Below are 50,586 nucleotides of genomic sequence, written 5' to 3' on the forward strand. Positions count from 1 at the left end.
ACCTTCCTCAATCCCTCTGGGAACCCCGAAGCACCTTTTTAAAAATCCATCAAAAATCCATCTCTCAGACACACAGAAAGATTGCCTTCATCTGGGGAACATAAAGCAACAAAATGGGAGACTAACACCCAGGAGTGGCTGAGATTAGTACCAGGAATTTTGCTCCATGACTTGGAGGCCAGCCACACGTGCTAGGGGGAAAGGGAGCTCAGATAGAGAAGGGAGCACCAAGTAAAGGGTGTTGGGAGGATCCTCCCAGGGTGGGAGAAGCATGCTGAAAGTAGTCTATAGACCGAACATGATTGCCACTCAATGCCTCTTTTGCAGACCACAGGACCCAAAAGGAGGGAGAGAGAACAAAAGGGAATTCCCTGCCACAGAGGCAGGGTAGGATGGGGGGATGGGGGGTAAGAGGGATTCTGGGATCCGTGGTGGTGGGAAATGGGCACTGGTGGAGGGATGGGTATTTGACCATTGTATAACTGAAACCCAAGCACAAAAATTTGTAAGTCTACAACTGTACCTCATGGTGTTTCACTAATAAAAAAAATTAAAAATAAATAAAAAATAAAACAGAAAAAAAAATCCATCTCTCCCGGCAGACACACCCTGTGTGCCCCCCCCGTCCCCCCGACATCCCAGGGACCTCCCAAAGAAACTCCCCACTCCTGGAGCTTGATATCATTTTTTCTCTTTTATATATAAAACATAACAGCCCTGGCCGAGCGTCAGAAAAAAAATAATAATGACATCGGAATATGTACATCGGTGGTCGAAGGCACAGCGGGTCGAGAGGGGGGCGGTGGTGAGGGGGGCAGCAGGCTACACAGGTCTCAGCCGAAGCCACGGCGGGGGCAGCGGGGAGGGGGCCCAAATAAAGTGCGTAGGTCCTGGGACGCCCCCGTGGGCCGGAAGCAGCAGCCGACGCCCCCTCCCCTTCGCACCCTGAGTTGGGTTCAGTTAAGCGTGACCCGGAGGTAGGAGGTGGGGACGTAGCCCTCCCCTCCCTGTTTCCGCCGGACTCGGGTCCAGCCGTCGCCTTTGTCCTCTTCCATCAAGCTGAGATCCTCGCCCTCGTCCATGGAGACGGTGCCCTCGCTGGAGCCTGGGGTGGGGGGTGGGGGTCAGGGCGTGCTCAGGTGTGGTATTTTGGGCCACCCGGGATGGGGGTGGCGCCGGGCCTGTCCTCCCCACCCCAATGAGACCCCAAGTCATCGCCCACCAATGGCCTTTCTGGCTCCTGGTCAAGCCACTTAATGGCCATGATCCCAGAGACTCAGGAGCAAATCTCGGAACCCAGTGGATTTTCGCAGAAATGCGTCTGGACCCCACAGTATGTTACTGTCGCCAGGCCACCCCAGGGGGAAAGGGTGTTGTCCCTCCGACTGATCCCCCCTGGCGGCTCAGTGGCCGCCATCCTCCAGAGCCACTGGACAGTCAGGCTTGGGCCCGCAGTGAGGAAACTTGTTGGGCCTCATGGGATAGGGGTGGACCGGGGCCTGTCCTCCCCACCCCAGTGAGACCCCCAAGTCATCACCCACGAACGGCCTCTCTGGCTCCTGATCAAGCTGCTCAACGGCCATGATCCCAGAGACTCAGGAGCAAATCTCGGAATCCAGTGGCTTTTGGCAGAAATCCCTCCAGATTTAAGTGCTAAAATTTCGGAATTTCAAAATCACATGGCCCAACTGCAGCCACGCGACATCATATGTTATTCATAACCTGCAATAGAAAACAAATTGTCTGCTGTTGCCTTTTCAGCAGATCTGAGTGTTGGGGTAAAATCTCAAATCATAATGGTGGGTCTGGTGTCAAAATATTGAATGTGATCAAAGTAGAGAGAGAGATTAATGTGGAAATCATCTGCCCCCCAGGTAGGAGGAGGGTGTGGGATGGGGATATACTGGGGTTTTTGGTGGTGGAGAATGGGCAATGGTGAAGGTATGGGTGTTTCATTGTATGATCGAGACTTAGACCCAAAAGCTTTGTAACTGCTCTCACGGTGATGCAATAAATAAAATTATAAAAAAAAATGAAAAAAAAAAAGTAAGGTGGAGTTCATGCCCAATTCAATCAGCTAATCAGTGGCTGAATAAATAGCAGAACTCCTACGTTAAAAACAAAAGGGGGTGCTCAGGTGTGCTTTATGCAAATTTCATTGTTGTTTGTTGGGGGGGGCGGTGCTCAGAGCTCTGTGCTCTGTGTTCTGTGCTCGGGAAATCTGCACCATGTCAGGGATTGAACTGGGATCCGCTGCACGCAAGGCAAAGTGCCTTAACCTGTCTCTCTGGCCCTTTTTCTTTTTTTCTTTTTCTTTCTTTTTTTGGGGGGGGTCACGCCCAGCGATGCACAGGGGTTCCTCCTGGCTCTGCACTCAGGAATGACTCCTGGCGGTGCTCCGGGGACCATCTGGGATCCTAGGAATCGAACCCGGTTGGCGGCCGCATGCAAAGCAAACGCCCTACGCGCCGTGCTATAGTTCCAGCCCTCTCTGGCCCTTTAGATGCAACTTTCAAGAAATTCAAGGAAGTGAGGCAGGGAGAGGACAGGGATTAAGGCACTTGCCTTGCACGTGGCAGAACCAGCTTTAACTCTTGGCACTGCACTGAGGTTCCCTGAGACCCACCTGGAGCGATCCCTGAGCTCAGAGCCAGGAGTAAGGCTGAGCACCCAAAACCAACAAAAAAGGGCATGTTCGGGCATTCTAGGGGAAAGGGCAGCTCAGATAGAGAAGGGAGCACCAAATAAAGGGTGTTTGGAGGATCCTCCCAGGAGGGGAGATGCATGTTGAAAGGAGACTATGGACTGAACATGTTTGCCACTCAATGCCTCTTTTGCAGACCACAACACCCAAAAGGAGAGAGAGAACACAGGGGATTGCCCTGCCACAGAGGCAGGGTGAGATGGGAGGGATGGGGGTGGGAGGGATATTATCCATGGTGGTGGAAAATGGGCACTGGTGGAGGGATGGGTATTTGATCATTGTATAATCGAAACCCAAGCACAAAAAATTGTAAATCTACAACTGTACCTCATGGTGTTTCACTAAAAATAAAAAAAAAATATTAAAAAAAAAAAAGGGCATGTTAAGAGATAGTACGGGGGTCAGGGTGCAGGCTTGGCATGTGCCTGACCTGGGTCTGATCCCTAGCACTGCATGCCTGGGACATTGCCAGATGCAACCCCCTGGGACCCCCACAAGCATCACCAGATGTGACTGACCCAAGGGGTCCTCAGCACCTCAGGATCTGAGCAATACTGCGTTTCTCAGACCCCCATACTGAACTCCCGCCTGGACGGTCAAATATTGCCAGAAGTGATCCTGGGTCCCTTATGCACCACTAGAAACTCCTATACCAAGCCGGAGCGATAGTACAGCGGGGAAGGCGTTTGCCATGCCGGTGGCCAACCTGGGTTCAATCCCTGGGTATCCCATGTGATCCCTGGAGCACCGCCAGGAGAATTCCTGAGTGCAGAGCCATGAGTATGCTGGGTGTGATCCCAAAAGCCAAAAAGAAAAAATAAATCATACCTTATACCAGCCCTCCCCCCAATAAGCAGCAGCCCTGGCCAAGGGCGACCCCCCCACTTTCAAGCCACCAATGCACCCCTGTAAACCGTCCGCACCTTCAAAGTGGTAGACAGCCACGCAGTGACCAATGGGGGATGTGGGCTCTTCTTCAAAGTCCTCATCAAACTCTGTGTAGATGGGGGCGTCCGGACCTTCCTCTGAGGGGGGTTCTTCAGAACTGGAAGGCAGGAGTAGAGCCAAGTGAGGACCAGGGGAGATGGGGGGCGGGGGGAGCCCTGCGCCCTGACCCAGCTCCCGCTCTGACCACCTGCCCCCGCCCCACCTCACCTCTCCTTGTTGTTCTGGGATCCGCTATTATTACTGCCACTACTGCTGCTGTCAGGGGGGGCGCTGGTCGGGGGGTCGGGGGGCCGGGGGTGGCGGCTCAGCGTGTCTCCCCGATTACTCAGGACCCGGCTCTCTGCTTCCACCAGCCACGCCTGAGAGCAAGGGACACACGTGGTCACTTCCCTCCGGAGCACAGAGGGTTTCCCGGACTGACCTCTGCACACCCCAGCCGGTGATGAGAAACAGCTGGCAGGTCCCCTCCCTCCTTGCACACAGTGACTCAGCGTCCGGGGGGGTGGGGGGGGGGGGCCCGCCTCTCCCCAGGGTCTTCCCTGACCTCATACTTCTGCACTTCCAACTTGAGTCTCTCGATGTTGCTCAGGGTCTCTGCGATGCGGGGCTCCAGGCTGGCGGGGTCCCCCATCTGGGGCGTCTTCTCATAGACGTCCTTCATTTTCTTCAGGGCTTCCCTGGGAGCGGGCGGAGAGATAAGAAAGAAGGGTCCCAGCATCATGACTCAGAGCTAGGACACACCGATGACAAATCTATTTTTTAACAAGTTGGATTTTTGGTTTTTTTTTTTTATCTTGGGGACCACACCCGGCGATGTTCAGGGCTGACTCCTGGCTCTGCGCTCAGGAATTATTCCTGGAGATTCCCGGGGGATCCTATGGGATGCCAGGGATCGAACCCAAGTCTGCAATGTGCAAGACAAGCGCTTTACCCACTGTACTACTACTCTGGACCCTCGCTAAAAAAAAACAAACAAAAAAAAAAAAAAAAACGGGGGGTGTGCAGAGACAGGACAGGGAATGGCGTGCTGGCCTTGCATGCGTGGTCTGATTCCGGCACTGCATAAGCAAAAATGTGCTCCCCCCAAAAAGAAAAAACAAAACAAAACAGGGGATCCTGGAGAAAGAGTTAGCAAGGAGGGTGCTTCCTTGTACACAGCTGACCTGGGTTGATTCCCACACCCTAGAGGGTCCCTCAAGCCTGCCAGGAGCAATCTCTGAGCCAGGAGTTAGTCCTGAGTACCACTGGGTATGACACACACACACACACACACACACACAAAAGCAAAAACAGGGGCCAGGGGGCTGGAGCAATAGCACAGCGGGGAGGGCGTTTGCCTTGCACGTGGCCGACCCAGGTTCAATTCCCAGCATCCCATATGGTCCCCCGAGCACCGCCAGGAGTGATTCCTGAGTGCAGAGCCAGGAGGAACCCCTGTGCATCGCCGGGTGTGACCCAAAAAGCAAAAAAAAAAAAAAACCAAACAAACAAACAAAAAAAAACCAGGGGCCAGAATGATAGTACAGTGGAGAAGGGGCTTGTCTTGCTCAAGCCAAGCTGGGTTCTATTTCCTAGGCACTGCAGAGGGTCCCCTGGGCCCCCACTGGGCGTGATCCCTGAGTGCAGAGCCGGGAGTCAGCCCTGGGCACTGCTGGGCGTGGCTCAAAAAAAACGAAACGAAAAAACGAAACAAACAAAAAGCAAAACAAAGCAAACAATAATAAAATCCCTTCCTGGCGTGGGGTGCTCCCGACGTGTACGAGATAAGAGTGGGAGAGAGGGTGAGTGGTGGAGACGGGAGCAGAATCTCATGGTGAGACATTCCCTGGGGCCAGAGAGAGGCCACCCCTGGCCAGAGGTGGGCCCCAAAGCCAGGACAATCGGGGGCAAAAAAAAAAAAATCAAATCTGTGGTGCTGAAGAGAGAACAGAGTGGGCAGGGTGCTGGGTTCCAGCCCTGGCAGGAATCAGTCCTGAGCACTGCTGGGTGTGGTCCCCTAAGCCAAAAACAAACACTCATCGGAACCTAGCCAGATACTTTGTGAGCACTTGACTGAGTACCAGGCATTGTTCCAGGCACTGGGCTCGGAGCCCTACAGAAATAAGACAGGCGGGACTCGGGCTGGCCTCGTGGGCTCTTAGGAAGACTCGTCAACTCCTGGGAGAGTCTCCCCTGCCGAGAGTGAGTCCGGCAGTGCAGGATTAAGGCCAGTACATATCAACGAAGTCTACAGACCACTGAGCTTGAAACAGCCTTTTTCTGTTTTTGGTTTTTTTTGGTGTGTGTGTGTGTGTTTAGGCCCCACTAGGTGATGCTCAGGGGTTCTCCAGGCTCTGTACTACTCCGGAATTACTCTCAGTGTGATGGGGGACCTTATGGGATGCTGGGGATTGAACCTGGGTCAGCCAAGTACAAGACAAGGCCCTCCTCACTGTACCTGCTGTGCTATTTTTTTTCCCCCCTGATTTTGGGCCACACCCGGTGATGCCCAGGGCTTCCTCCTGGCTGTGCACTCAGGAATCACTCCTGGCAGGGCTCAGGGAACCCTATGGGATGCTGAGGATTGAACCTGGGTCAGCCGCGTGCAAGGCAAGTACCTTCTGCACTGTCCTATTGCTCTAGCCCCAGATTTTTGCTTGTCTGTTTTTGTGCGGGCCACACCTGGCAGAACCCAGTTCTGGCTCTGTGCTCAGGAATCACATCTGGCAGGCTTGGGGGACCCTATGGGCTGCCAGGAATCGAACAGGGTCAGCCAATCAAGGCAAGCTGTCCTGCCCACTGTACTAGGGCTCTGGCCCCAACATTATATGATGGCATAGTGGTAGGGCGTTTGCCTTGCACGCAGCCAAAATGGCCAACCCGAGTTCGATTCCTCCGCCCCTCTCGGAGAGCCCGGCAAGCTACCGAGAGGATCTCGCCCGCACGGCAGAGCCTGGCAAGCTCCCCGTGACGTACTGGATATGCCAGACACAGTAACAACAAGTCTCACGATGGAGACGTTACTGGGCCCGCTCGAGCAAATCGATGAACAACGGGAGGACTGTGACCGTGACCGTGATGGATTTCCCCAATGCTTGCTCATGGGAGAAGGGAGAGCTGGGGGAGGTGGCGGTGGGGCAGGTGGCTTTCTTCTTCTGTTTACCGGAATGACTCACAAGAAGGTGGAGGTAAGCATTTCTTCCACGTGTGGCGGAAAGCGTCTCTCGAGCCCCAGGTGCCTGGGACTGGCTCGGGGGAATCTCGGAGCCTCATTCCAGGTCACTCGAGCGTGGACAGAGTGACCTGCATACCCCAGCCCCTCCCCGTTCTCCCCCCACCACTCACCTTTGGTCAACCTCCTTCTGCAGCTCCCGGTTCCTTTCCTCCAGCTGCTGCTGAAGCCGCTTTCTCTGCTGCTCCGGGGGCAGATGGCTAAAATCTTCGGTCGCCACAGTCTGTAGAGTTGGGGGGGGGGGGGGGGTCAGGGAGCAAGATGCTGAATTTGCGGTTCGTGGAGGACTCCCTGTGTCCAGGTTCTAAGATGCTCCTGACACATCGAATCCTTCCTTCCCACGCCAGATTTTTTTTTCTCTCTCTCTCTCTCTTTTTTTTATTTTTTATTTTTGGAGGGGGGCAAGGCCATGCACTGAGCAGCAAAGCAAGACCTGGGTCGGGCTCCGGGGAGGAGGGGGACCCGGCCTGCGGCAGAAAGCGAGCCCAGGATCCCGCCACCCGCATGGCCGCTGGGTGGGCTGGGCCCCCATTCCTCCTACTGCCCGCCCCCTGGGGAGTCGGAGCGAGGACTCACTTACCCCACGGCTACCTCGGAAGCTGCGGAAGGATGCTAGCCGGGGTTTGACCGACTTACTGATCTCGCTCAGTATGGCCAAGGGGTCGAGGCCGGATCGGGGGGACGGGGGTCCATTGGGTAACACCGAGGGCAGGGGGCCCCCCCGCGGGGTGAGAGGTGGGGGGCGCGGCTACCGGCGGGGGGCCAGGGGGTGGGTGGGATGGGTCAGGAACAGTAGAGGTAAGGACCAGGTGGGTGGGAGAGGGCAGATGGATGGAACAATTGACACAATGAGGAGAGAGAAAGAGGAGAGAGAGAGAGAGATGAGAGAGGAAGAGAGAGAGAGAGAGAGGCAGGGAGAAAGAGGAAGAGAGAAAGAGGGAGAGAAAGGAGGGAGGGAGACAGGGAGTGAGGGAGGGGGGGAGGAAACCCAAGACGGAGAAGAGGAAAAACAGAAACAAAAAACAAACAACAACAGAAAAAAAAAAAACAGTAAGAAAACCACAACTTAAGATGCACAACCACACAGAAAATTTAAAAATGTAAATGCAAATGCATGCAAAGAACAGCAAAAAAAAAAAAAAAAAAAAAGGCGGAGGGGTGAGGGTACACAGGGGACAGTCGACTGTGACCCAGAAGGCCAGACCCATCCTGCTGCGTCCACCCCACCCACATACCCTCGTTTATGTCCCGTAGCTAGACTGGGATGGGAAGTTGGGGTGTGTGTGTGTGTGTGTGTGTGTGTGTGTGTGTGTGTGTGTGTGTGAAAGACGTCTCCCCTTCCTCCCAGCTTTCTGGGCTCACAGTCTTAAAGGCAAAGGGGGACCCCGGGGCAGGAATCGAGGTCCCGGACAGGTGAGTGGGAGCAAGCTGGCAGGTGCGTGTGGGTGGGGAGGGGGGGGTTCAAAGGCAGGAAAATAATGAGCCGGGGTTGGGGTGGGGGGGGCGATGCCGTTGACCTGGGGAAGAGTACGGGGGAACAAGCAAGACCCCTAAGGGGGTGAGGTCACCAGGGGGTGTCCAGGGAGGTCCCTGACACTGAAAGCCATAGGAGGGGGGGGGAAAATTTCCCTGAGGGGGACCGGAGCAATAGTCCAGCGGGGTTTGCCTTGCACACAGCCAACCCGGGTTCGATCCCCGACATCCCATCAGGTCTCCCGAGCAAACCAAGAGTGATTCCTGAGTGCGGAGCCAGGAAGAACCCCTGAGCCTTGCTGGGTCTGACCCAAAAAGCAAAAAATAATACAAATTAAAAAATCCCTGAAGGTTGAGACTAGGGGAACCTAGACCCCCACCGCGAGGGCCGGGATGGGAACCCCCTCAGGCCACCAGTCTCCTGAGCCCCAAATTCTACCACCGGTTCTCCTGGCATCCTGTGGACACGCCGGGGGGCCCCTCCCTGGCCCTCCAAACCTCGAGGGACTCCCAGGCCAATCACCGGCCCGTTTTCCTTCCCTCTAACCCGGGCTGGCAGCCAAGAGGAAAATTCCTCCCTGGGACTCAGCGTTCCGCCGTTGGCGCTGACTCAGTGGGGGCCCCCCCCGCGGGCGGTGCTCACACCCACCTCCTGCCCCCTCCACCAACACACCAACTCCACCTCCGGCCCTCCCAAGGGCCCCGGCCCCCACCTTGTTCTTCTTGCCAAAGGGCCAGAGCTTGGCACGGCTGCGGCCCGGGGTGCGACCGTCGGACGGGGCTCCCAGGCTGCTGTCCGAGGCGGCCCGGTTCATGGGCTGGCTGAAATCTTCGAATTCCACGTCGCCCGGGCGGGCGAAGCCGGATTTATGCAGTTCCACGAGCACTTTGGAGTCCTGGGGAAGGAAGTGGGTGGATGGGAGGCGCGGGGTGGTCTGTGTGAGTTCTGAGGCTGGGCTGGCTGGTCCCCGCTCTGTGTGTGTGTGTGTGTGTGTCTGTCTGTCTGTCTGTCTCTGTCTCTGTCCCCCTGCACACATCCCCGCCCCAGACCAGGTACCCACGTTCTTGGCATCCACTGCTTCCGCTGCCACCTTCATGCCCTCCAAGCACTTGGCAATGATGGGCACCACCTGCAGCTCGGCCTCTGACAGGAGTCCATAGCCGGTGCCCAGGTGGGCGGTCCTGCGCTCGTCCATGTCCTGCAGCTTCTGCCGGGGGAGCGAAGGACGTTAGCCAGAAGCTCAGGGGAGGGGCCGTGTCAGGGGAGCTCTGAGAATTGTTTTTTTTTGTTGTTGCTTTGTTGTTGTTTTTTTTTTATTATTTTTTAGGGTTTTTTTGGGGGGGTCACACCCGGCGATGCACAGGGGTTCCTTCTGGCTCTGCACTCAGGAGTTACTCCTGGCGGTGCTCAGGGGACCCTATGGGATGCTGGGAATCGAACCCGGGTCGGCCGCGTGCAAGGCAAACGCCCTAACCACTCTGCTATCGCTCTGGCCCCTGTGTTTTCTTTTTTTTTTTTTTTTTGGCCACATGCAACAGTGCTCAGGGCTGACTCCTGGCTCTGCACTCAGGAAGCCCTGTGTGGTACCAGGAATCGAATCGAACCTGGATTGGCTGCATGCAAGGTCAGCACAGTGCATCTTACCCATTTAATCTCTCTCTCTCTCTCTCTTTCTTCTCTCTCTCTGCCCCCCACCCCCCACCTCTCTCCCCGAGCACACAGAATTTGGACAGGGGAGACACGGGGTCAGGCAGATTCCTGGGGGAACACCCCGGCATCAAGGGCTTCGAAGAAAAGGCAGACACTGGGTGCAGGCAATGCCAGACTCTACAGTTAGGGCCGAGAGTGTGATATAGGGTGGACTACAAAATAAACGCAGGGTCGTTTGAAACTTTTCATAGGACGTGTGCGGGTTAGTGGGGCTTAGAAGAAAAAAAAGGGGAAAAAAATCTCAAACATCTGTGGCAGAGAGAAAAGAATTCGCTCCTGCTTCCTCTTTGCTGCTAATGAATTCTCCCATTTTCCTTCTGGCAACGGGGGCATTGCCGTTGGGGTTTTGATGGGCGCATAGGAGTCAGCTAATTCTGGGGCTTAGGGGAGGAAGGTGGGGCGCTGGCGGAGCCTGGAGCACTCACGTCAAATATCTGGGGCATCTGGGAGAAATAGAAGTGGGCCTGGTCTCGGTTGAAGCGCTGTAACTGGGCGGCGTATTCGTTTTTGCTTTCTTCGGCCATGTGATTCCGAAGGTGGGCCTGATGCTTGGCCTGAGAAACCAGATACACACACACACACAGAGGTCACGGCAGGTTCTGGCCAGGCCCCACCCTGACCCCGGGCCCTTGAGCCGGCCAGCACCTTCTCCACGTCGGCCTTGGTGGCGTTGATATCTTGGTCAAGTCTCTCTGCCGTCTGCGCGGCCTTCTCCGCCTCCCGACAATCGCGCTCAAACTTCCGTTTACTCTGTGTCAGGGACGGAACCAAATCGGGGAGTCACCACCCCCCCCCCCCCCCGCCCCGGCACGGAGGAGGCTGGGACACCAGAGATTCTGGGTGGCCAGAGCGGGAGAGACATTTCCAGGGGGCTGGATTGCAGGCTTTGCTTGCAGGAGGCCTGGGGTACAATTCCCAGCACTGTAGTATTTACTCCCCAAGGTCTGCAGGGAGCACTCCTGAGTGCGGAGCTGGGAGCACCGAGGGGCTGAGCACCACCAGCTAAGCACCCCCCCCCCCCCAAACAAAAGCAAAAACCAAAATCAAAAGAGAAAACAGTTTCAAGAAGGCATTACTCAAGGGCCGGAGAGAAGACACCACGTAGATAGCAGGGAGGGCGTTTGCCTTGCACGCGGCCTGACCCGGGTTCAATCCCCAGCACCCCACAGAGTCCCCCTGAGCACCTCCAAGACTGATCCCTGAACACAAAGCCAGGAGTCGGCCCTGAGCACCACCAAGTGTGAGCACTAAGCCAAAAACAATGACAACATATTTAAGAGGGGGCTGGAGCAATAGCACAGCGGGGAGGGCGTTTGCCTTGCATGCGGCCCGACCCGGGTTCGATTCCCAGCATCCTCTCTGGTCCCCCGAGCACCGCCAGGAGTGATTCCTGAGTGCAGAGCCAGGAGGAACCCCTGAGCATCCCCGGATGTGACCCAAAAAAGCAAAAAAAAAAAAAAAAAAAAAAAAAAAAAAAAAATTTAAGAAAAATTCATGACAGAGTACAGCAGGGAGGGTGTCTGCAAGGCATGAGGTGAATGCCAGCATCCCAAAGTGTCCCCCGAAAACCGCCAGGAGTGATACCCTGAATGCAGAGCCAGGAGTCAGCCCTGAGCATCGCTGAGCCCTGAGCATAGCGCAAATACAAAACCAAAAACCTTATCGCTCAACAAACAAGAAGAGGTGGGTATGCTGGGAACCCACAGGGAAAGGAAGGGTGCAGGGTGGTTGGGGGGTGGGGAGCAGAGGAGGCCGCTTCTCGGACCAGGCACACTTGTCCTGTGCCCAGAGCCGCCCTCCCCGCCCACCAACTCACATTCTCCAGCTGTTTGAAGCCATTTTCCAGCTGCTGCTGGGCCCGACGACCTTCTTGGAAGTGCTGTGGGAAGAAGAAGAAGAAGAAGAAAAAGAAGAAGAGAACTGGTTTCAGGGCCAGAGTGAGAGTCCAACAGGGAAGGCATTTGCCTTGCACGCAGCCAACCCGGGTTCGATTCCTGGCAACTCAATAAAATTCCCAGAGCCTCCAGGAGTGATCCCCGAGCACAGCGCCAGGAGTATAAGCCCTGAGAATCAGCCCAGTGTGGTCCCAGAATGAAACAAAGATTTTTTTTTTTTTTTTTTTGCTTTTTGGGTCACACCCAGCGATGCTCAGGGGTTCCTCCTGGCTCATGCACTCAGGAATCACTCCTGGCGGTGCTCAGGGGACCCTATGGGCTGCTGGGAATCGAACCTGGGTCGGCCATGTTGGCTGCGTGCAAGGCAAACGCCCTACCCGCCGTGCTATCGCTCCAGCCCCAACAAAGATTATTTTTAAAAATCAAAAAAAAAAATAAAGGAGGGCTGGAGCGATGGCACAGCAGATAAGGCTGTGTTTGCCTTGCACGCGGAGACCTGGGTTCGATTCCCAGCATCCCATAGGGTCCCCCCGAGCACTGCCAGGAGTGATTCCTGAGTGCAGAGCCAGGAGGAACCCCTGAGCATCGCCGGGTGTGACCCCCCCCACAAAAAAAAAAAATCCAAAGCAGAAGAAATCAGGCTTCCCGCCCTAGGCTGCAGGGGTGTTCGCTTGGGGAGCACACCAGGAGGAGCTCACACACCATCTTCCTCTCCTGTTTCATCTCCTGTGAGAACTTGGCCAGCTCCAAGCACACCCGGACGCTAAGGTTCTCGGCCACCAGCTCCCGCTGGCCTGCGAAGTCGTTCACTTCCTGGAGAATCTGCACGAAGGACTGCTGTTGGCTGAACCTGAACACGGTGGAAAGACAAAGGTCACTGTCACACCTTTTTTTTCATTTTTCTTTTTGGGTCACATCCAGCGATGCACAGAGGTTACTCCTGGCTCTGCACCCAGGAATGACTCCTGGCGGTGCTTGGGGGACCCTATGGGATGCCAGAGATCGAACCCGGGTCCGACATGTGTCAGGCAAATGCCCGACCCACTGTACTATCGCTCCGCCCCCCCCACCCTCCCCCCCACACACACACATCTTCACCAAGACATTCCTCCCAACACCACCTAAAGTCATTGTCCATGGGGCTGGAACTATAGTACGGCGGGGATGGAGCTTGCCTTATGCAGGGCTGACCCGGGTTTGATCCTCCGCACCCCAGATAGTCCCCCGAGTCCACCAGGAGTGATCCCTGAGCACAGAGTCAGGAGTCAGTACTCAGGAACGCCGGGTGTGGCCCCGGAACAAATGAGCAAAAATTTGGATCTAAATCCCCTAACCCCAGGGCTGGAGAGATAGCACAGCGGGTAGGGCCTTTGCCTTGCACACGGCCGACCCGGGTTCGATTCCCAGCATCCCATAGGGTCCCCTGAGCACCGCCAGGAGTGAGTCCTGAGCGCAGAGCCAGGAGTAACCCCTGTGCATCACCAGGTGTGACCCAAAAAGCAAAAAAATTTAAGAATAAATAAATCCCCTAACCCGATCCTGTGTGGGATGCATTTCGGATCTCAAAATGATTAACTAAGGGGTTGGGGACGGGGAGACAGTTGCTAATGTTACCTCAGCCCCATGGGACCAGCGCAGTCACCCAATGTCAGTTTTGTTTTGTTTTTATTTTATTTTGCTTTTTTTTTTTCCCCCAAGTGAGGTAAAGGTAAAGGACCCTATGTTCGATCCCCGGCACCCCATAGGGTCCCCCAAGCCCCTCCAGGAGTGGCCCTTGAACACAGAGCCAGGAGTAAATCCAGAACACTACTTGGGTGTAACCTCCCAAAAAACCAAGACCAACCGGTTCAGGTCAGATGCTACTGCCCAACAAGGCACCAAAACAAATTTTTTTTTTTTTTTTGCGTCATGGGTCACACCTGGCGATGCTCAGGGGTCTTTCCTGGCTCTGCACTCAGGAATGACTCCTGGCGGTGCTCAGGGGACCCTGTGGGATGCTGGGAATCGAACCCGGGTCGGCCGTGTGCAAGGCAAACGCCCTCCCCGCTGTGCTATCGCTCCACCGAAACAAAATTTGATTTCTGGAGCTTTATAGAGCCTGGAGCAGGAGGCCCGGAATAAAATGGAATGAAGGACAGCTGGGAGGGTGTTTGCCTTGCACGCAGCTGGCCCAGATTCGATTCCCAGAACCCGTATCGTCCCCCGAGCCAGCCCAAAAAGTGATCCCTGAGCACAGAGGGAGGAGTAAACCCTGACCACTGCAGGGTGCGGCCCCCAAATCAAAATCAGTAGAAAGAAAATGGAATGGCGAACTTCCTCGAACCTATGGGGAGCCCTCCACCACACTCCCCGTTCCACAGACGAGAAAAAACGGAGGCTGAAGTCATCTGACCCTGCCTCTGCCTCCCCCATCCGGTAACTAGCGAGAGCCCCTCCTATCCCATGGGCAAGCCTGGGGTCATGAATTGGATCTCTGCTGGCGCCCACGTGTGTCAGGAGGTCCTGGCAGCTTAACAAGGGCCTGAGAGTACCAGGCCCGGCAACGGCATGTGACGGCCTGAGCACTGCTTGGCTACGCCTGAACACAGCGGGAGACAGTGGGACCTCCCCCAGTGAGCACGGAGGCTAAAAAAAGATGTGTGAGCCCTGAAGCCAGGAGGGCCACCCCACCCCCACCCTGGGACCAAGACACTGGCACCGCCACTCACGCGCAGTGCAGCACCCCGGCACCACCACTAAAACACAGTGCAGAGCACCAGCACCACCACTGACACAGTGCAGGGTAGGACACCACCACTAACACGCACGCAGTGCACCGTAGCAGCACCACCACTAACAAGCAGTGCACTGGCACCACCACGGACATGCGTAGCACCTGGCACCATCACTGACTGCACAGTGCACCGACACCATCACTAACCCGCAGTGCGCTGTACCAGCACCACCACTAACATGCAGTGCATTGTACCAGCACCACCACTAAACACACAGTGCATGTTACCCGCACCACCACTACTAAACTGACATGCAAGACCCGCATGGAAGAACAGGGCAATCAAGGCAGAGGGAATCTGAGGCAAAAGTTCCAGGAAACGGGCGCAGAAAGCAGTGGATTGGGGATTCCAGCCCGTGTAATCTGGTAATCTGGGTCCTGCATCTAGACTCTGATCCCGTGTGGAAAGTAAGGGAGAGGTGAGGGGCCAGGGGCTGGAGCGGTAGCACAGAGGGGAGGAGGGCGCTTGCCCTGCACACACACACACACACACACACACACACACACGCACGACCCAGGTTCACGCCCTATGATCCCCCCCCCCCACCCACCACCACCCAGCACAGGTAGGAGTGATGCTTTGAGTGCAAAGCCAGGGAGATCACAACCCCCTCCAAAACACAAGAGATGAGGGTCCAGCTGGGATGGCTACAGGAGAAGGAGGAGGGACGCGTGTGCCCCCCAAGAAAACACACACACACACAGACCCACACACACACACCCCCGATCTAGCCCTTCTCCAGCCTTACTTGGACTCAGGATCATCCTTGGCCGGTCTCTTGGGCAGGTATTTCTTCACCAGGCTCCTAAGGGGCGAGAGGTGGACACCACCAGGCTGAGCCTCGCGCCCCCCTCCCCACCTGTCCCCCCCACCCCCGTCTCGGGGCGCCGCCGCCCCCCTGGCCCTCCCGGGGGGTCTTCTCACCTCAGCTGCTTGGCGTAAGTCTGCTCCACCTCGGTCCGTTCTTTGACGAACTTGACGTATCGGTCCAGCAGGTCCAGCCCCCACTGCGTGTGCCTCTCCAGCACGTCGAACTGATCCTGGGTGGGCGCGAGGGGTGGGGGGTCGTCAGGGTCCTGCTGCAGGGGACCCCTCCCCCCAGCCAGGCCCCCACGTCGAACTGATCCTGGGTGGGGGTCGAGGGGTGGGGGGGTCAGGGTCTTGCAGGTGACCCCTCCCCCCAGCCAGGCCCCCACGTCGAACTGATCCTGGGTGGGGGTCGAGGGGTGGCGGGGTCAGGGTCTTGCAGGGGACCTCTCCCCCCAGCCAGGCCCCCACGTCGAACTGATCCTGGGCGGGGGTCGAGGGGTGGCGGGGTCAGGGTCTTGCAGGGGACCTCTCCCCCCAGCCAGGCCCCCACGTCGAGCTGATCCTGGGTGGGGGGTCAGGGTCTTGCAGGGGACCCCCCCTCCAGCCAGGCCCCCACGTGGAACTGATCCTGGGTGGGGGGTCAGGGCCCTGCTGCACGGGACCCCTCCCCCCAGCCAGGCCCCCACGTCGAACTGATCCTGGGCGGGGGTCGAGGGGTGGCGGGGTCAGGGTCTTGCAGGGGACCTCTCCCCCCAGCCAGGCCCCCACGTCGAGCTGATCCTGGGTGGGGGGTCAGGGCCCTGCTGCAGGGGACCCCTCCCCCCAGCCAGGCCCCCACGTCAAACTGATCCTGGGCGGGGGTCGAGGGGTGGGGGGTCAGGGTCTTGCAGGGGACCCCTCCCCCCAGCCAGGCCCCCACGTCGAACTGATCCTGGGCGGGGGTCGAGGGGTGGGGGGTCAGGGTCTTGCAGGGGACCCCTCCCCCCAGCCAGGCCCCCACGTCGAACTGATCCTGGGTGGGGGGTCAGGGCCTTGCTGCAGGGGACCCCCCCCCCAGCCAGGCCCCTCCCCAGCCAGGCTGGTCCCGACCCAGGAGTTTCCAGGCCCCGCCCCGGGCGCAGGAAACCGGCGGGAACCCCCGGCCCCTTCCCGGGAAGGGCAGGGCCGGGCCCCAACCAAGGGCGGGGCCGCGGCCGGACAGCGGGGGGTCCGGGTCCCAGGACGGGGCCCCGGGGGGCGTGGAAGCGGGCAGGGCCACTCGCTGGCCCCCGGCTCCCCTAATCCCCCCCATCCCCCCGGCCCAAGATTCCGGAAAATCCGGCCGGCCCGGCAGCGGTGAGTCAGGGCTGGGTGGGGGGGACGGGGCGCCCCGCGGCCGGCTGCTGGGGGGGCCCCTCCAGCCGGGCAGGCGGGGGGCGGCCCCCGGATCCCCAATCCCCGATCCCCGATCCTGGCTCCGTCGGGTCCCCCGAGAAGTGACTCAGTTCCGCCCGCCCGCCCCGCCCCCGACAGCGGCGACTCCCAGGAGATCCCGGAGTTGGGCAGGGGGTGGGTGGGGGTCGCCCGCGCCGCGCTGCACCTGGGGACCCCCGAGATCAGAGCGTGGGGGGCTCCGAGGTCCAGGCCGGGGCGGGGAGGAGGGAGGGGGGATCTTCGGGGACCCCCGAGAGCAGAGCGTGGGGGGCTCCGAAGTCCAGGCCGGGGCTGGGAGGGGTGGGGGGGGATCATCGGGGACCCCCGTGAGATCAGAGCGTGGGGGGCTCCGAGGTCCAGGCCGGGGCGGGGAGGAGGGAGGGGGGATCTTCGGGGACCCCCGAGAGCAGAGCGTGGGGGGCTCCGAAGTCCAGGCCGGGGCTGGGAGGGGTGGGGGGGATCATCGGGGACCCCCGAGAGCAGAGCGTGGGGGGCTCCAAGGTCCAGGCCGGGGCTGGGAGGGGTGGGGGGGATCATCGGGGACCCCCGAGAGCAGAGCGTGGGGGGCTCCGAGGTCCAGGCCGGGGCTGGGGAGGGGTGGAGGGATCATCGGGGACCCCCGAGAGCAGAGCGTGGGGGGCTCCGAAGTCCAGGCGGGGGCTGGGAGTGGTGGGGGGGATCATCGGGGACCCCCGAGAGCAGAGCGTGGGGGGCCCCGAGGTCCAGGCCGGGGCTGGGAGGGGTGGGGGGATCATCGGGGACCCCCGAGAGCAGAGCGTGAGGGGCCCCGAGGTCCAGGCCGGGGCTGGGAGGGGTGGGGGGATCATCGGGGACCCCCGAGAGCAGAGCGTGGGGGGCTCCGAGGTCCAGGCCGGGGCTGGGAGGGGTGGGGGGATCATCGGGGACCCCCGAGAGCAGAGCGTGGGGGGCTCCGAGGTCCAGGCCGGGGCGGGGAAGAGGGAGGGGGGATCATCGGGGACCCCCGAGAGCAGAGCGTGGGGGGCTCCGAGGTCCAGGCCGGGGCTGGGAGGGGTGGGGGGGATCTTCGGGGGCTCCAGGGTCGAGGCTGGGGCAGGGGGCGGACGCCGAGCCCGGAGCCCCCTCCCCACGCGGCCCCGCGCGCGTCCCAAGCCCCCACCCCCGGACTGCCGGGTGCAGGAGAGGGGAAAGGCCGGGCCGGACTTCCCAGGTCCCACGTGGGCCCGAAGTGGCCGGAGGGTCCCCTCCCCCGCCCCCGTCGGACAGGCGGGCGGCGGGCACGCACCCAGGGGCCGTAAGATAAGCCGCCGCCCGGCCGGGACGCTCAAAATAGGTGACCTCGCCCGGCCGCCCCGGCCCCGGCCCCGGCCCCGGCCAGCGCCCGGGGCTGCCCGCGCCGGGCCTCCTCCCTCGGGGGACCCCGTGCCTCAGTTTCCCGACGCCGCTCCCGCAAACTGGCCGCCGCCTGCCCTCCCCCGGGGCGGTCCAGCAAGGAGAGCCCCGGGGTGGGGGGCAGAGGGTCGGGCCGGGGTGCAGCCAGGGGCGGCGGGGGGCGCCGGCCCGGACCCCGCCCCCCGGGGAAGGGGCGCTCGGAGTGGGGTCGCTCGGACTCACCCACAGCTCCGTGCCCCAATCCATGCTGTCCCCCCGCTGCTCCCGCCGCCGCCGCGCCCGGTCCCCGCCGCCCGCCGTCGGGAGACTCAGCCCAGGGCGGTGCGCCCGGCCCCGCCCCGCCCACTCCCGGGAGGGCCACGCCCCCTCCGAGGCTCAGGCCCGCCCCCCGCCAACCAGCCTACCCCAGCAGGCGAGGGCGGAGCCTCAGGGGCCCGCCCCCGCCAACCAGCCTATCCCAGCAGGCGAGGGCGGGGCCTGCGGGGCGGGGCCTCCGAGCCGCCCCGCCCCCCTCTTAAAAGCGCTCCGCCACCCGACGCCACCGGACCTGTCTCTTAAAGGACACCCGACCCGTTTTTTTTTTTCCTTCCAATCTCCCAGGCCCCTCGGATCCTCCCCCACCCCTGCCCCGCCCCAGATGGCGCTTCCTTTTCTTCTCTCCCTCCGACCGTCCCTTAAAGGGCCTGGGACGCTCAAACTGCCACCCCATCCCGTCGCAGGGGGAGAACCTGGAGGTCACCCAGATCTTGCGGGCCGGCCAGGCTCCAGATGGTCCCATTAATGGTCTGGTTCCCTCCGACCACAAGGCGGATGGCAGGACTTCGATCTTGGCCGGGACGCGCCTTTCGCCAAGGCCGGGTCCATTAGCGCCCCCACCGCATCCTGCCTTCCCTCCCCCCACCCCCCCTTCCCCAGCTCTGCGCCCGGGAAACTGAGGACGGACCGTCCTTGGGGCTCCGGGCCCAGATCTCTCCCCGGCTCACGTCCAGTTCGCACTTGCACCTGCCCGTTTCCTAGTGGCATCTCTTAAGGCCAATTCAGATTCAACTTGGCTGGATTGCAACCCCCACCCCCCCCTCCCCAGCCGTCCGGACACTCGGACCCTAGGGCCGGGCAGTGGGGAAGGGGTGAGGGGGGCGGGGCGGGGACACTTGGAAGTCTGTGGCCTCCCTCTTAAAAGTCTGTTTACACCCTCTGCGGCTCTGGGATGAAAGGGGAGCGATCCCCAGGGGCCCTCGACCTCAATCTTTGGTGCATTCTCCAGAGCTCCGGAAGTGACACAAACGTCCTGCTAGGGCTGGGGACTCGGGGGTCTCCTAGTCCAAGACACATCGAGCTGGCCAGACCTTCAGTATTGAGGACCTAGGTGTGACTTCAAGAGAGTGATGTCCGGGCTGGAGTGATAGCACAGCGGGCAGGGCGTTGGCCTTGCACGTGGCCGACCCGGGTTCGATTCCCAGCATCCCAGAGGGTCCCCTGAGCACCGCCAGGAGTCAATTCCTGGGTGCATGAGCCAGGAGGAACCCCTGTGCATCGCCAGGTGTGACCCAAAAAGCAAAAAAAAAAAAAAAAAAAAAGAGTGATGCAGGGACCTGGCCCCACCTGCTGGCGACTTTTGAGCTAGAAAAAAACCTTCCTGCGATCACAGTTCCCTGCGCAGGCTGCTGGGGCGACTGAATCCGGGGAGGTTCAAGCAAGCTTTGCCTTCTTTTTGGACCGGCTCTGGGTTCAGGAGCTCAATTTCTGCACCCGAGGTCGAGGGTGGGAGGGAGGTGGTGGTGGGGGGGCGAGTCCTGCTGGGTTTCCAACTTGAGATCCTGGCTCAGCTGGGGTCAGGGTCCTGTCCTCCAGCCCAGCTGAGGACCTGGGAGTGGCCGTCCAGCTGTCTCATCCTGAGATAGGAGGCTCCACTTGCACAGGGATTTCAACCTGGGGCCATAGGTCATGCGAGGATCAAAGTTTAGCAGGCGGTCAGCGCTGGGCCTCCCCGTGGACCAGGAAACTCCGAGCAGGGCAGGCCCGAGCAGATGCGCGTGTTTACCAAGACGGCCAGAACTCTGGCGGGGAGCCACGTCCCTGGGGGTAAAAAAAGAGGAAATCCGCCTTTGAGGCTACTGGGAAAGGTAGTTTAGATCAGGCCTTTTTTTTTTTTCTTGCAAGGGTTAGGGAAGGGAAAAAAAAAATCCGTTCCCTTTGCACTCTGGGTAATGTAGTCCAGGACCTTTCGGTCAGTTACAAGCTAGAGGAATTCCGCTTCAAGGGCCGGGCACCGGAGCCATGCCGATTGGCCAGACGAGCTGTCTATCAAACCACATCCGCGACCATCCTCGCGGTCATTGGCGAGGCTGGAGGCGGGATTGAGCCCTGGCCCGCTCTCATTGGAAGAGCGTGCTGTCGGTCTGGCGACGTCAGCGGCCGGTGGGCGAGGCGGGACCGCTGATTGGCTCGGAGGGCTGGCGCCGCCGTGGGGTCCGGCCCCCGCTGCGCGGCGATTGGCTCGCGGGGAGGCGGACCCGCAGGGGGGCGTCAGAGGCGGTGTCGGGGGAGGCGCTGGCTCCGGAGATGGCAGTGAGCGAGAGGAGGGGGCTCGCCCGCGGGAGCCCCGCGGCTGGCGGGGGGTCGCGGCTCCTCCTGCTGCTGCTCTGGGGCTCCTGCTCGGGCCGCATCCACCGGCTGGCGTTGACGGTGAGTCCCGGCGCGCGGCAGCCGGGGGTCGGGAGCGCAGCGTGGTCGCCGAGAAGCCCCCTGGCTCCGAGTGGTCTCGTCCTGCTCCCCCCGCCCCCTTTGCAGGATGGAGCCGCCCGGTGACCCCTGACCCCTCCCCCCTTCCCCTCGCCGCCGGGGCCCCTGCGATTTTCTGCAACCGGAGTGGTCTCGTCCGAGGATCCCCCCCTGCTGCAGCCCGCGGGTGGTCTAGCCTGGCCCGCCGCGCAGGGGGGTCGCGCCCCCCAGCACCCTCGCAGGGGGGAGGGGCGGCCCCTCTTAGCTCCTCGCGGGCCTGGGATTCCCGCTCCCCTGGGAGGCAGGGGAAACCCTGGCCCCGCCCAGAGGGAGGCCCCCCGGGCATTCTAGAATGAGGGGTGGGGGCGTCCTTTGAGCACCCACTGGGATCTCAGGGTTGGGGGTGGGGGTCCCCAGTTGAAATCTCAGCACACGAGGGGGCGCAAGTGGGGATCTCCAGGTTGTCCAAGAGGCATGAAAAGGGGACAGTGCCAGGTGCCCCCCAAAAAACTTTCTCTTCCTGGAGATTCAGTGCGACCCTAGCCCCTCTCTCCCTTTGTTTGGTTGGGGGTTTCGACCGCGGGACCCCAGCCTCCCCTGTCATCCTTTGTACTTGTCCTTTAAAAAAAAAATTTTTTTTTAGAATAGGGCTGGAGCAATAGCACAGCGGGGAGGCCATCTGCCTTGCACTGTGGCCGACCCGGGTTCGATTCCCAGCATCCCATATAGGTCCCCTGAGCACTGCCAGGAGTAACTCCTGAGTGCAGAGCCAGGAGTCATCCCTGTGCATCTCCGGGTGTGACCCAAAAAGCAAAAAAGAAAAAAAATTTAAAAAATAGTGCTACCGTGCTACATGCTTTGGACTCGGGTTCGATCCCTGGCATCCCATAGGGGCGTCCCAGCCCCCACCCCCACCCCCCAGGAATGATTCCTGACTGTAGGATAAGGAGTTTGAGCATCGCCGGGTGTGGACCCCTCCCCACCACCAAATAAAAAGGGGTTGGTACCGGGAGAGGACAGATGACCCTTGGGGCGCCCCCACCCCTCCCAGCACCTGACCCCCTGGGTGGAACCACTAGGAGTGGGGAGAAGTCAGGAGTGCTGGCGTTCCTTGGTCTCCCGCAGGGCGAGAAGCGAGCCGACATCCAGTTGAACAACTTCGGTTTCTACACCAACGGCTCCTTGGAGGTGGACCTCAGCCTTCTGCGCCTGGGCTTCCAGGAGAAGGACGAGAGGACCCCAGAGGTGAGGGGTCCGAGGGGCTTGCTGGAGGCTGGTCACACTCAAATCTGGACTCACCTCCTAGACACTGTTTCCCAACACACAACACAACACACACACACACACACACGAGATCTAGGTTCACTGGACCTCTGTGAACCTATTTCTCCATCTTTACCCTAGGAAATGCAAGATCTCCTACACTAAGTGCTAACCCATGAGCTGGGGGCCTGAGCCCCCCACCCCACCCCGCTGGTCCCCCCACCCCCACCCCCCTTTCCCGCAGTGAGCAATTGTGTCTGTGGTGGACCTCCTGGTTAGCCGGCACCTGCAAAGCCGTCTCTGTGGGCCCCTGCCTTCAGCTTCTCAGAGAGGTTCAGGTGGATACGGCATGCATGATCAACGCAGGTTTTGTTTGAGGCTACAGGTGGCACCGCGGGGGGACTGGGAGGGGTACTCCCAGCAGTGCTCCCAGGAACCAGGAAGTGCCAGGAACGGAATCTGGGGCTTCCACACACTATGCCTGTTCCTGATGCAAGGGAGCTATTTTCTCCAGCTCACCATTAATTTTTTTTTTTATTATTTTTTTTTGCTTTTTGGGTCATACCTGGCGATGCACAGGAGTTACACCTGGCTCTGCACTCAGGAGTCACTCCTGGCGGTGCTCAGGGGACCATATGGGATGCTGGGAATCGAACCCGGGTCGGCCGCGTGCAAGGCAAACGCCCTAGCCACTGTGCTATCTCTCCAGACCTCACTATTAATATTTTTTGTTGGTTCAATTTTGTTTTTGAGCTTGGGGCCCTGGGCTGGAGTAGGCAGGTAGGACATTTGCCTTGCACGCGGCCAGCCCGGCCGAGCCAGGTTCGATTCCTCCACCCCTCTTGGAGAGCCTGGCAAGCTACCGAGAGTCTCTCGCCCGAGTGGCAAAGCCTGGCAAGCTACCCGTGATATATTCAATATGCCAAACACAGTGACAAGAAGTCTCACAATGGAGACGTTGCTGGGCCCGCTCGAGCAAATTGATGAACAATGGGAGGAAATACAGTGTATTTTGTTTGAGTTTGGGGCCCACAGCTGGAGATACTTAGGATTTACTCCTGGGTCTGTGCTCAGGGGATCATTTCTGGAAGATTCGGACCCTAGGGGATGCCGGGGATCAAACCCAGATAGCCCAAGTGCAAGGTGGAAAGTCCGACCTGCTGCACGATTTCTCCAGCCCCAGTTTCTGTGCTGTTTTTTTGTTTTGTTTTGTTTTGTTTTGGCCACTTCTGGTGGTGCTCGGGGCTATTCCTGGCTCTGCGCTCAGGGATCACTCCTGGCAGGGTTTGAGGGATGCTGAGGATGAACCCAGGTCAGTCACTCTCACCGCCCCTCACCATTGACCTTTAAATGTGGAAAAAAAATAATAAAAACCTAGGAGCCTAGATCCAAAGGACCCAGGAAGGTCTTCCTGAAGAAGTGACATCTGGGACAGAGTGCCGGGGGGGAGGGGAGGTGGAGGATGAGGATGAGGATGAGGAAGGGAAACTGGGTGGTTGGGAAGTTCAGTGAGTGAGGGGCCACGTCAGTACAGCAGGAAGGGCACTTGCCTTGCAGGTGACTGACGCAGGTTCAGTGCCCGGCATCCCATATGGTCCCCTGAGCCCTGCCAGGAGTGATCCCTGAGCACAGACTCAGGAGTAATCCCGGGGCATCACCAGATGTGGCCTAAAAAAACAAAAACATTCAAAAATAATAAAATAGGGGCTGGAGCGATAGCACAGCGGGGAGGGCGTTTGCCTTGCACGCGGCCAACCCGGGTTCGATTCCCAGCATCCCGTATGGTCCCCTGAGCACCGCCAGGAGCAATTCCTGAGTGCATGAGCCAGGAGTAACCCCTGAGCATCGCCGGGTGTGACCCAAAAAGAAGAAAAAAAAAGTACCAGAAGAAGGGGCTGGATCAATAGCACAGCGGGTAGGGCATTTGCCTTGCATTTGGCCAACCCGGGTTCAATTCCCAGCATCCCATATGGTCCCCCGAGCACTGCCAGGAGTGATTCCTGAGTGCAGAGCCAGGAGTAACCCCTGTGCATTGCCGGGTGTGACCCAAAAAGCAAATAAATAAATAAATAAAAATAAAAAGGGGCTGGAGCAATAGCACAGCAGGTAGAACGTTTGCCTTGCACGCGGCTGACCCGGGTTCGATTCCCAGCATCCCGTATGGTCCCTGAGCACCGCCAGGAGTAACTCCTGAGTGCATGAACCAGGAGGAACCCCTGAGCATCGCCGGGTGTGACCCAAAAAGCAAAATAATAATAATAGTAATAATAATAATAATATAACATTCTCATAAACAACACATGGATCAAAAATAATTTTTTTAATTGGGGGCTGGAGAGATAGGACAGTGAGGAAGGTGTTCTCCCCCCCCCCCCGCCCCGTTTGATCCCCGCCCTTCCCTAGGGTCCCCGAGCACTGCCAGGAACAATCCCTGAGGGGCTGGTGTGATAGCACAGCAGGGAAGGCATTTGCCTTGCACGCTGCTAACCCACATTCCACCTCCGACATCCCAAATGGTCCCCCAAGAACCGCCAGGAATAATTTCCAAGCGCAGAGCCAGGAGTAACCCCCTGAGCATCGCTGGGTGTGACCCCCCCAAAAAAAGAAAAAAAAAAATTAAAAAGTGATCTCTGAGCACTGCGCCAGGAGTAACCCCTGAGCACTACCGGGAGTGGTTTCCCCCCTCAAAAAAAATGCAATGAGTATAAGAGGGCTCGAGTACTCAGTGTTCAGTAAATGCAGCCTCTTGCTCCAGAAAGTGGGGTCTGGGGGAAGGGGTTTCCTGCTAAAAGTCCCGTTCCTCCTGCCTCCCTTTTCTTCTCACCTGCTAGGTGGGCTTCAGCCTGACCCGGGTTCGATCTGGCAGCATTCGCTCCTACTCGGTGAGTAGGGGGGCATGGGAGGGAAAGGGAGAGATGGTGGGTCTTGCTGCATGTGACCCCCGGAGCCCTGTCTGGTCTCAGCGAGGGGAGGGGGTCACCAGGCTTCCCTCTTCCCACTTCCCAGAACCGGAACCCCCTGGACTGTCCTCTCCTGAAAAACAGTAGCAACTTCCTGGTCCTTTTCCTCATCGACAGAAAGGGGCAGCGGTGAGTTGGGGACCTCAGACCCAAGACCCCAGACCGGAGGAAGAAGGTCACTTCCGGAAGCGGGGTGGGGCCGGGCAGTACCAGGGATCGAACCCAGGCCTTTTGCCCACGCTGGACACGTGCACTTCTACCTGGGTCCCCTCCACAGCTGCACGTTTTGGTCGTCTTGGGGTTCGGACACAGCCGCGGGTCACGTGCTTCCCCCGTACGGTCACACCCAAGGGCCCGGTCAGGACTGTGTTGACACGGTCAACATGACACAGTACACATTGCGCACGTGGAGGTCGACCTCTGCCACGGGGCCCCACATCCCTGGGCTTCGGGAATCACGCCCAGCAGTGCTCAGAGCCTCTTCTTGGCTCTGCGCTCGGGGATCATTTCTGGTGGGGCTCAGGGCGTGCTATGGGACGCCCAGGGATCGAACCCAGGTCGGGGGCACGCGAAGCCAGCGCCCTCCTTGCTGTCCTCTCGCTCTGGCCCCAGCGTTGCTCGAGTAAATAAAACTTGACCTGGAAGATGCCACCAAGGTTGGAGGTTGGAGGTTGGAGGTCGGCAAAGGCAGACCCCAGGGTTGCTAACTGAGCCCAGTGCTGGGCCCGAGCGAGACCCAGAGGGCCCCAGGGTGCTGGGTCCATCAGCACCAGCTGTGTGCCTGAGCCTGGGTCCTCCCCTGTCTGCCCCCCCACAACCCCACCCCCAGAGTCCAGGTGCGGAAGTATGGGGAGCAGAAGAAGCTGTTCATCTTTCCCGGGCTTCTGCCAGAAACCCCCCACGAAACGGGGCTCCCCACTGCCCCACACACGGTGGCCACCCCCAAGGCGGAGGGCGGTGAGCGGAGCTGCCCGTTGCAAGGGGAGGGTGGGGGAGGGCACGCCACCCCCCCCCATCTTTCTACTCTGTACTCATTCACTGTGCCCCCCCCTCACCCCACCCCATCCCACCTTGGCCCCCCACCAGGGACCAAAACGGAGATGCAGACCAAGGGTCAGTCCCAGCCCACCATGTCTGAAGGAGGGCATCAGGCCGTAGGACCGGAAGGCGTAGGGGCCCCCCACCGTGCTAGCCCCGGTGGACATCTGTCCCCTCGGACACCCAGCGGGAAGGACACCGAGCTGGTGCTGGACCTGAGCCATCGCAACGACACCTACAACTTCAGCGTGAGTGTGTCCGTGAGGGCGGGGGTTGCTGGGTGTGTGTGTGGGGGGGGGGGTCGCCTCTCTGCAGAGTGGGGAATCCCCCCCCTCCGCCCCTCCTCCCCATGAAGCTCCCTGTCTCTCCCCTCGGCCAGTTCCACGTGGTCATTGGCTCCAGCTCCGAGGAAGGCCAGTACAGCCTCAACTTTCACAATTGCCACAACCTGGACCCCAGCAAGGGGCAACCCTTTGACATCACGGTAAGCGGGGCGTGGCGGGGGGGGGGGGGTCAGGGACTCCCGGAGGGCTGGCAGGATTGGGATGGCCGAGCATCTTTTACGGTGGGGGGGGGGGGGGCACCCCCAGCAATGCTCAGGACTCAGTCCTGGCAGTGCCCAGGGGACCCCGTGGGATGCTGGGGACCCAACCCAGTTCAGCTCTGTGCAGCTTGCTGTACTATCGAACAGCTCTGGGGTGGGCTGGGCCACACCTGGCAGTGCTCAGGACTTACTCCCGGCTCTGCACTCGGGAATCACTCCTGGCAGAGCCCCGGGGACTCTTGTGTGGTGCCCGGGATCGAACCCAGGTCAGCCCCAGGCAAAGCAAGCACCCTCCCCGCTGTCCTATCACCCTGGCTCATGAGTACCCCATCTTTCTGTGGTGCACTTGGCCGTGGGCGTTCATTCATTGTGGGGGTCTGGGAGAAGAAATGAGAGGCTGCGGGTGGGGGGCCCGGGGGAGGTGGGGACTCCCAGAGCGGAGAACCGGGTGCACCACTCACAGTGCTGCACGACCAGAACCAGCGGGGTACGGACCCCAGCTACCAACCACCCCCACCACCCCAGGTCATGATCCGGGAGAAGAACCCCAATGGCTTCCTGTCCGCCTCCGAGATTCCGCTCTTCAATCTCTACATGGTCATGGCCGCCTGCTTCCTGGCCGCCGGGATTTTCTGGGTGACCATCCTCTGTAGGAACAGGTGATCCTGGGGGGGCCCCCCTCACCTCTCACCTTCCCTTTCTTTTTTTTGGGGGGGGCGGTCACACCTTGTGATGCCCAGGGGTTACTCCTGAATGTTTTGCATCAGAAATTGCGCCCAGTGGTCCTCTGGGGACCTTGGGATGCCGGGGATCGAACCCGGGTCGGCTTTGCGAAAGGCAAACGCCTGACCCATTTTGTCCTGTCGCTCTGACCCCTCCCCTTCTTCCTTCCTGCGCCCGGCTGATGCCCCCAACTGCCCCGCCCTCTCCAGCTATAACGTTTTCAAGATCCACTGGCTCATGGCGGCCCTGGCCTTCACCAAGAGCATCTCCTTGCTGTTCCACAGCGTGAGTGCCCACCCCGGCCCCACTCCTCAAAATCACCGAGACCGGGGCTGGAGCGATAGCACAGCGGGGAGGGCGTGTGTGCCTTGCACGCTGCCGACCCGGGTTCAATTCCCAGCATCCCATAGGGTCCCCCGAGCACCGCCAGGAGGAATTCCTGAGTGCAGAGCCAGGAGGAACCCCTGTGCATTGCCGGGTGTGACCCCCCCAAAAAAAAAATCACCGAGACCTGCGCCCAACCCAAGTGTCTTGCTATCCGTTCCTGGGCACATCCGCAGCCCTGTCCGTCCATGTCCTGGGCCTGGCCATCACCCAGTCTGTCCATGTCCTGGGCGTGGCCACTGTACACCCTGTCCATTTCCTGGGCGTCGGGACCCCTGTCCACTCTGTCCATCCCAGACCTCCCACTCCCTCCCAGTGCCTGTCGCCCTGCCTCACTGGGTCAGGCCCGCCGTCTGGGGCGGGGGGGTCTCCATGTTCATCTGTCCAGCTCTCCCTCATCCCTGGAGCACACCTTGCAGGGGGGGTCGGGCCCCCCAGCCACCTTCTTCCCCCCCACCCCTCCATCTGTCTGATCGCCCGTCTGTCCGTCTGTCCGTCCGTCCGTCTGCCTCCAGATCAACTACTACTTCATCAACAGCCAGGGCCACCCCATTGAGGGCCTCGCGGTCATGCATTACATCACACATCTGTGAGTGCCCGACCCCTGGCGTGCTGGGGGGGTGGGGGAGCCCCCCCTCCCGGCAGGAGGAGGGCGACGTCGTCCCCCCCTCCCTCACCCACCGCCCACCCGCCTCCCGCGCAGCCTGAAGGGGGCCCTCCTCTTCATCACCATTGCCCTCATCGGCTCGGGCTGGGCCTTCGTCAAGTACGTGCTGTCCGACAAGGAGAAGAAGCTCTTTGGCATCGTGATCCCGCTGCAGGTGAGGGGCGCGGGACCCCACCACCCCACCCCGGGGATGCAGGCCCTGGCCCCCCCCACCCAGCTCCTGCCTCCCCTCCCCCCTGCATCCCCTCAGGTGCTGGCCAACGTGGCCTATATCATCATCGACTCCCGCGAGGAGGGCGCCAGCGACTACAGGCTGTGGAAGGAGGTGCTGTTCCTGGTGGACCTCCTCTGCTGCGGTGCCATCCTCTTCCCGGTGGTCTGGTGAGGACCTCCCCCCTCCCCTCCTGCCCCTGGGTGCTTGCCCGAAACGCCCCGCTGGGTCCAGCTGACCCTCCCGTGTGTCCCTCCCCATCCCACCCAGGTCCATCCGGCATCTCCAGGACGCCTCGGGCACTGACGGGAAGGGTGAGGCCTTTTTTCCCCATGCAAGGACCCCCGTCCTGCCCCCAGACCCTGCCCGCTGCCCCTGCCCCACCTGCCAGGTCCCACCCAGCCTCTCTGCCCACTCTGGTTTCCAGACAACCCCCCCCCCACTTGGTTGGCTCTTCCCTGCCCCCTGCGGCGCCCCTCTGGATCCGCAGAGCTTCCCGCACCTAGGTCATGCGCCCACCCCCTCCCCACCCCCGGAGTCCACTCGGTCCCTGGCCTACCTCCTGACCCCTCTCTGTGCCCCCCCCCCCCCAGTGGCAGTGAACCTGGCCAAGCTGAAGCTGTTCCGGCATTACTACATCATGGTAGGGACCCCCTGCGTCTCACGGCGGGGGGGCTTGTTGAGGTCACCTGTTTCGCCCACCTGCCCCAACTCTGCACTTGGCAATCACTGGACCCTTGAGTCTCGCCTAGCGGAGGTTGGAGGGGGCGGAGTCGAGAGAGTGAGCTGGAGGGGGCGGGGCTAGGGCCGGGGGCGGGGCCTAGGGCGGGGATTTGCCTAAAAGGGCGGGGCCTGGACCGGGTCTCGCGGAGTGGGCAGGGCTTTGACGAAGGGGGCGGGGCCTGGCTGGAGGAGGCGGATCCCAGAGCTCTGATTGGAGGGCCTTCCACTCCCGAACTGCCTTTTCCCGGGGCACCTCTGGAACCCAGGGCTTGGGTGGGGGCGGGGGCCTCCCCAGTGGTCCTGGGGTCTCCCTGTCCGGTGGCCCCGCTGCCCTGTGCCCTCCCACGTCTCCGCAGATCATCTGCTATGTCTACTTCACGCGGATCATCGCCATCCTGCTCAGGGTGGCCGTGCCCTTCCAGTGGCAGTGGCTGTACCAGGTGGGCGGCGAGGCCACCTGGCGAGGCCGCGGAGGGGGGAAGGGGCGGGAGCCCGTGGAAACAGGGGGGAGCTCTGACGCTCCTGCCCCTCACCCCTCCCAGCTCCTGGTGGAGGCCTCCACGCTGGCTTTCTTCGTGCTCACGGGCTACAAGTTCCAGCCGGCGAGGGACAACCCCTACCTGCAGCTGCCTCAGGAGGACGAGGAGGATGTGCAGATGGAGCAAGTGTGAGCTTCCGGGGTGGCCACGTGGGTGGGCGGGGCCTGCCCCGGGGTGGAGGGGGGAGTCGAGTGGGTGGGGGAATGGAGCTTTGGGTGGAGGGGCGGGGCTCTGGGTGGAGGGGCGGGGCTTATTTTAGGGGGCGGGGCCTGGAGGGCTCTGGCAAGTGGGCAGGACTCTGGCTAGGGGGTGGGCTTTGGGTAGAGGGGCGGGGCTCTGGGTGGAGGAGGCGGGGGCTTATATTAGGGGCGGGGCCTGGAGAGCTCTGGCAAGTGGGCAGGACTGGTTAGGGGGTGGGCTTTGGGTAGAGGGGCGGGGCTCTGGGTGGAGGGGGCGGGGGCTTATATTAGGGGCGGGGCCTGGGGAGCTCTGGTAAGTGGGCAGGACTCTGGTTAGGGATGGGCTTTGGGTAGAGGGGCAGGGCTTATGTTAGGGGCGGGGCCTGGAGGTTCTGGCAAGTGGGCAGGACTCTGGTTCGGGGATGGGCTTTGGGTAGAGGGGCGGGGCTTATATTAGGGGGCGGGGTCTGGAGAGCTCTGGCAAGTGGGCAGGACTCTGGCTAGGGGGTGGGCTTTGGGTAGAGGGGCGGGGCTCTGGGTGGAGGGGGCGGGGGCTTATATTAGGGGCGGGGCCTGGAGAGCTCTGGTAAGTGGGCAGGACTCTGGTTAGGGATGGGCTTTGGGTAGAGGGGCAGGGCTTATGTTAGGGGCGGGGCCTGGAGGTTCTGGCAAGTGGGCAGGACTCTGGTTCGGGGATGGGCTTTGGGTAGAGGGGCGGGGCTTATATTAGGGGGCGGGGTCTGGAGAGCTCTGGCAAGTGGGCAGGACTCTGGTTAGGGGGTGGGCTTTGGATAGAGGGGCGGGGCTCTGGGTGGAGGGGGCGGGGCTTGGAGGTTCTGGCAAGTGGGCAGGACTCTGGTTAGGGGGTGGGCTTTGGGTAGAGGGGCAGGGCTCTGTGTGGAGGGGCGGGGCTTATGTTAGGGGGTGGGTGCTGGAGAGCTCTGGCAAGTGGGCAGGACCCTGGTTAGGGGGTGGGCTTTGGGTAGAGGGGCGGGGCTATGGGTGGAGGGGCGGGGCTTATATTAGGGGCGGGGCCTGGAGAGCTCTGGCAAGTGGGCAGGACTCTGGTTCGGGGATTGGCTTTGGGTAGAGGGGCGGGGCTCTGGGTGGAGGGGGCGGGGCTTGGATGTTCTGGCACGTGGGCAGGACTCTGGTTCGGGGGTGGGCTTTGAGTAGATGGGCGGGGCTCCGGGTGGAGGGGGCGGGGCTCCGGGTGGCTCTGATTGGAAGGCCCCGCCCAGTGCCTCTCACCTGCTGGCCTGACTTTCCCGGGTGCACCTCTAGAATGACCGATTCTGGGTTCCGGGAAGGCCTGTCCAAAGTCAACAAAACCTCAAGCAGGCGAGAACTGCTGTGACGTCAGCACCCCGGGCCAGAAGACCTCACTAGTGAATACCTCTTGTCGCACAAGTTCCTGCCCTTCTCGAAGCATGAGTGAAGCCGACGGCCGGCCCTACCCCTGCGCCCACACAGGGGGCCCCAAGTCCCCGAAGCCCCCTTAGACAGACGTCACAGTCCCCTCCCCCCTCCCCCCAAAGACCGGCATTCCAGCCCCCCAGCCCGGAACTCCCCTCGCCCCAACATTCCAGCTGTATAATAATGACCGATCTTTTTACAACTGGGTTTTTTTCTTTCTTTTTCCTTTTTTTTTTTTCCCCCTTTCTGGAAGTTTGGGTGTAAAACAGAGGTTGGTGTCTGCAGTTTAAGAGGCCTGTATTTGTGGGACAGGGAAGTGTGTGGGAAGGGACGTGCAGGAACCAGAGGGGATGGGGAGATGGTTCTAAGGGGCTGGGGCAGTGGCTGGAGGGGGGTTGGCATTTGCCTGGCACGTTGGGTCCCCAGCACTCCATATGGTCCCCCGAGCAGTCACCCCTGGATGCAGAGCCAGGAATCACCCCAGGGCGAGGGGGGAGGAATGACCCCTGAGCATCACTGGGTGTGGCCCCCAAAAAACAAAAAAAAACCCCTGGGACTGGAGTGATGATAGCACAGCAGGTAGGGCGTCTGCTTTGCACGCGCCCGACCCGGGTTCGATTCCCAGCATCCCATAGGGTCCCCTGAGCACCGCCAGAAGGAATTCCTGAGTGCATGAGCCAGAAGTAACTCCTGTGCATCGCCGGGTGTGACCCAAAAAGCAAAAAATTAAATAAAAATAAATAAAACCCAAAAGGCTGGATACATAACCAAGTTTAGTGCCTGCCCCTGCGCAGTCCCTCAAGCACGACAGGAAGTCACCCCCCAGAACATGGGCCTGGTGTGACCCTTCCCCGAAAAAAATAATAATAAAAGTTATTAACGGAACCACATTGTGTGCTGGGCCTGGTGCCCAACCTGGGAACAGAGCCGGGACCAAGGGGACCACAGGGAACCTGACACAAGGTAAAGGCAGCGATTGATGGGGGTGGGAGGGGGGTGGGGAACCTGGAGACAGACGCATGCGCAGATGGGAGGCCCAGGACTGAGGTCCAGTGTGTAACTAATGAGCTCACGAGGACAGTGAGAGACCACAGGTGCCATGCAGGATCCCCGACGCCACATACACCGGTGCACTGCCGGGTGTCACCCTAGTGCTCCCCAGCGCCCTTGGGGAGATGTGAGTACTAGACAATACTTGGTTTTTTGTTGTTGTTGTTTTTGTTTTTTTGCTTTTTGGGTCACAACCGGCGATGCACAGGGGTTCCTCCTGGCTCTGCACTCAGGAGTTACTCCTGGCAGTGCTCAGGGGACCCTATGGGATGCTGGGACTCGAACCCGGGTCGGCCGCGTGCAAGGCAAACGCCCTCCCCGCTGTGCTATCTCCAGCCCCGACAATACTTGTTAACAGCCGTATGCCCCCCCCCCCCCCCCACACACACACACACATGAAAGGAAAAGGAAATTTCCAGGTCCTCATGATCTTCCATCACCAGCAGTTTGTCCAGGGTCCGCGATGGCCAGCAGGCCCAGAGCAGACAACGCGACAAGACCTACCTCTGGGGGCCAGAGCGATAGCACAGCAGGTCGGTAGGGCGTTTGCCTTGCACGCGGCCGACCTAGGTTCGGTTCCCGGCATCCCATATGGTCCCCCGAGCACCAGCAGGAGTCATTCCTGAGTGCAGAGCCAGGAGGAACCCCCTGAACATTTGGGTGTGACCCCAAAAAGGGGAAGACAAAAAAAAGGGCTGCCTCTGTCCCTGGCACCCTCCAGGCAGGGTGCTTGGGTGCATGTGTGGGCGTGTGTGTGTCCAAGGGGGTAGGGAGAGAGGTCAAGTCAAAGTCACAGGTGAGTTAATGAATAACAGACCCCCGGGAAGAGGGGGATGCGGGGAGGCGGACGTGGGGGGGGGGGGGGAAGGCCATGCCATGACCTAAGGGGCAAGTAGCAGGATTCAGAGGACATTCCCCGAAGATGATGTGGCAGGGACCCCCATCCAGGAGTTGCAGGGGCCGGAAATAAGATGGGGATTTCCTGCCACTCCCAGGCCTGGCAGTGCAGCTCTGGGGGAGAGAGAGGGGTGGTATGCAGCTCCTCTGCAGGGGTGCAGGAGAGGAAGTGCATGGACCCCAGACCCCCAAGTCCTCTGTACCTCCTTCTCGGTACTTGGGTTTCTGCTAACAGGCAGTGAAGCAATGGTCTAGCGGGGAGGGTGCTTGCCTTGTTATGTGCCTGACCTGGTTTGATCCCCGGCATCCCATGGGGTCCCCCAAGCACGGCCAGGAGTGATTCCTGAGTGCCGAGCCATGAGTATCGCCCGGTGTGACCCCAGAACTAAAATAAAGTTGGCCTGGCCAAACCCAGCACTTCCGGGTGGATGTGAATTTCAGGTGACTAAGAGATGATTTATGTCTTGTTTGTCCCAAGTACCTGTAAGCATCAGTCCAGACACGGTGGCTCTCCCTCTTTGCATGTGGCAGCTGAATGCCAGGCTTTGGTGGTATAGAAAAAATGGAATTCCCCACTCCCTAATCATCAAACAGCAGACACGAGATATCAGAGCAATAGTCCCTGGGGGGAGGGGCTTGCTTTGAACCTGCAGAGGGGGGTGGGCTCAATCCCCAGCACCCTGTAGGGTTCCTGGAGCCCCACCAGGAGTGATCCCAGAGTGATCCCAGAGTGTGGTCATGAAACAGCCTAGTGGGGGTCATGAAACAACAAAAGAAACAAAAACATCAGACTTGAACAGAGTTCCATTTGGTGTATTTTTGTTTGGGGGGGGTCACACCTAGCATGGCTCGGGGCTTCCTCCTGCCTCTGCACTCAGGGATCACTCATGGGGGGCATGAGGGACCATCCGGAACTCCCGTTGATCGGACCTGGTTGGCCGCGTGCGAAGCAAGCATCCTACTTGGTGTACTATATATAAAAATAGCTGTACTATATATATCTATAAAATCATAGTCTCATTTTTTTCAAGCAAGTAGACTGAGGCTCGAGGGTAGGAGGAGAGAATCTGGTGGATTCTGGAGGAATTTCCCCAGACCTGGAGAAAAATTCATACTTCCTCAAGACAGACAAACGAACCACAGAGCCCAAATGCTTAAGCTTCCCTGAGCACTTTGCATGGAGACCCGGCTCTCCTCCCTGACACCATATGGTTCTCTGAGCACCTCCAAAAGCAATCTCGGGGGGCTGGAGCGATCGCACAGCGGGTCGGGCGTTTGCCTTGCACGCGGCCGACCCGGGTTCGATCCCCGGCATCCCATATGGTCCCCCGAGCACCGCCAGGATTAATTCCTGAGTGCAGAGCCAGGAGTGACCCCTGAGCATTGCTGGGTGTGACCCAAAAAAGGCAAAAAAAAAAAAAAGCAATCTCGGAACTGGGTGCGAATAGAACTCCTAGATGTGCACCCCCCCCCCCCACAAAACACACACAAACAGAGAGAGAGACAGAGATAGAGAGACAGAGACGAAAGAGACCCACAAATACTTAAGTCTCTCATGAAACTCAGAATCTGGGTGGGTTTCATGGTGGGGACTGAAGGGGGAGAAAATTAAGAATAAAAGTTGGGGAGATTCTAGCAGACACCGCCCCCCCCCCTCCCTCTCCCAGTCTCAGAAATGGAGAAAAGAAATTCTGGGGAATAACAAATATTTGCACGCCCCTGCCAAAGAGAACTGGGAGGGAAATGTTGCAATCGGGGCAGCCATTGGTCACATTTGTTTCAGTTCTCCTCACCTTTACCCACTTACTGGAAATTGAGCGAGTCCTGCTCACCCTGGACAGCGGCTGACCTGACCTCAACCCAGTCCCCAAATACCCCCCAGCCCCCACACACAAACGCCTTTCTTGCCTCTCGCGGGGAAAAACCTCACCCCCTTTCCCTAACGCTCAGCCTTGCTGGGAATTAGAGAAAAGTACATTTTAAGCCATTTGGTTTGGTTTTTTTTTTTTTTGTCTTGGGTGGGGGTCACACCCCAGGGATGCTCCTGGTGGGACCAGCTGGGGATCGAGCCTGGGTGGGACCCGTGCAAGACAGATGCCCTACCCATTATACTATCTCTCCAGCCCCAAGAAAAGTACATTTATTTTAATTTTATTTTATTTATTTTGCTTTTTGGGTCACACCCGGCAATGCACAGGGGTTCCTCCTGGCTCTGTGCTCAGAAATTACCCCTGGCGGTGCTCAGGGGACCCTATGGGATGCTGGGAATCGAACCCGGGTCGGCCGCGTGCAAGGCAAACGCCCTACCCGCTGTGCTATTGCTCCAGCCCCGAGAAAAGTACATTTAAAAAAAAATTTTTTTTAATAGGCAATACCCATTCCTCCACCAGTGTACATTTCCCAGCACTAATGGACCCAGTTTCACTCTCACCAATCTCATTTCCCCCAACCCCCCAGCCCAACCTGCGACTTTGGCAGGCAGAGAAAAGTACTTTTTTCTTTCTTTTTCTTTTCTTTTTTTTTCTTTTTGGGTCATACCCAGCGATGCGAGTGATCCCTGAGCACAGAGCCAGGAATCGAACCCAGGTTGGCTGTGTGCAAGGCAAAAAGGCCCTACCCGCTGTGCTATCCACTCCAACACGAAGAAAAGTACATTTTATTTATTTATTTATTTATTTATTTTTCTTTTTGGGTCACACCTGGCTATGCACAGGGGTTACTCCTGGCTCTGCACTCGGGAATTACTCCTGGCGGTGCTCAGGGGACCCTATGGGATGCTGGGAATCGAACCCGGCTCGGCCGCGTGCAAGGCAAACGCCCTACCCGCTGTACTACCGCTCCAGCCCCCAAAAAGGACACCCAGAAAGACAGCATAGCAAGGGAGGGAGTTTGCCTTGCATGCGGCTGACCCGAGTTTAATCCTCTACACTCGATACTCCTAGCCTGCCAGGAGTGATCCCTGGCTGCAGTCAGAAGTAAGGCCCTGAGCACTGCTGGGGGTGGCCCCAAACAAAATAAAAATAAAAATAAAAATAGGGACTGGAGTGATCAGACAGCGGAGAAGGCAATGTAGCCGACCCAGGTTCAATCCCCGGCATCCTGTAGTGTCCCCTGAGCACTGCCAGGAGTAATTCTTTAGTGCAGAGCCAGGGGTAACCCCTGAGCATCGCCGACTGTGACCCCAAACCAAAAATTAAAAAAAAAAAAAAGAACACCCGCAGTAGCAGACACACCCTCCCAAACCCTCAGCTCCCTCTGAGGTGGTGAGAAAATGCAAGTCAACCCAGGCACCCAGAGGAGAGAGAACAGGGCACGGCAGAGCAGGAAAAACACAGTGATCTGAAGCGCTCCTTTTTTTGCTCAGTGACAACTGAGAAGGGTCATGGCCCCTTTTTTTCATGTGGGGCCACTGGGGTGCCCAGTTAAATTGCTTAAATTTGCCTACAGGGGCCGAGCCCGGGAAAAGGCAGTGAGGAGGTTTGTCAGTGAGATTTTGTTAGCGAGACAGCGGGTCCGGGTTATTTTCACATAGGCAATTGTGCAAAAGAATGAGGAAGTTTGTTCAGGCAACATACAAACTTCAAGCCGTCTTTAAGGGGCATTGTTTAGGGAAAGCAAAGTGCCAAACAGGGAAACAGGAAGTCAGCGTCTGGACAGCTTATTCTATTCCTGTGTGTGTGTGTGTGTGTGTGTGTGTGTGTGTGTGTGTGTGTGTGACTTTTTTTTTTTAATTTGGGCTTTTGGGGCCACACTGACTCCTGGCTCTGTGCTCAGGGATCACTTGCTGTGCAGTGCCAGGCATTTGAGCCAGGGTCTCTGCAAACCAAGTGCCTTTCCCCTGTGTTTTCTCTCTGACTCTCCATCAATACTTTTTTTTGGGGGGTGGGGGTGGGGGTTGGGCACACTCAGTGGTACTCTGGGCTTACTCCTGGCTTCGTGCTCAGGAATCACTCCTGGCAGGATCGCTCAAGTTCTGGGGATTAAATCCGGGTCTGCCTCATGCAAAGCAAATGCCCTATTGCTGTATTATCTCTCTGCCCCCATCTCTATTTTATTTATTTATTTATTTTTTATTATTATTATTTTTGCTTTTTGGGTCACACCCAGCGATGCTCAGGGGTTACTCCTGGCTCATGCACTCAGGAATTGCTCCTGGCGGTGTTCAGGGGACCATATGGGATGCTGGGAATCGAACCTGTATCGGCCATGTTGGCTGCGTGCAAAGCAAACGCCCTACCCGCTGTGCTATCGCTCCAGCCCCCCCATCTCTATTTTAAATGTATTCTTTAAAACCTTTTTTTTTTTTTTTGGCTTTTTGAGTCACACCTGGTGATGCTCAGGGGTTACTCTTGTACTCAGGAATCACTCCTGGCAGTGCTCAGGGGACCATATGAAATGCCTGGGATCAAACCCAGATCAGCCACATGCAAGGGAAAACGCCCTCCCTGCTGTACAATCTCCCTGGCCCCTCTTTAAAACCTTCTATTTGGCCTGTCAATATTATTTTAGCAATCCTCAGATTGTGCCAAAGAGTTTTCTAAATTGCCATAGGATCTATGGAGTTACAGGTTTGAAAAAAGTCCTTTGGGGCCTGGAACGACAGTACAGTGGGTAGGGCACTTGCCTGTCATGTGGCCGACCCGGGTTCGATTCCCCGGCATCCCATATGGTCCCCTGAGCACCTCCAGGAGTAATTCCTGAGTGCAGAGCCAGGAGTAACCTCTGTGCATCGCTGGGTGTGACCCAAAAAGCAGGAAAAAAAAGTTCTTTCCTATTTCTGCAAAAATGTCCTCACCGGGGCCCCTTGGAAGAGAGTGGGTTGAGTTTTCCTCTCCACCCTGACCAGGGCTCCGGCAGCCAAAGACCTCCAGAACCAGCCACCACCATGCTGAGACCACTCTCCACACGCATGAAGGTACTGGCAGAGGAACAAAGGCATGTGGGTCCCGGGGCTGAGATCTCCAAGCCTGCTCGGATCGGGGCTGAGCACCCTCCACCCAGATCCTCCAAATTCCAGTAGGCAGGGGTCACACCCACCAACTGGCCCCCTGGCGCCGCCGTGTAATCCCATCAACGGCCAAGACCCAGAGACTACAAAACCCAGCTCCTGGAAGTGCGCAGCCGCATTCGCGGCCATGCGACATCTTATTATCTCATTCCCACTTTGGACAACCTGGCAGGCTACCGAATGTAACCTGCCCACACGGCAAAGTCTGGCAAACTCCCCGTGGTGTACCCAATATGCCGAATACCAGTAGCAATGATGGGTCTCATTTTCCTAACCCTGAAAGAGCCTTGAATATGGCACTTTAAAAAAAAAAATCTCAGGGCTAGGATGAAGGAGACATTACTGGGGCCTGCTCAAGGCAATTGACGAATAACAGGATGGTCGTGATCGTGATCGTGACCAAGACTCTTTTGCAACTTATATCTCACTAAGTCACTGTCACTGTCACGGTCCTCCCATTGTTCATCGATTTGCTCGAACGGGTCCAGTAACGTCTCTATCGTGAGACTTGTTACTGTGTTTGGCATATGGAATACATCATGGGTAGCTTGCCAGGCTTTGCCGTGCGGGCGAGATACTCTCGGTAGCTTGCTGGGCTCTCCAAGAGGGGCGGAAGAATCGAACCCGGTTCGGCTGGGCTGGCCGCGTGCAAGGCAAACGCCCTACCACTGTGCTGTCGCTCCAGCTCCATCTTACTAATTAAGGAGGCAAATTGGAGATATCTTTTCTGAATTTTATTTATTTATCTATTTTTTGACCACACCGGCAGTGTGGGCTAACTCCTGGCTCTGTTCTAAGGAATCACTCCTGGTGAGTCTCAGGGAATTCTGTGGGGTGCTGGGGATCGAACTCAGGTCAGCGCTGACCACATGCAAGGTAAATGCCCTACCCGCTATACTCTCTCTACAGGCTCCCTCAATGAATGGAGTGGGGGCAGGAATTGGGGCCACACTGGGCAATACTCAGGGGTTATTCCTGGCTCTGGGTTCAGGAATTCCTTCTGGTGGTGCTTGGGGGACCCTATGGGATACAAGGATAGAACCGAAACACACCACGTGCAAGAAAGGCGTACTCCCTGCTATACCAACACTCCAGCCTCCGACCCTCTCAATTAAAAAAAATTAGATCTCCCAAACATCGGTATGTGTATAAGGTATCTCTAGAAAGAAATAGATTTGATTTGGTTGCAGTATCAAATTGAAGATACAGTCAGGAGAGAGACAGTCCAGTGGTAAGGTGCTTACTTTCACACGACCAACCCAAGTTTGATCCCTGGCACTCCATATGGTCCCCTGGGCCTGCCTGGAGTGATCCCTGAGCACAGAGCCAAGAATCAGTCCTGAGCACAGCCAGGTGTGTCCTCTCAAATACAGAGAGAGAGAGAGAGACAGACAGACAGAGAGAGAGAGGGGGAGAGAGAGAGAGAGAGAGAGAGAGAGAGAGAGAGAGAGAGAGAGAGAGAGAGAGAGAGAAAGACCCATATACTGAGATGAAACTCTGGGAGGAAGGCGGACTTTTCCCTGTGTATCAACTTTTTGATACGGTACCATGTGAATATACAACTCTTTAAATAAAACACTGTAGAGTAATAAACATACACTAAGGAACTATTGAGTTATAGCAAATGACTAGTCCTTCAAACTTTGTCATGATTGGCTTTCTAACCCCTACTGCCACTCAGGCATCCTGAAACGGGCAGGTGAGAATAAGTCGCAGGCTCCCCCTTGCCCTAGATAACAAGCACACGCAAATAGTGAACTCCTGTGCATACCTCAAAGCCCAACCCAACATGTCCCACCCTCCAAGAAACCTCCCTGATTTCCCCAAGGAGCAGACTTCTCTCCACAGAGGAGGGCACTAATTCATGGAAACTGAAGAGACTTCACGCACCAATGGAACTCATAGGGAGGGTTTAGCAAAGACATGCTTGGCCAGAGGTGGACGGGGGTGTGTGTCGGGGGTGGGGGTGGGTAGGCTCAGCGAGCTGGGGTCCAATGGGGGTGGGGAGGATTCTCTGGACTTTAATATCTCTCTACTGGACAGTGCCAAACAACCAGGTGACTTTGCTGGGTCACGGCCCTGAGGCCCGGGCAAGGGACATCTGTTTTCATGTGGCAGAAGACTACGGCCTTGAGTTACTTACCCAAAGACTGAAAAACCTAGGAAATGGTATTGTGTAATCTTGGGCAGCCCCGGGCCAGGAGGGGGAAGGAGGCAACAATGGGGGTGCAGAGGGCAGGGCTTGAGGGAGGGAGGGAACACCATAAAAGCAGCCACTGGCAGACGGTGCTTAAGTTTCCCCCGCTGCCTCTCCCTGTACCCTTCTGTCCCCTCCCCTCTCTCTCCCTGCACCATGGCGCCTAACTCAGGCCCCAGCTGTCTGCTGCTGCTGATACTGAATGGCCTCGCCCTGGTGCTGGGGGACCCCATGTAAGTAGCCGAGAGCCCACCTCAGCGGGGCCACACCTGAGGTGACGTGCGAATTCTGGGTTCCCGTAACTGGGCATGTCCTGGCGCCCCACATTCTCTGCAAATCCAGAGCTCTTCCTGGAGTCCAGGGCTTGTGGGAGGAGGCTGGGTATCTGTAAGGACTAGCGGACTGGAAGGTCAGGGAACTGTTTTTTCTGGGATGTAGTGGGTGGGTGGCAGCATTCAGACTCTCGGGCGCTTTTAGGATTGGGGAGGTTTTTGGCATCGGCATGTATGGGCTTGGTGTTAAGACATTTGGTTTAGGGGTTGGAGCGATAGCACAGTGGGTAGGGCGTTTGCCTTGCACACGGCCGACCCCGGTTCGATTCCCGGCATCCCATAGGGTCCCCCCGAGTACCACCAGGGGTAATTTCTGAGTGCAGAGCCAGGAAGAACCCCTGAGCATCGCTGGGTGTGACTCCCCCCCAAAAAAGAGAGAGATTTGGTTTATAGGGTGCACTAGGGCAGGTGGAGAGGCAAGGGGCAGGGATGAAAGTGTGGGCTTGACTGGGTGATTTGTGGATTTGGGGGTGGGAGCTTTGCTGCCCGAGATTGTGCCTCGTTGGAGCTGAAGAAAGCAGGTATGTAGACTAGGCGGCGGGCAGGGGAAGCTGGCAGAGGCTTGGGGAAGTTGCTGGCTTTGGTTTTGAGATTGCTACTGGTCACCACTGGATCCTGCCCAGGTCAGAGATCGGGCAGGTTGCCAGGGGACAGCCCAGCTGCACCCTCACTTCCCCGTGTCTCCTCCCTCCAGGTTCTCCATCATCACCCCCAGCATCCTGAGGCTGGAGAATGAGGAGCTGGTGGTCGTGGAGGCCCACGACGCCAACGGGGACATTCCGGTCACAGTTAGCATCTATGACTTCCCGGGCAAAAAGCAAGTGCTGTTCAGAGAGAAAACCCTGCTGACCCCGGCCAACGGCCACCTGAGCACCCTGCCTGTGAAGGTTGGACAACCTGCACCCGCCTTTGAGGCCTCTCCTTGCAGGACCTCACCCCCCAGTGCAACCCTGCCCTCCCCAGCGGGCTCCCACTCCTTTGCAATCCCCTCCCGGGGAGCCCCGCCCATCTCACGCCCTCCCCAACGAAGCCCCGCCCCCTCGTAGCCTTTCCCCCAATGGAATCCTGTCCTTGGCAGTGGAGTCCCGCCCCGCGGCAATCCGTCCCCTTGGCCCCGCCCTTCTCAGGCTGTCCGCCAATGAAGCCCCGCCCCCTCTGGGCTTTCCCCCAATGGAACCTTGTCCTTGACAGTGGAGTCCCGCCCCGCGGCAATCCGTCCCCTTGGCCCCGCCCTTCTCAGGCTGTCCGCCAATGAAGCCCCGCCCCCTCTGGGCTTTCCCCCAATGGAACCCTGTCCTTGGCAGTGGAGTCCCGCCCCGCGGAAATCCTCCCCCCTTAGCCCCGCCCTTCTCAGGCTGTCCGCCAATGAAGCCCCGCCCCCTCTGGGCTTTCCCCCAATGGAACCTTGTCCTTGACAGTGGAGTCCCGCCCCGCGGCAATCCGTCCCCTTGGCCCCGCCCTTCTCAGGCTGTCCGCCAATGAAGCCCCGCCCTCTCTGGGCTTTCCCCCAATGGAGTCCTGCCCCACCGCAGTGGAGTCCCGCCCCCCTGTAATCCCGCCCCTAATGTCCCGCCCCTCCCAGTCCCTCTCCACCAATGAAACGCCGCTTTTCACTTAGCCCCACCCCCAAGGGGGCGTTCCACTCCCTCCAAGGCAAGTCTGCGCTTCTGGACCTTCCTTGCATTCTTTCTTTGGTGTGTGTGTGTGTGTGTGTGTGTGTGTGTGTGTGTGTGTGTGTGTGTGTGTGCCCTTCCCCATGGTGCTCAGGGCTTTCTCCTGGCTCTGCGCTCGGGGATCACTCCTGGGTGGGCTCAGGGGTCCCTGGAGATGTTAGGGCTGGAGCCTGGGTTGGCCGTGTGCAGTGCAAGCTCTTTGCCTGCTGTACCCTCTCCTCGGCCCACCCTCCGCCTTCTTCCCACATTTCCTTGTTCCTGCCCTTCTGAGAAAAGCTCCACCCCTCTGAGCCCGCCCCCCCACCTTTTGGGGGTGGGCCACACCCCGCAGTGCTCAGGAGTCATTACTTGCTCTGCACTCAGAAATCACTCCTGGCAGCACTCGGGGTGAGAGGGGGTGGGGGGGGCATATGGAATTCCGGGTAGGCGAGCACCCACGTTGCTTATATTATCTCTTCAGCCCTGCAAATTCCCCCTTCTGAGCCCTCCCACCCACCCTCTGAGCCCCCCCAAGTCAGATTCCCTGTCCCTGTCCCCTCTCCAGTCCCCTACCAGGGCCTCTTGTCCTCTTCCCCATTCCAGGGTGTCCCCAGATCTGGACACACTGGGGAGACCAAGGAGTGATGGGCCAGGAGGGGCAGATGTTTTGACGCGGTGAGCAGGGGACCCTGGCGCCCAGCCCTGACGGTGCCCTGGTCCACCCCTAGATCCCAGTGAACGATGAGCTGACCAAAGGGAAGGGGCAGAAGTTTGTGATGGTCCAGGCCAGCTTCCCCAACAACAAGGACCTGGAGAAGCTGGTGCTGATCAGCATTCAGAGCGGGTACCTCTTCATCCAGACAGACAAGACCATCTACACTCCCGGCTCTACAGGTGAGGGAGGGGGCTGGAGCGATAGCACTGCGGGGAGGGCGTTTGCCTTGCACGCGGCCAACCCGGGTTCGAGTCCCAGCATCCCATAGGGTCCCCTGAGCACCGCCAGGAGTCAGTCCTGAGTGCATGAGCCAGGAGGAACCCCATGTGCATCACCAGGTGTGACCCCAAAAGCAACAAAATCAATAAATTAAATAAATAAATAAAAATAAAGGTGAGGGAGTGGGGAGGCTGGGGAGGGCCGGGAGCAGGGGGTGCGGAGGGGCCAGGATTCACCGAGCTCCCCTTTTCTCCCAGTTCTCTATCGGATCTTCACCGTGGACCACAGCCTGTTGCCAGTGAGCCGGTCTGTTGTCTACACTGTACAGGTAACCAGCGGGAGGGCTTCCCCCACATATGTAAAGAGAGACCGTTTGAGAGCGGACATCTAGCATAACAGGTTTATGCCAGTGCAGTTCGGGCTGCAAGATAAGACCCTGGCAACTGGGTGATTCGAGACAGGCCGCTCGATTCTGGACTCTCAACGTGAGCCTCAGTTTTCGCATCTGAAAAGTGGGTGAACTGCATGCAGGTGATGATTCAGTGCAGGCGGTTCTGCCTACCGCCTCCAGGGGGCACCAGTGAGCACCCAAATTAGCTCCTATAGTTCCCCAAAGAAAAAGAATCAAATCCTCCCCCCAGGTCAGCAGGTTTTAACAACCTACCCTGTCCTCCCCTCTTATCTGCCTCCTCCTTCTTCCCACTTCCCATCAGCTCCGTCCCTAGGATATTTTCTTGATATTTTCCCAGTGACCTATGTCAGGACCTTGGTACAGGTCACTTCCTGGGTACCACAATATGCACTGCCCCAAAGAAGGTCGGAAACATCAGAAACAGACCAAAGAGAAAACCCCCCTCCCTGCCTGGTCTATGGTCCAGCCAGTGAGCAGGGGGTCTGTATTCGGTTCATTCTAGAAAGCTCAACTGAAGTGTGAAGTAGCTTGTTCAAGGTTACACAAGGCTTCTCAGAACTCGAACCCATGTTCCCTCGGATTCTTCTTCTCTCTTTCTTTTTTTTTTTTGGTTTTTTTTCTTTTTGGGTCACACCCGGCGATGCTCAGGGGTTACTCCTGGCTCATGCACTCAGGAATCGCTCCTGGCGGTGCTCGGGGGACCCTATGGGATGCTGGGAATCGAACCTGTGTTGGCCATGTTGGCTGCGTGCAAGGCAAACGCCCTACCCGCTGTGCTGATCGCTCCAGCCCCTCTTCTTCTCTTTTTTGCCTTGCCTTGGGTGGCGGGGGTGTGTCCCACCCGGCAGCGCTTAGGGATTACTCCTGGAGGTGCTCGGGGGACCATATGGGATGCTGGGGATTGAACCTGGGTCGGCTGCGTACAAGGCAAACACTCCACCTGTTGTACTATGAATTGCCTCAGCCCATCTCACTGATTCTTTTTTTTTTCTTTTTGGGTCACACCCGGCGATGCACAGGGGTTACTCCTGGCTCTGCACTCAGGAATTACTCCTGGCGGTGCTCAGGGGACCCTATGGGATGCTGGGAATCGAACCCGGGTCGGCCGCGTGCAAGGCAAACGCCCTCCCCACTGTGCTATCTCTCCAGCCCCTGAGCTGGGTTTTATGTTATTTTGTTTGATGGGTCACACCCAGCAGTGCTCAGGACTGACTCCCCTCCCCGCCGAAAAAAAAATAAATAAATAAAACCAACAGATCGAGCTCAGATTATGAACACTGGGTGATCAGTTCCTGCTCTAGTTTCTCTCTTTTTGTTTGTTTTTGGGGCCCATACTCAGGCCTTGCTGAGCCGGGTTCGATTCCTCCGCCCCTCTCGGAGAGCCCGGCAAGCTACTGAGAGGATCTCGCCCGCACGGCAGAGCCTGGCAAGCTCCCCATGACGTATTCGATATGCCAGACACAGTAACAACAAGTCTCACGATGGAGACGTTACTGGGCCCGCTCGAGCAAATCGATGAACAACGGGAGGACAGTGACAGTGCTTGCTACTCAGGGCTTATTCCAGGCTCTGTGCTCAGGGATCACTCCTGTCAGGGTTTGTGGGGAAACCCTATGGGGTACTGAGGATTGGACCCGGGTCGGCCATGTGCAAAGCAAGAAGTGTCCCCACTGTTCTTTCGCTCAGGGCCCTGAGCTATGATGTTTAACCCCATCACCACTAACTTGCCATGGGAAGTGATGGAGACGAGAGAGGCCGTGGGCGGCTGCAAAAAAGACAGTGGGGGTCTGGTGGCTTGCCTGGCTCTATCCCAGCACCACTTGGGGGCCCTGAAGCACCATCAGGAGACACCCTTGAGGCCAGAGTCAAGCTCTGAGCACAGGCAGGTGGCCCTCCTCAAAAGCAAAACAAAACACCAGCATGTCTCGGGTTCAATCCCCATGTTGTACCCCACAGACCCCGGAAGGAGTTCCCGTCGATCAGGGCTCCAAGTCTCCCAGCGACTATGGAGGGATGTTGCCTTTGTCGTGGAACATTCCAGAGCTGGTCAAGTATGTCAGATTCCCCCGTTTCCCCCGGGAGGGGGTTCAGGACTCCCCAATCCCGGGAGAGGAAGTGTGGGGGTCTGAGCGGGCCTGTCCCTAACTCCATCTCTCACCTGCCTGGTATTCTCAGTATGGGGCAGTGGAAGATCACCGCTCACTATGAGGATTCGCCGAAGAAGGTTTTCACTGCGGAGTTCGAGGTGAAGGAGTATGGTAAGAGGCTCCTGAAAGAGGGGGCTGGAGCGATAGCACAGCGGGGAGGGCGTTTGCCTTGCACGCGGCCAACCCAGGTTCGATTCCCGGCATCCCATAGGGTCCCCGGAGAGCCACCAGGAATAATCCCTGAGTGCAAAGCCAGGAGTAACCCCTGAGCATTGCCGGGTGTGACCCAAAAAGAAAAAAAAAAAAAAGAGGCTCCTGAAAGGGCCGGAGCGATAACACAGTGAGAGGGAATTTGTCTCACACAGCAAACACAGGTTCCATCTCCAGCACCCCCACAGGGTCTCCCGAGCACTGCCAGGAGTCAAACCTGAGCACCAGCAGGGAAAAGAAAAAAGGAGGAGGAGGGAGCCTGGGTAAGGGACCCGGGCACCTTAGGTCATGCCCTGCCCTCACTATATGCCTCCACCCCCTCAGTGTTGCCCAGTTTCGAGGTCAAAGTGGAGACCGCAGAGAAATTCTACTATGTCCATGACCCTAATGACCTGGAGGTCACCATCAAGGCCAGGTGAGCTGTTAGGGGAGGAGGAAGTACCAGGTGATGGCCAGGGTGGGACCAGGTAAGGTCCAGAGGAAACCGTTGGAAAGGGAGCTGCAGAGAACGGTGGTGGTGGGGGGTGGGGGGAGTCTGCCTTGTGTGTGACCAACCCAGATTCAATTCCCAGTGCTGCACGGGGGGCCCATGAACCCCACCGGGAGTGACTCCATAGCAAAGAGCCACGAGTAAGCCCTGAACTCCCGTGGGTGTGGCCCTCAAACCAAAATGGTAATAGGAGCCAGAGCGATAGTGCAGTGGTAGGGCATTTGCCTTGCATGTGGCTGATCCAGATTCGATCCCCGGCGCCCCGGAGGGTCCTCTGACCCGCAGAGCACCACTAGGTGCGGCCCCCAACATGAAACAAAACGAAATTTAAAAAATAATAATAAAGGAGGGGCTGGAGCAATAGCACAGCGGGGAGGGCGTTTGCCTTGCACACAGCCAACCCGGGTTCGATTCCCAGCATCTCATAGGGTCCCCCCGAGCACCACCAGGAGAAATTTCTGAGTGCAGAGCCAGGAGTAACCCTTGAGTATCGCCGGGTATGACCCCAAGAAGCAAAAAATAAATAAATAAATAAATAATAAAACGTTTAAAAAATAAAAGGGGGCTGGAGAGATAGCACAGCAGGGAGGGCGTTTGCCTTGCACGCGGCCGACCTGGGTTCAATTCCCGGCATCCCATATGGTCCCCCAAGCACCACCAGGAGTAATTCCTGAGTGCAGGGCCAGGAGGAACCCCTGAGCATCGCCGGGTGTGACCCAAAAAGCAAAAAAAAAATATATGGTCAGTGGAGGGACGGGGCGGGGGCCGGGGGGCAGACTGGGAGAAAGGCAGGCGAAGGCGGCATCTCAGAGCCGGACACTCCCACCCAACAGGTTCCTGTACGGGAAGGAAGTGGACGGAACCGCCTTTGTCATCTTCGGCGTGCAGGACGGCGACCAGAGGATCTCACTGACCCAGTCCCTCTCCCGAGTTGTGGTATCTGACCTGAATCCCCTCTCTGAAGCCCTCCACTGGCCCCCCCCCGAACCCTCCCCTGCCCCTTGCTGATCCCTCACTGCCCCGCAGATTGAGAGTGGCGTCGGGGAGGCCAGGCTCTTCCGGAGGGACTTGCTGGATGGGGTGCAACCCTCGGATGCCAATGCTCTGGTGGGAAAATCCTTGTACGTGTCGGTCACCGTCATCCTGCAGTCAGGTGAGACCTGGTCTGATGGGGGAGGCCCAGTTACCACCATGTGGCCCAGGGTGAGGAAAGACCCTCGGTCTACCACGTGGCCCAGTCCGAGAAGGGAGGTCTATTACCGAGACCATCGTGTGGTCTAGTCTGAGGGGGGAGGCCCAGTACCACCCTGTGGTCTAGCCTGAGGAGGGAGGCTTAGTCCACCACACGATCCAGTTTCTGAAGGGAGATCACCTTGAAGTCTAGTCGGAGGCGGTAGACCAATAGCCACCGTGTGGTTTAGTCTGAGGGAGGAGGCTCAGTCCATTGTGTGGCCCAGTCTAAGAAGGGAGGTCCACTACGAGTATGCAGTCTAATCTGAGGGAGGAGGCCCAGTACCATCATCGGACTGAGTCTGAGGGGGATCTCGTATCATTCAAAGTGAGGAGAGGGGCCGAAGCGATAGCACAACAGCGGGTAGGGCGTTTGCCTTGCACGTGGCTGACCCAGGTTCAATCCCCGGCATCCCATATGGTCCCCCAAGCACCACCAGGAGTAATTCCTGAGTGCAGAGCCAGGAATAACTCCTGAGTATCGCTGGGTGTGACCCAAAAAGCAAAAATTTTTAAAAAATAAACTAAAATAAAAAAATTAAGTGAGGAGAGACTCAGCCCAAGGACGGTGGCTTCATCTAAGGGGGAGGCTCAGTCTGAAGGCGGAGGCCCCCAGCATGAAGGTGGGCTCCATCTGAGGGGGTCAGCAGGGAGGCCTGGTCCTGAGGGGTGTCCGGGCACCCCATCCTCACGGCTGTTCCCCCCAGGCAGCGACATGGTGGAGGCAGAGAGTGACCAGATCCCCATCGTGGACTCCCCTTATAAGATCCACTTCACCAAGACCCCCAAGTACTTCAAGCCTGCCATGCCCTTTGACCTCATGGTGAGAACCCAGGCGGGCGGGACCTCCTGGCACCCCTGCTGAGCCTCGGGCTCACCTGAACACCCTGGTGCCCCCACCCCTCGCACAGGTGTCTGTGACCAACCCCGACGGCTCCCCCGCGGTTCGCGTGCCCGTGGTGACCGAGGAATTCAACAGGGTGTTGTCTTTCACCGGGGAGGACGGTGTGGCCAAGCTGAGCATCAACACGCCCAAGACCCAGCAGCCCCTGACCATCACCGTGAGTGTCTCCAGCTTCTGACCCATCCTCTGCTCCCGCGGGCGTGAGTGGGCGTGGCTACGGGCGAGGGGCGTGGCCGGGCATTTATAGCGAGGGCGTGGTTGGGGCGTGGTTATGGGCGAAGGGCGTGGTTATGGGTGAGGGGCGTGGCCAGATATTTATAGCAAGGGCGTGTTTGGGGCGTGGTTACGGGTGAAGGGGCGTGGCTGGGCGTGGTTACGGATGAGGGGGCGTGGCCTCGCCTTTAAGGTGAGGGTGTGTTTTGGGCGTGGTTACGGGCGAATGGGCGTGGTTACGGATGGGGGCGTGGCCTCGCCTTTAAGGTGAGGCTGTTTTTGGGCGTGGTTACGGGTGAATGGGCGTGGTTACGGATAGGGGGCGTGGTCTCGCTTTTTAAGGTGAGGGTTGTTTTGGGCGTGGTTACGGGTGAGGGGCGTGGCCTCGCCTTTTAAGGCGAGGCTGTGTTTTGGGCGTGGTTACGGGTGAAGGGGCGTGGTTACGGACGAGGGGCGTGGCCTCGCCTTTAAGGTGAGGGTGTGTTTTGGGCGTGGTTACGGGTGAAGGGGCGTGGTTACGGACGAGGGGCGTGGCCTCGCCTTTAAGGTGAGGGTGTGTTTTGGGCGTGGTTACGGGTGAAGGGGCGTGGTTGGGCATCCAGTACTGGCGAGGGGGCGTGTTTGGGGCGTGGTCATGGGTAAGAGTGTGGCTGGGGAGTGAGGATGGGTGAGGGGCGTGGCTATGGGTAGGGGTGTGGCTGGGCCTCGGCTGTGTGGGCGTGGTCTGTTGAGTGGGCGTGGGGTGTTGGTGGGCAGGGTCTGCTGTGTGGGCGTGGTCATACTCTGTTGGGCGGGCTGAACTGGGGTGGGATTAGGGTGTGGTGGTTGTGACTTGGGGATAGCTGGATACTCTGTCTATGGGCAGCCCCTTCTCCCGCTTCGGCACAGGTGTCCCAGGAAGTTCCGGGGTTTGAATCCAAGCCCCCTGGGTCATCCAGGACCCTATCCCCGGTCTCAAAACCTCTCATTCATCTATTCAACTCCTCTGATGTCTACCAGCATGAGGGGGTAGAATGCAGATGTCCTGAGGGAGCCACTGGGACAGCTGAGCAGGGTGTCTCTCTTTTGTCTTGGCCTCCCAAGTGGTGCTCAGGGGCCTCCCGGGGGCCACCAGAGTAACACCTGTTGCACTGGGAATGGAATTGGGTCCCTCATATGTGCTCGGTATGCACCTTCCTGCCCTTCCATGAAATGATTTTTGTCTTATTATCTTAATGTATTAAGAGCTGGAG

At 58.5% G+C, this 50,586-nt stretch overlaps 3 protein-coding genes across 4 annotated transcripts in view; 2 read left to right on the top strand and 1 right to left on the bottom strand.

The window, feature by feature from the left end:
- Nucleotides 1–681: 681 nt before the first annotated feature.
- TRIP10 (thyroid hormone receptor interactor 10) lies at nt 682–18,641 on the bottom strand. Of its 2 annotated transcripts, XM_056109541.1 has the most exons (15): nt 18,533–18,641; nt 15,641–15,756; nt 15,465–15,521; nt 12,645–12,792; nt 11,864–11,926; nt 10,693–10,797; nt 10,473–10,601; nt 9,398–9,544; nt 9,050–9,232; nt 7,444–7,611; nt 6,977–7,086; nt 4,197–4,329; nt 3,860–4,011; nt 3,628–3,749; nt 682–1,105 (listed from the first exon to the last, which is right to left on the bottom strand). In XM_056109541.1, exons 1-15 carry the CDS (start codon nt 18,554–18,556, stop codon nt 957–959), a joined length of 1,806 nt encoding a protein of 601 aa, XP_055965516.1. In that variant the 5' UTR covers nt 18,557–18,641; the 3' UTR covers nt 682–956. The 2 variants fall into 2 exon arrangements, with proteins under 2 accessions (XP_055965516.1, XP_055965517.1); XM_056109542.1 differs by lacking the exon at nt 7,444–7,611.
- Nucleotides 18,642–20,848: 2,207 nt separating this feature from the next.
- On the top strand, nt 20,849–31,873 carry GPR108 (G protein-coupled receptor 108). Its single transcript, XM_056109544.1, has 17 exons — nt 20,849–20,995; nt 22,157–22,276; nt 25,126–25,176; nt 25,301–25,383; nt 26,084–26,211; nt 26,341–26,540; nt 26,672–26,776; nt 27,362–27,495; nt 27,769–27,844; nt 28,459–28,532; nt 28,647–28,764; nt 28,861–28,991; nt 29,092–29,135; nt 29,415–29,464; nt 29,901–29,984; nt 30,087–30,211; nt 31,547–31,873. Exons 1-17 carry the CDS (start codon nt 20,873–20,875, stop codon nt 31,617–31,619), a joined length of 1,719 nt encoding a protein of 572 aa, XP_055965519.1. The 5' UTR covers nt 20,849–20,872; the 3' UTR covers nt 31,620–31,873.
- A 9,058-nt stretch (nt 31,874–40,931) lies between these two features.
- C3 (complement C3) overlaps nt 40,932–50,586 on the top strand; it is a 43,224-nt gene continuing 33,569 nt past the window's right edge. Inside the window, exons 1-11 of the mRNA XM_056109546.1 lie at nt 40,932–41,063; nt 41,857–42,049; nt 43,543–43,708; nt 44,006–44,076; nt 46,117–46,211; nt 46,336–46,418; nt 46,842–46,932; nt 47,841–47,943; nt 48,034–48,160; nt 48,945–49,060; nt 49,149–49,298. Coding sequence (XP_055965521.1) covers nt 40,987–41,063; nt 41,857–42,049; nt 43,543–43,708; nt 44,006–44,076; nt 46,117–46,211; nt 46,336–46,418; nt 46,842–46,932; nt 47,841–47,943; nt 48,034–48,160; nt 48,945–49,060; nt 49,149–49,298 — 1,272 coding nt within the window. The 5' untranslated portion in view covers nt 40,932–40,986. The remainder of the gene's footprint in view (nt 41,064–41,856; nt 42,050–43,542; nt 43,709–44,005; nt 44,077–46,116; nt 46,212–46,335; nt 46,419–46,841; nt 46,933–47,840; nt 47,944–48,033; nt 48,161–48,944; nt 49,061–49,148; nt 49,299–50,586) is intronic.

This window comes from Sorex fumeus, unplaced genomic scaffold (genome assembly GCF_029834395.1).
Source record: "Sorex fumeus unplaced genomic scaffold, SorFum_2.1 ptg000309l, whole genome shotgun sequence".
NCBI classification, from domain to species: domain Eukaryota; kingdom Metazoa; phylum Chordata; class Mammalia; order Eulipotyphla; family Soricidae; genus Sorex; species Sorex fumeus.

Bases quoted from the DNA above. Each gene is read 5' to 3' on its own strand.
- TRIP10 (XM_056109541.1), bottom strand. From the start codon at position 18,556: ATGGATTGGGGCACGGAGCTGTGG. The intron at 15,522-15,640 runs GTGAGAAGACCC...CTCGCCCCTTAG, and splicing joins ACTTACGCCAAGCAGCTGAG to GAGCCTGGTGAAGAAATACC. The intron at 1,106-3,627 runs GTGCGGACGGTT...CCCCCACCCCAG, and splicing joins GGCTGTCTACCACTTTGAAG to GCTCCAGCGAGGGCACCGTC.
- GPR108 (XM_056109544.1), top strand. From the start codon at position 20,873: ATGGCAGTGAGCGAGAGGAGGGGGCTCGCCCGCGGGAGCCCCGCGGCT. The intron at 27,845-28,458 runs GTGAGTGCCCAC...GTCTGCCTCCAG, and splicing joins TCTCCTTGCTGTTCCACAGC to ATCAACTACTACTTCATCAA. The intron at 28,992-29,091 runs GTGAGGACCTCC...CATCCCACCCAG, and splicing joins ATCCTCTTCCCGGTGGTCTG to GTCCATCCGGCATCTCCAGG.